This window comes from Tetrao urogallus (assembly GCF_951394365.1).
Source record: "Tetrao urogallus genome assembly, chromosome: 2".
Lineage (NCBI taxonomy): Eukaryota > Metazoa > Chordata > Aves > Galliformes > Phasianidae > Tetrao > Tetrao urogallus.
The window spans coordinates 27,148,114-27,220,202 of record NC_136814.1 but is presented as its reverse complement, the minus strand read 5'-3'; the positions used below and the strand labels follow the sequence as shown (position 1 = coordinate 27,220,202).

Genomic DNA, 72,089 nt, shown 5'->3' with positions numbered 1-72,089 from the left:
GTGATACAAATGGAACAGACCTGCTGGGCTGCATCTAGTCCTTTGCTGTCACACAACACAGTGTCATAAAAGCCCTTTCAGAGATACGTTCTTAGCTCTCTGTATTTACTCAGGGGAACTTTTGAACAGCAAGAGTAATATTTATGCTACATATGAACCACAATCTAACCTCAAGAACAGTTTTTGGTTCTGGTTTGGCATTTCCTGAGCCAAATCCCAAACACATTGAAATCTCTAAAACCTCAGGTCTGCATTTCACGCTGTCTTACATGAGTGCATGCCTCCAACAATCTATCTCAGTATTTTGCAGCACAGAAAATCAAGCTTGCATTTAGATGAAAGGTTCTGCCCAAGACCCCTGTGTATTGCCCTCATGGCAGGTCCCCAAGTGCATGATAGGCTATAGAAATATTTCTAGACATCATTTGGGGTCCTGTTGAGAAGCAGCCACCTCTAAACACATTGCAGCACTTACTGAATGGCTTCCAACCATGTGAGAGCTCCATTTGTGAGGCTTCTAAGGAAATTGCATCCAGTTGTCATTGCAAAAGAGGGAATTTAAGGCATGCACAATGTAATTATTCCCACTGGGAACTGCCAAAAACAGCAAGGGTGGCACCCTGTTGCTGTGAAAAAAAGAAAAGAAAAAAAAAGAAGTTGTAGACTATCTACTTCTGTGTGTGGCCAGGACTTTGATGTCATATCTCCTCTGAGCACAGCCCTACCCCTCAGCCCCCTGCCAGCCCGTGGCCATTGGCGCTGAAGGGGAGCACAGACCAGCCCAGGGGTCTGGACCCAAATTTTCATGGAGGGTTCATGGAGGAACAGTAACCTCATCTGGTGAGGCAGGCAGTGTGGCCAGGTGCAGAAATGTAGTCTGGAAGTGCTTTGGACTTCCACATCAGGAGCCAGGCATGGTACCATGGCCAGGAGATCTCAAGACAGGACCCCAGCAGTGCCACCATGCTGCTGCTGCTGCCCTGTGGTCCAGGGGCCTTCTGAAAAGATCTGGGAAGCAGCACAAGGATCAGATCTAGGTTTAATTAATCTTTTTTTTCTGCAACCAGGATCTTTTCCTCTCAGCACAAGAAACAAAACACAGCAAAGAATGAGCTTTGGGGGATGCTGGGCCTGGAAGAGGCTCAAAAGAGCCTAATCTCATTCCTCTGTGTATGTTTTTGCTTTGTATAGTCTTTTGTGTATGCTTTTACTCCAGATGTCACCAGCAGAGCTGAGCAACTAAGCTGTCAATGACAGAGCAGTGGGAGAGGCAGCAGCGCTGACTAGGGAAAGCGGGCCCAGCAGGGTGGACATCTCATGCAAAGCCAGCATCACCACTGTTCTGCCTTTACAGAGGGCCTGTGGCACCACCTCAGCTTCACTGCTGTTTGCAATGCTATTGAACGTATGAAAGAGAGCCTGGCTCCATTGTTCCACAGAGCCACATCTCATTTGGCCTCCAGATGAAGAGGACAGCTCAAGGGAAAACACTGGATGGGGCTGAAGCCAGGGCTGAAGGCTGGAGCGTAGGGCACAGTACTGTCCTGCCAGCTGCCAAATTGCAGAAAACGCCCCACCGATAATCAGTTGTACACTGGGATGGCCAAAACCCAAGCTGATCCATCTCCAGCATCAGCTCTAGATCGCAGTAGTTGTTTTGATCTGTCTTAACTAACACAAGCATCTTACTGACAGTACATTCGCAGAGGTTTAACAGCAATTAAACTCAGATGTGTCTCTCGCATGGGAGCTTGGCTTCAGTAAGTATGGTTTCAATAACCAAGTGGTATTTTGTTTACATGCCATAATTATGATACTAAAATCCATACACAAACCTCACTGAAGGCAACTGCATCTTTCAGTGCCTGGTCTGCAGGGGCTTGTGTGCATGAGACCAACATCTTTGCAAAATGCAGAGGTAAATAGTGACAGAGTGGACGTGGTGCATGTTTCCATTCAGTTAACCAACACCACAGGCACAGGTGAGTGGGGATCTTGGAGTGTGGCAGGATAGGTATTGCTTCCAGCTCATGTGCTGGAAGCTGCTGGAGAGCTAACTGATGGCTCTGGGAGATGAGCACTAGCAATAGGGCCATGCTCTGGGTTTATGCCTAGTGTACACAACTGTGTTTTCCTCTGGTGCAAAGCATCCCAATCTGAAGTTGTTAACACCAAACAGAGTCACAGTGCAGATGAAACATTTATCTTCATAGCAGTGGTTGTGTCACAAAGCTAGGGCTCACATCTAGCATGAAGATATGTTCCTCTCAAGCACAGAGCAAGAGGATGCAGGGTCCTAAACTTTAGCCCTTTAACAATTCCCCAGGACAGAAAGGACTCCAAGTTGCACAGGGGAATTTATCTTGTGGAATACACATTTGTGGATTACCAGGGAGAACTTCAAAGAACTGACAGACACTGTGGTTCAGTGGCTGTGGCCATAAATGGGGTACAGTAAGCTCAGTGCCAGTTCTGGTTCAAATCAGCACCTCACTTTGCCTCTCAGGACTTGTGTCTCCCACCTTGTGACCTTCTTCTCTATCTGCAGCATGGGATTTTTGAGAAGAGAGCTCCAAGACGCAAGTCATAGCCAGCATCCCAGTGAAGACATTTTACCAAGGAAGCAATCAGGAAGAGGTGATGAGGATAAGTGTTTTAAAATCTTCTCTTAGCGCTGAATTCGAACAATCCTGATCCATTCCATTATAGAGTCAGACCATGAAGGCTTGAACAGTTCTCTATCTTTTCACTGCACTGGGGAAAAAGAGCTCAATGCAGGCAAGTAAAGACAAAAATAAGCAATAATTTAATGGTTTAAAGTCTGTGGCCACAAAAGACAGTTAATTTCTTTGTCATGTTGATGACCTTCCTCCAAGCAAAGGAGCTGTGGGGAGAGGAACAGTCAGGGGTGGAGATGAAACGGTACCTCCAGTAATAAAAAGCAAAGCAGATCTGCCTGCAGTGAGTTTTCCTTTTGGACAGCCATGCCTGGATAATCTCCATTTCTACCTAAAAGATAGCAGAGCTGTCAGGACAGACTCCATGTGGCCACACAAGAAAGCACAGAGACAACCCTTGGCTCTAAGGAACGAATGTAAGGGGGAGGGGAAGGAACCACCAGCAGGGGAAAAGAAAATAACAAAACTCAAATCTATACAGCAAACAAAAGCACAGCTCCTATTTTTACCCAGTAATTTACAGGCCTGCCCCCCTTCCTATTTCGCCCATTTTTAATCTGCAGCAAGTATCTCTGAACTGCACTAAGACAATAAATTTGGGTCCCTTTGAAGACCTTGGGTGGCAGTGCAACAACAATATACTTTAGAAACCAAACATTTTAGAGATTCGTTTTCCCTTTGATCTGCAGCATGGTACCTCCACTGCATACATATGAACCCACGCATGTGCATACGTCCTGCTGAAACCGCTGTGCTCTAATCTGTTGATCCCCTGCCACTGGCAATGGACATCAGAGGGATCCAAGCTGGACATCACACACAATGTACACCCTCACAGAGACGCACGTGCGTGCAAAGCCTTTGGGTGAAAGAACATCATAAAAGACGTGGCCTCTCAAAAACCGGTAAGGAGAAGAATTGAGGTGTAGCGAAAAAGCCAGTGGTTCAGTAGAAAGGACAGGAAGTGGTTGTAAGCAATTGTAGAGTTTGTTTATTTTTAAAGCAGAGTTAGAGGAAAGGGAAGAAATCTTATTGCGCGATATCTTTCTCAAATCCCCAGGGACCATTAGCAGGGTCACATCTATGTGATCGACTATGCAGACCTTGGCCCTTGAACTAGCAGAATAAGCAAGGGCAGCAGCTATTTGTCATCCTCTGTGTAAGCCTGCTCTGAACGCTTTGCCCGTGGATTTTGCAGGCAGCTGTTGACAGTGAAAAAATAGCGAGGTACCAATCACTTCACCATTCTGGTTTTCTATCTCAACATCTGTTCCCTTGTTGGAGGCAGAGATCTCTTCATGTTCACTCACTCTCCAAGCAGAAATCCTCTGGCTATTGAATGACACTCCACAGAATGCCCCCAGTCATCTTTCAGACATTCACAGCCTCTGCATCCTTTTGTTTCAGAGATAAATATATATAATAAACTATTTTTTTCCTTTAGTTTAGCCTTGTACTGTCATTGTAGTAGCGGTGATCTGAGTTCACATGTCTACCACAGTCATGCAGGTGAAGGGATGCAATGCAATTTATGAGCAGAGCATCGATCACAAGAGTATCACTCACCTACTTCACAAATGCAGCTCCTCTGGACCAGAAATATAACTGTGGATTGGCCATTTTAGGACAAGAAATAGGAAGAAAAAAAAATCATAGTTCAAAGACAGTGAAATCAGGATGAGAAAAATCTGTGATCTGTGCATGGTGTGAAATCCTGGGGAACAGCAAAAAGGGCTCATTGCCTTTCAATCTCGCTTACTTTCTTTGTAATCCAGCCTCTATCTATCTTGCCATTCTGTAAACCATGATTCAAATCTCAGAATACCAAGACCTGCTGAAGGTGAAGAGCTCAGCTCTCATGACTATGTGAAAGCAGGCTCAAAGTGTGCAACAAGATTAGTTAAAGCAATGTTGTCTCCTGGAGTCCGAAGAGAGCTTTAAACTTAAACTGTGAGGGGTAAAAAAAGCCTTTATTCCATATTAAGTTATTCATTCTGGGACCAAAATTGGTTTAAGTAACACTGCTTGACTTACTGGCATTTCATCACAAATATCCAGCTCAGATGTCTTTGCCAGGTCTTAGACAATCTCCAATGCTTCCCAGCTGCCATGTTGCCTTTTGCCCAATTGCCTGCTCAATTGCCTTTTGCTCAGTAACAAGACCTTCAGTTTCTCCCCTACATTTTTTAATGGGAATACAGTTTGCCAATGTATCGGTCCAACAATGTGTCAAAACATGGACCCAAAGGAGTAAAGGGGGAAAGAGACAAAGAAGGGAAGGATGACCAAATCCAAGATGCATTTTAGGCTCATTCCTGCCACTACAGCCCAAGGCTTACTGCCTGGGGACAAGTTCACAGCTATGGGGCCAGATAAACAGGACAATAGCTGCAGCTCATTGAATCAGCAGTTTTCCCCAACCCCTGCCCTCCAAAACGCAAAGGAAGGACAAAAACCCAATCATCTGACACAAATTAATTTCCTGGAAAGACTGCTGAGTGAGTTAAAAGCACACGTGTGTGCACACAGCACCCTGAAACCTGATCCAGCTGCTGCAGCATGCTGTCTGACATGGGCATCCCCAAACCTCCCCACATGGCACACTGTGCTGACCTCGCATTGCTGGGTGCTGACACTCAAAGGGAAGTGCCAGCATTGAGGCAGATGCAGGTGGTAAATCACAGGCAGAAGGGCTGAGCAGAGAGAACTGTGTCCCCTGTCACCCATTATGGGTCTCCCTCCATGGTAATTTTCCAGGTAATTATCTCAGGTGGCACAAAACAGGAGCTGGATATGCAGTGACTGGGAGCGATTGGGGTGGTCAGTGTTTTCCCCAGAATGATTAATTCTGTTTTCAAACTGTTCGAGTGGAGAATAAGTATGGAACTAAACGGTGCCTACAATCCACTGGGTGGCATGGACATTAGAAGTTGCCAGTTCTGACCCTCCCTGTTCACAGATTGCCCCCAGGTGCTACCCCAGCATACCAAGCCATTGCACAATGGTAGCTGGGTGCTGCACAGCTCACGGGTGTGACACCATGAGTACAAAGCAGATGCCAAAGCACAGCAAAGTGCTGCCATTGGGAATAGCTAAGAATATTCCCAGGTCCTGGCCGTTGTGCTCAGAAGTTCAGAAATCAGGGCTGGAAATTACTTCAGGAAGTTGTTTAGTCCAACACCAGTCCCAAGGTAGTATCAGCTATCCCTACGCTGCTCCTGACATAAGTGTGTCCAACTTCTCCCATGAAACTCCACCACTAACAGATCTCCATCACTTCCTGTGTGAACAATTAGCAGGGATGCCCCAGGACATTTTAGCAGACTCAGCAGGAAACAAAACAAACACTGAAATGACTAGACAAAGAGAAGGGAAGGAAAGAAAGGGGAAGGGGTCAAGTAAAAGTAAGAAGAAAGGGAAAGCCAAAAGAAGGAGCAAAAAAATCTACAAAGATTGTCATTCTTGTCTCTTTGTATAATCCAAGAGCTACACAAAGCCCAATCCTTATCTTGCCACACCTGGAGGCCCGACAGGCATCCGGATGGTCTACAAATGAAGAGTCAAGAGCCACGTTAGCTTTCCATGAGGTAACACCACCGCTGGGAGCTTTTGGGAGGTAATATGTGACAGCACGGCTATAAAGCACCAGTTTGCCACAACCCAGTGCTGACCCCAAGAGCAAGAAGACTGCGATGGGGAAGTCGGTCATTGGTGTGTGGCGTTGCTGCCTCCCTTTAAAGCACTGGTCCTCCCCAGGCTGTCAGATGGTGGTGGTGCAAATCTGGGCCTTGACTCCACAGCAGCTCTTTGGTAGCCTGTGTGCTCAAGTCCAAGGTTTCCAAGTGGTTACAGTGCTGTAAAGCAGAGTAACTGCGCACCGTGCACTTTGACATTACAACCACTGTTGATCTTGGCGTATTATTTATCCATCTTCCCAGCCATAAATTTACTCCCTGGACTCTGTGACTTGCTTTATAACCATACTCTCTGTGCTGAGACTGCGGAGCCCCTGGGACAAGACCTTTGCCTCCACACTTTCTATTTAGAGCTTTGCAGCTTTATGACATGAACAGAAAGAGTAACTTCCCAGATGGCGTTGCAGTGAGCACAGAAGTTTTAGAAACACTACTTTTTGGCTACTTAGAAGGTCACCGATAAGAGTGGGGATAAATCTCCAGCCCTCCTGCACAAGCCCTCACTGCTACTACATGGGGAGGAGGAGATCCTGGTGGCCTGTCAGCGAATACAACCCACAACAAATCATGAAGTCTTTTGTCTGTTCTCCCAAGAAGGTCAGCATGAAAGCCCTCATTTCTTGATCTCTGTTTTCCAGGTTTACATCCCTGAAGGAGGTGAGCAGTCCAACCATATGTATTATTACCAGAGGCTCAGTTGTCCGCACAGTTCTTCACACCAGGCTTCGGGAGCTTGAGCAAGACCAAGGTTTGCCCTGCACATTTTAATGCCTGTCACTTGGAGAGGCCCAGAGCTCGCCAAGCTCCTGCTGCACACTGGTGACCTCAGAAGGCTTCTGATGACAGCATCCATCGGCTCACACCCCAGTCTCCCTTCTGAAGTCAACGCTTCCTACCAGCCTCCTCCTGAATCTCTGTGAGCAGTCTGCTGTGGGTCTCTTTTCATTCGGGTGAGTAAATTTGAACAATGCTTTCAATCATTGCCTGCCTTGGCTCAGAGTGGTCCCTCAAGTGTACCATGAAAGGAGAAGCACATCTGGGCTGGATTACAGGGTGGTGCAGTGGCGTTTACAACTACAGATTCCTGCATATGTTTCTGAGCAGGACGTATATGTTTATACGTCAAGACGCAGTGAGCCTGCAGGGCTGAGTTCCTTCATTTCCACATGTCCTTCCTGGTTGCTCCCTCTTTGGAAGGGTTTATGAACACCTTCCACGGTCCAGGTTACCAGGAGGAGATGCTCTGAGCTGCTGATAATCAGCTCATCCACTGGGCATGAAGAACTGAAGAGGCTAAACTGAGGGAGTCACTTACACCAGTGAGACTTGTGGGGAATACCCTGATTTCCCAGCATCTTACATCCAGTAAGGCTTATGTTGGTGAAGACAACTACAATAAATAAATAAGTACATAAACAAATAAAACAAGGAAGGAGAGAATGAGAGACAGAGTAAATCCACTGAGATCAATAACGCTACATCAGATTTACACTGGTTAGTAAACCAAAGGTTACTGTCTGCTCTCCACAACATTCGTTTATCACAGCTTTGGAGATTACACTATGGTCACTAAAACCAGGATTTGAGCCCCAAGGCTTTGGAAACAACCTCTTTCACTCAAAAATTTCTTCTTTAGTGATCTGTGAGCTGAGAAAAAGAGACAATGATGTGTGGATGGAAAAGCAATAAAAAAGAATTAAATTAAAATTAAAAGGCAGCAAGGCTCCAAAGAATTTACAGATGTCTCTCCTCTCCTTCTCCCTGCTTCTCCATGGTCAGCTGTAAATATTTATCTGTCAGGCTGCAGGGAAAGGCATGGCCCAAAGCACTTAATCACAATTCCAGCATGGCTGCCCTCCAGAGCACCCCGAACTTGGGAGGTGATGTGTTTTTTTTTGCAGCTTTGTTCAAGGAAGACATCTCCGTCCTTGGATGCTCAAACATGGGCTTTGAAAAGCAGCTCACAACATCTCAAACTCTGGATTCTTTTTTTGTTTCCCCTTCTTTTTAGGATTTTTTGTTGTTGTTCCTTCTGAAGGGCCTAATTTTCTGTTGTAACCCCAAGGAGGAAGGTCAGCTAGCCCTCCTGCCCCAGCCACAGCAGCCCAATGCTAGACTGCTGAAGTGACAAAGAAGTGAGAAGTTGGACTGCAGCAGTCAGGAGCTTCAAAACCTTCCCCAGCAGCAGAAGGATCAGTATAATTTCTATTTTTAATTATTAATTAATTAAATTTAATAATTTCTATCATTAATAGAATCACTGAATCACGGAATCATTTTAGTTGGAAGGGATATTTAAATGCCAAGTAGTCCAACTCCCCTTCCATGATCGGGGATATCCACAGCTGGATCACGTTGCTCAGAGTCTCCCCAGCCTGACGTTGAGTGCTTCCGGAGATGGAGCATCCACCACACCTTTGGACAGCCTGTTCCAGTACCTCACCATCCTCATTGCAGAAAACTTCTTCCTTATGTCCAGCCTAAATGGTTTGAAACCATTTCCCCCTGTCCTGTCACTGCAGACCCTGTGAAAGAGCCTGTTCTTTCTCATAGCCCCCTAATTTTTCACGGGTGACAATCAGACACAGCCCCATTTTCCCCAGTGAGACTGGCTCCATCTCAGTGGAGTCTGGCAGCTCCTACGGGGCATTCAACTCCGCATGACAGAAATCTGGGACAAGTGGAAACAGTGCTGGGGACGACCATCATAGGGGCTTTGGTTTTGGGGATATCCAATGAGAAGCACCTTGAAACACCCTGTTTCTCAGGCCACAGTGACACTTCACTACTCCTACTTTGTCCAGTCCAAACTGTCCCTTCTTTGTTTTTCACATCTTCCTACCCTTTCTTCTGCATTCAGACCCAAAGTAGCACTGAGAGGCCATAAATTCCCAGCAAAATGCCGATGTTGAGTTTCCTCAAAGGAGCCTTTGTACTGAGCCATCCCCAGGGAATTGCTCTCCACTTTTGGGAGGAGGAGCTGGGAGAGGAGAAGGGGAGGACAGGACCACGGCACGCACAGCTGCAGCCTCTGTGAAACACCAGCAGCCTCCCTCGGGCTCTCCTCCCACTCTGCTTCAGCTCCACAGCAGCTCAGGGGCTGGAGCATGTGAAGGGGTGGCCGCAGCCATTCGGTGTCCCAGCTTCCAGCTGCCCTGATCAAAGGGTGGCCTGGACTTCCTTCTGAAAGGAGCCAAGATGACCAAGAAAAGCTCTGTTGCTACTTCACCTTTGGACTCCGGACATTTCGGTTTTTTAGCTCCTTGCAATTTTCTGCAGGGAACAACACACTTGTGCAAAGCAGATCCATGCATAACATAATGCTTCCTAACCAGCCTTCACTGCATTGTCATTGCCTCACCACTTGTTGCACAGAAATTGGCTTAGCACCTGGTTATTTCTTAGTCTGTCTTTATGTCTTCCTAGGCAGTGAGATCCTCTTCATTTTTTCCCTCCTTCCCAGTGTTTCTTGTATAAATGCTCAGCCTCCTTCCAAAGCAAAACAACTAAGGAACTCCCTTCTCAGCAGTAATTACTGTGACCTTGCAACTGTGATGCAAAGGAAAGCTGAAAACGTGCCCCAGCTCGATCCAAAAGTTTTAAGAACCAAAACAGAAGTAATCAGACACCAAACTACACGCTTCTGTAGTTTTAAAGCCAATGCTGTGATATTTGTGCCCTCGTTTGGGATTTTGCAGTCTCCAGGGCTTCCATACCAGTAAATCCTGTGCTCCAACAGATTACAGCATTGTTACTCAGCAGGCCATGGGATGCTCTTGGAGCATGACTTCCCCTTCAGGCAGGCTTTCCCAAAGGGAAGTTTGCTTTGATCAAAATGGACTACTGGCTATGCACTGCATCAGGGTTTCCAGCTTCCAGATTGGCCTTGGAGACGCAGGGCAAAGTTTGGTGCTACCAACTGGTTTTCATAAGGAACTTCAATATGTTCAAGATCAGGATGGATGGGGCTCTGAGCAACCTGTAGCTGTAGGTGTCCCTGTTCATTACAGGGGAGTTGGGCTAAACAGCTTTCAAGGGTCCCTTCCAATTCAAACCATTCTATGACTGGAGTGATTGGTTTGGTCTGCTCTGAGGCTCGAAGAGAGGCTTTTTTTCTCCATGCAGTGCTACAGCAGATCAAGAAAAGCAGGAAAATTCAGTAGTTTGGTCTGCAGAAGAAGTGCAAAAATCCTGTACACCTCCTGTTGTCTCTCAAAGGCAATCACAAGGCTGCAGTCCATAGAGCACCACCGTAATGAAAGCCACAGAAAACCATCAATGATAGAAAGGTTAGGTGATTTAATACAAACCATACGTGCTGCTCAGAGTTTTCTGAGTAATCTAGCTTCTGCGTGTCCTCGCTGCATTACAAAAATGATGCATCATCTTCCCTTTTCTTGGCTTTGTTATGGGGAATGAATCTCCCCTGAGACCATAATTGCTTCAAACACTCTGCTCTATTTATATTTGATTTTATCCAGCGGTTTCAAGCAATTCTGATCCTAAATGACTGTTGGTCTAGGGCTGTACCCTGTCTAACATCTGCTTTGAAGCAGTTGTGTGCAGGTCTGTTTGAACAACACTACATAGGGCACAGACAACTTGGCTCATCAATTAAAGACTCTATAACGATCCAGCCAGCACAGTGTTTATTCTGACAGAGGCATGTGACCACTATGGTTTTCATATTTATGGACTCAATTTCAGGCTAACATGTACACCTTTCCACTATCTTTGCAACAAGAAATTCTACTCTCAGCTGTGTGATTGCAGATCAGAGAATGTACTCTGAGCAATGGGAAGCAGCGCTCAGATCTCTCTCTTTGGATCCAAGCCTTCCATCCTGCTCACAACCACATGCCCAACACAGTTGTGATCCTGGTCCTCCCAGAGGTCTATGAGTTGCATGGGCTTTGCAGCCAACGTGCACACTCCTGTTATCTGGAAGTAAATCCCCACGGTCACCTGGGACCATCGTACCTGGGCGATGCAGCTCCTCCATGGGGCTTGGCCTGGGCTTCAGACTTGGCGCTGGAACTGTTCTCCTGCAGGAGCAGAGAACAGCCCTCCTCTGTGACCTCAACAGGAGCAGGGACAAGCTCAGCCTGTCACAAGCACTGGGTTCTTCCCTTGACTATTCTGTGCCTCAGTTTCCTCCTCACAAGGTGACGGTAGCTCCCCCAGCGTGAGTCAGAGAGGAGCTGAGGCCCTGCTGAGGGCTGTGTGCCCTAACTAACGCGGGCCTTTCCTTCCCAGCCCAGTGGAAATATGCACCACAAGCAACGCTGCTGGCAATGCGCCCGGCAGCTCTAGTACCCACAGGTCACCAGAAGGGGGCTGCACTGCTTGCCGCTTGTGGGCAGAGAAGGGAACACTGGTGCTCTTTGAGGGCACAGAGGCCCTCTTCATCAGTGGGCTGAAGCAAGGTCTTCTCCCTCCACCGCCACAAGGACAGAGAAACCACTTTGCCTGTGCCGCAGTGAAAGCTGGGGGCAGGAGGAGCACGTAAAGCAGACAGATGGCTGCACAGCCAGCCCGGTTATTACCAGAATAAATTGGGTAAATCACAGGCTAAGCAGTTGCTCTCCCTGCGGTAGAAGAGGATCTGACACCATGATTGAAAATTAGCAGCATCTCGGAGGCAATCAGGGCCGGGAAGCTTGCTGTGTGGGGAAGCGCCGCTCTGCCGGGTGCTACACTTGGACTGTGTTATTACTGCACTTTAAACCACAAGAACAAAATGTTTGGGACATGCTAATGACACCAGGAGAAACAGAAGCATTTTGATTTGGTAGTAATTGTTGTAATTATTTTCCACTAGAGCAGACACAAATATAATATAATGAGCCTGATTATTTATCAGCATTGTACTCGAGAAAGAAAACAATACCAGTAAATAGCAGTGGGTTTATTTTGGGGAACTGTTAAAAGCTAGAAGACAAAGCATCTTCAAAACAGGGCCAGTGAACATGCTCCACTGAGGTTTGACAAAGGCTTTTGGGGTTCAGAAGAGCTTTGTATTGCCCCGTTTTTGCTCTGCTCTATTTGCCTCAGTCACACAGCTTGAAACCAGGTCTGCTGGGCACCCTGCTGTTGAGCAGGAGCCTCTCTGAGGTCTGGGCTAAACGTCACGTGTTGGCAACAAAACCATCCATGATGGAAATCACTTGGGAGAAAAAAATGGTAAAGGTATTCCAGCCTTTTATGGGGAGAGTACAGTTTTGTATATATTTAAGTGTTCTTGACCCAACACTAAAGACTGAAACAAGGCAGAAAACAAGGATGAGAAAACCTGAGAGCACTTCCTTGCACTAAGACCCTGATGCCAAAACATTTTGGGTGGCTCAATGCAGATCCTCAGAGGTATCTGTAACCAGGAGGGGGTGAAGAAACAGAGAATGATGGCAGAAGACATGGGTCAGACAGAAGATAGGCATACAGAGAGGCCAGAGAAAAAAATGGGCCAGACAGAGAGAAAAGGGTGCTTCTCACATCAACAGCAGTGTAGTACAGGGCACTAAAGTGATACCACTCTTCAGTGGGCAGCAAACATGGTGAAACTTGCTGGTGTAGCATGCCAGGGTGTTCCAAGGCTGCTCCACACTGAGAACAGCAGCCTGGGAGCAGTGTTAACATAGCCCCCTTCAGGCTCTCTGGGACATACCAGATTGAGGAAAGTCCACATGGGACCCTTCAGTTTCTTCCTGTTTCTCCTGTCAGTGGGGCTTTGTCATATCCATTTGTCACTCCACTCGGCAGCTCAATCTCATAGCACTTTCAGTTCCTTCATTCACTTGACCTCAGTGCTACGATGCAGCAAACATGTCGGATAGGAACATGCCATCACTACTGGCCAACCCATTAACAGACTGAACTATTATTACAGCGGGCAATGATGTGAGCAACCACAAAAAGGAAAACAGAATTTTGGGCTCCGCATGTGTCTGGAGCTATCTGCACATCCTGTCCCCAGTTAACTGAAAACATGTGGTCAAGGCCTGTCAGGCCACATGCAACTACAGCCCCAGCTAGCTCCTGGAGTGCCTGCACCTTCCATTTCCTCACTCACTTCGTGAGTCAGCCCACTAAAATCTAGCTCAGGAAATGGTGAGATACCAGCATGATTACACGTAGTCCTCACCACTGATGTTAACCTCCTCCTGCAGCACACTGCTGTTTTGGCTGCATCCTCTTCTGCTTGCTCACTGCTGCACAAGGGATTATCAGTCACTGGAGGACACTTGTTCTGAGATTTTTCTACATTCAAAAAGTATTGAATCACAGAATTATTTGTGTTGGAAGAGATTCTTAAAGGCCTTTTGGTCCAATTCCCCTGCAATGAACAGGGACACGTACAGCTACATCTGGTTGCACAGAGCCCTGTCCAGTCTGACCTTGAGTGTCTGCAGGGATAGGGAATCCACCACCTCTCTGGACAGCCTGTACCAATGCCTCACTGCCCTTTTTGTAAGATGTATATTGGGAGTTTTGCCTCAGGCCTCCGTGGAACCAGGCTTAGCCTTTATCCAGGCCTTTTGTTACCTACTCAGGATATCCAAGACAATAAAATGAAATTAAACTTTTTTGATAATAACACAAAGAAGGCACTTGGTAAGAAAATAGAGTGGATGTGCCTGTTTGGAGGCACTTGCTCACTTCCAGTCCAGGAAAGAACAGGAAGGTGAAGAATCCCCAGAGAAGGACAATATGGGGCTGGCACGCAGCAAACTGCCCTAAGAAGCCTTCTCATTGCCCCACCTTCCTCAGCTGGAGGAAGCATTTGTGCATGCAGTATTTCTTGGGGGGATTTGATTTCCTTCTTTCTTTTCATGTCTGTAGCCATGTAAATATTTATCAGTCGCTGTGTCCTGTGGCACAGGATTCCTAGTGCAACCCCGCACTCTGCAGAGCTGCCTCCAGTTGTTTGCTTTGAACCTGCCACCTGCTAGCTTTATTTGATGTCCCTGAAGGCCTTGTCTGAGGAGAACAGTGCATACAAGCACTATGTTGAAACGAGGTGGCTCTGTTTTGAGTCACTGTTGTCCAGGTGCCTCCTTCTTTTTAATTCAGGGGTGAAAAATCCCAACTGCCTCAAGGACACAGAACAGCCATCCATAATTTTTTTCTTTACTTTCCCCTAACATTACTGGTGGGACACATTACAAAAGTCTGCTAATTGTCACCACAAACGACTGAGACTGCAGAAACAGCAAATGCTCCTCATCACCCTTGCCTTCAGATGTCCTGTATCAATATTCCCCATCTCCTCTACCTACAGAGGCTGCAAACACAGTCTCAAAAGTGCCCCTTGTCAGCACGAGATCTTCTGTCCATGCCCCAGCTGGGCATCCACCAGCAATCACCCTGCCATGCCAATGCTTGCATACATATCCAGTGCCTTTACTCTTCTGAAGTTTCCTTCCACTTAGATATAAACGCCACCACCACGGAAATGCCTCTGTACGCACAGTCTGAGCCTACACAACCACACTGCTGGCGCATACTCCCTCCAACTCTAACCTGATACACACACATAAAAGCATTCTTCCACCCCCCACCTTGCCACAATATACTGTGCAAGTTCAGAAAGAACAAGGGAGTGCCTTACTTTGTTGAGGGGAGATGATCCAGCCAGAGGAATGTTCTGTAGCTGAGGTGCTTCTGTGCCATATTTTGGTGGCCTCCATCTTCTAAGATGATCTCTAATCATCTTAGATCTCTATCTTTAGATCACATCATTCTAAGATCTCTATCATCTAAGCCAAGGCTGAGAACCCTGGCTTTAGCAGCAACCTGATTTCACCTGCTTTCTCACTCAATCTAGTAAGTAAACAGTGATCAGCCCTCAGCTGGAAACAGGTGGTAGGTGTTTTTTTCTAAGCATTCAGCAGGTGTATGTGAGTGTACTGCAGGGTGGGTTTCACATGTGTCAAAGACCCAGGTGGACAGAGGACACTGCTTTGTGAGTGGATGTAACAGTACAGAGATTTCTTAGTCCAGTGAAACAAACATGTGTCATGTGCGTGTGTGTGCATATACATGTATATACACAGAAGAAAATAGGGCACAACAAGCTGACCTTGTGTGGTGGTTGTGAATGGATGATAACTCACACTATGCATAGAACAACCCATTTTGCTGTGAGCTTGGTTCCCTTAATTTAAAAAGGTAACAGACCAAACCTGATTCATTAACTAGAGAACACTATTAGACTATAATGGTCCCACTTAAATTCCAGAGGGATTGCAGGGTCTGTTTTCTGCTCTGAAGGGAAACACCTGCATGTCTCAAGCAAGATCAGATAGGAGCAGAGAAAGATTTCAGCTTAGAAATTATGGGCTCCCCTCCCACTGAACCACAGCCCAAACCTACTGGGAGGCTGCTCTGCAGCCAGGAGTTCCAACAATCCCCAGGTCGCAAGGGCCCTATGCCAAGCTGACTGCACTCACAAAGCGCTTTGCTCTTACCGCAGCCTGTGTGCTGCCCCTTCCAGCAGTGGAGAGAATATTTGAATGAAGTATTTTGGGAGCCACAGAAGTGGAAAGTCCTGCATGTATGCCGGAGGAAGCAAAAGGAGGCTCTCAGGAGACTACAGTGCCCATTTCTCTGGCTTCTGCTGATGGCTTCCTCACTTGTCTCCAGTAAGCCCCATTCCCACATGCCAGGATTCAGCATTCAAAGTCAGCCAACGTCCTAAGCCTCCTTTGTAAGCTACGCTGGTTGCCGCAACTAGAAAGAACTACAGACACCATAGCAGATACCACCAACCTGTTTTTCTGTTAGCTTCAAAGTTGTTGCTTTATCAAGGCTTCTTACAATAATGTTTTACCACAACAATTGTCCTGTTTTGTCAATAACGAGGAAGTCCGGCTTATAGGAAAACTGAGGCATGGGCAAAATATAATGTAACCTAAATATACACTGGAGAGCTAGATTACAGCCTTGGGGGCCCTGGCTCATCCAGACCAAGTAGCTGACTGCACCCTGCAAAGCACTGTGCCAGCTTTCTGCTGTACTCTGGCTTCAGGAGGGTACGTACAGCATAGTTGATATGAGTTAAGCACAGCCCTCTATGCACTTTTGCACTTACGAACAAGCACCGCCTGACAGGTTATTAGGCTTGTGGAGACATAAGGCCACTGCGTTTTGAACTGCATCTAGGGAACCAGAGATGGGCACACCAAAAAGTCAAGCTGTTTTGGACAAACAGATGGAAGGAAGAATAAAACAACACCACAAAGAAAAGCAACCCTGCAGAGGAGGCAGCAAGCACACCTTACAGAAACCTCAGAAAACAGGCCAAGGCCAATTAACAATGCAGCTGACAGAGAGGGGAGGATTTCAGGATAAGAGAGGTGGCACAGAGCCTAGAGGAGATGGGAGCTTTGATAGAAGAGCAGAAGGGGCCTCCTGGGAATGAGCCTAAGCAGGACTGCTCAGGGAATTTAAGCTAGTCTCTGTGAGGCCTTAGAAAAGGGGTCAGGACTTTAAGCAAGAGCCTTATGAGAGATTGGTTAAGATAAATTGCTAGGAGCATGAGGGCAGAGGCAGGAATTAGTCCAGGGGGATAGCAAGGGGAAGGGGATTATGGTTACTAGTACCTGAAATGGGGTTCTTAGAGCAAGATCAAGAGAAAATGGTGAGCTTGTTATGCTGCTGAGGAAAGCAGAATGAGCACCTGGCTGCAAGCAAAAAGGCTGCTGAGAGACTTAGTGGGAAGAAAAAAAAGCATAAGACTTACAGAGGATTAAAATTATGAGCCCAAGCTCAGCTGTGGAGTCGCCCACGCTTTTGTTTGTGAAATGGAGACCTCCAGCTAGATCACATACAACCCCCATGCAACAGGCTGCTTACTCAGTAGCCAAAGGGGCTCCTAGGTGGGAGGAGCACCAGTGAGGGCTGATATACTGTACCAGGAGTAGATGCACAAGGGAGATCACTTATTGTGGATAAAATAGGTATTTCTTACATAAAAGTTCTTGATTATTTGTTTCCAAAGCCATTCTCTTGCAGGTGTAGCTTGTGATTTTTGGAGTGCCTGGGACAGACTGTGATGTATCACAACTTGCTCTACTCCATCCCCTCTTATACCCCTGCCCACAGATGCCCAGAAGATAGCAAATGCATGAAACCTATCAGAGGAGTGAATATAGCAGCTGTTACACTTTATTTCATTATTTTTATTTTTCCTTCAGATTGAAAAAGAAAAGACAGAGAGAAAAGTTACAAAAGGTACTAAAAGGCAACAATACAGGCAGGACATCCACATTCCCATTCATGGGGCCCCCAGGGAAGGCAGTCTGCAGCATCCATGCAGGCAGGAATAGAGCTCTAGGGAAGCACCTCAAAAGCACAGGTGAGAGGCCATGAGGGCTGCATTCCTCCTGCAGAATAGTGGGCTGCAGCTGCCCCTTTTCTTGAGCACGGGCACTTGCTCTGAGGCGGTGATGCATCCTGTCCTGCCCTGGTCAGCTCAATCTGGCAGCAGTTAAAAGCTGAGGTGTGCCATCCAAACAAAACAGGCAGTCTCTACAGGAGTGGGAAGAATCAGCAGAGAAATTTGCCTAAGTCAGAAAAAGGGACTTTTGCAGGGAATCACGATGATCTGCCTGAAGCACCTCACCAGAAAACCCAAGCAGTCCTTTGGAGGCAGTGCTGGTGCAGGATGTGGTCCAGCCATGATACTCTAGAGCCAAGGAGCAGGCAGAGCTTGGACAGCATCAGGATGGATACCCCCTCACTGCCTTGCCCAGGCACTCTGCTTGCCTGAGAGAGGCAGCGGATGGGTAGTGGTAGGAGATTCATGTCCCCACGCCTAGGTGACCTTCAGGCTTTTCCCCCGGGTCTCACAGCACAGAAAGTACCAGCATGTGCTGGTTCAGTCTATGGCCTCCTATTGAGAGCTGTACTGACCCCTGGTCTCATCCAAAAAGTGGTACAATGGAGCAGATTTGAAAATAAAACCAATTTTGTATTATTATTCACAGTTGCTCCTCTTGATCCAGACAAGTAAATTACACACTCCCACTTGTACCCAGTCAGATGCAGATTCAAGCTGAAGAATGCTGAGACAATTACTCCCTCCAATGCTGAGACATTACTCCCTCCACCAGGTACTTGCAATAAGGACTTATCAGATGCAGCAAGAGGAAATGCCTTGTTTCTCTGCCTCACTATGACAGGTGACAGCTTCTCCCATTAGCTGATGCCTTGTAGCACAAAGCACATCTGTGCCTCAAGGCTAGACTCCAGTGGTAACAAGACTTGCTGTGGTTCCTAACTGCTGTAAGACTGTTAATAGAGAAGCTTCCTTCTTGTTTCTTCTGCCAACAGATGGCTAAAAGACTCCTTCCTCCCACTTTATGCTACATAAGGAATACCTGCTCCACTGGGACAGAACGGAGGTCTATCTGAATTTAATAGCCAGCCTAATGGGGTAACAGACAACTTGCTGGAGACACTTGATTTGTTGAGTCTGATGATGCCAGTTGTGTTCAGTATCACAACAGGTGCAGCAGTATTGGGACAGTGCTGTGGACAGATGCTGCATATCCCCAAACGGAGGCAGCCTCAGCAGAGAGGAGACCCAGGAGTACACAGACACACTCATGTTCTTCTCCCTGATGATGCCAAGAGAGAACTGAAGGTGGGCACTCTGCTTCTTTGTATGGCTGAACACAAATCCTTATTCTATAACTTTATTTTAACTCCCACTGTATAACCAGAATGCTCATGCCTCCCATTTCAGTCTCATTTTAGATGATATTACTGAGCCAGCAGACTAGCTGGAATGTGGAACTATATCTTCTACTTACCCCATCCTACATCCATCTCCCAGGGTCTTCGCTCAAGAAAGCCTGAATTTAATACAATCCTAACAGTCTCAGAGAGGGATCCTCTTTCTTTGCAAGCAGCCCAGTACAGCCTCTGTTTCCAATCCTGTCCTCCTTTTTCTGAGAAGAATGGTCAGTCTACACCAAAGTACTGTAGACCCAAGTACTCTTGGAAAATTGTTTGGACCTGATCACTTTTCACTGCTGCCATGCAGGCTATACTAGCCCCTGAACCCCTCAGGGATATCTCCAACTATCACATCCACGTGTTCACCCTGGTGGCTGTCCTCACAGTCTGGAACCTGTCACCTGTCCCATTTTACACTTCAAAGACAAAAATCTCTTCACCTGCTAATGCTCAGATGTGGCAATGCTATGAAACCAGTCACTGCTGCAAAGCTGTATGTTTCCTGCTGCCAGGGAGACTGCATTGCAAAGATGTGTCACTGTCCCCTTCTCCCACACCCAACCCCCGGGTGTTGCCACGTCCCTTCCCACTGCCAGGCAGGCGGTTGGTTGATAGTTCCTGAGGTTTTTGGAGAAATTCCTTCAGTAGGCACATGACGGTTCTTCCACTGGAGCTATTGGGCTCAGCGGCTTCAAGGTGCTGAGGGAACGGAAGGCAAAGGTGGATGGATCATACACAAAGTGAGGTGGCGGGCGGCCTCCGTTGATGCTCTGCGGGGGAACACAAAGAGTGATGAAGTCAGTACTCACATACGTTGCAAGCAGTGAGCTTCTTGCCTCAAACTCTTTCTCACTCCCTCTGTGGTACGATCACACCTCCTTGTATGAGTGGTCATACTTGTACTTGCAACAAAGAGCACCTGCCCAGGCTAGTTTCCTTGCTCCTACTCCTCCTGTGTAGAGTATGCCACCCCTCTCAAGACTGAAGTCTCTGAAATCTAAATCACCAGCATTCATCGTGCCTGTAGCCACTCAGGTATGCAGAACAAGGTGAGAATAATCAGGAGTACATTTTTCAGAGTCCCATCACCATTGCTGGCAGAAGGCAATATATAGATGAGTAAAATTCAGATTCACTTGTCCTTAAAGCAGGGACCTACTATGCTTTTAAAGCAGGCAGATAAACCAGGTCACTTCTGAAGACTCATTTCTCAGCCCTGTTTTTCAACAGCTCTCCTGTAAGAAATTACAAATCACTGTTTCTCAAACTATGAAGTCCTAGACACACAGAAACTCTCCAGAGCTTTGGTTCCAGACTTTACAGTTTAGGCTTTCATCATTGTTTTTCCTCCCATCCCATTTACCACGTTTCTTCTTACCCGTTGTTTTTGTCTTCTCTTCCTCTCTAATTTATTTGACTTGATTCTTAAATTATCTCACTTCTAATCCACCTGCAGCCTCTCTACTCTTTCCACATTGTAATAGACAAACACGATATTTGTTCCTGAAATCACTTCACACCCAGAAGTATTTCATTAATATTTCCGGTAATCTCCATGCTGGCAGGGCTTCTGTGAGCAAGTTTGATATTCAGAAGCTCCAGAGCTTCTTCAGAATCCTGGGGAAACTAGATGAAGTGCCAGTGCTCAGCATTTTCGGAAATCAGGCCTTCCAGGCCTTAAGTCTAGACTAGGAGGTGACACCTAAGCCAGCTCTGTCTCACACTGGAGTGGCTGTCCAGGCCTCTTATGAGGGCATTTCCCTGAATGAAGATTGTTTATAAGAAGAGGCAAAATTAAATGAAGACAGATTCCCAGAACAGTCCTGTCTGTAAGGTGGGTACACACATGTAGGACCTGGAGGAGGTGATATTACCTGTAGAGCACTGGAACTGCCTGACCCATGGTTTAATTTACACATTTCCAGAACAAATTGATGAGGAATGGCTGGGAGATGCTTGGTGATAATAATAATAATAATAATAATCCCACCTGAAGTCATTCAAGCTTAGGTTGAATGTTGACCTCTAAAGATAGTTCTTCCCTCTTCCCCTGCTGGTGTTCAGAGTATGGTCAAAGCAGATTTAGAGTGAGGATCCAGTGTGATATAATAGAAATGCTGCTCCTCACTAGGTCACCCTGGATCCACGAATCCCAGAGGAACAATGATGCTAAATAGACAATTCAGTTCTAGCACATAGGAAGTGTTTTCTATTCATATCTCAGGAACTTTGTTTTAGTGAGCAGAAGCACCAGTGCACTTCAAGCACTTCAAACACAGGTCTTTCTGACAGCAGCAACCACATATGAGATGGCACATGCATCTCTTCCCAGAAAGCTGCCCAAGTGGCCAGGGTCACCCAAAGAGTCACACCAAATTAGACAGCTCTGAAAGCTTCCAAGCCAGGCCTCACATGCAGCAGTCATGGCAGCAGGATGTGGAAGCATCTACCTCCCAGATCCTGGTCACAACTCAGCGCCATGGAGCAGCCTTCATATCACAAATGGCCTCTCTAAAAGCCAGCACAGGCAGTGCGTTTCTGCCTGTGGATCCCTCCTCTGCAAATTAAGATAGGCACTTGAGAACGGAAAATGCCAACATGGTGCTTGGCATCAGCTGCGACTAGAGTTCCAGACAGCAAATCATGCCCTGCTTCATCCCTCTGACACCGTGGCCAGCAACATAAGAAACAAGAGAGGCAGATTTAAGGGCCTTTACTCAATAGCCACCTGCTGTGGGGTTATATATGGTGTGTGCTCTGGCAAGCCTCACAGACTGAGGGTAACATAGCAACCCCTATTCAAATCTAAGGGGCAGAATAAATCAGCACATTTGTCCTTCTCCAGAGCAGAGAAGGTCCCTGCCAGTGCCAAGAGGGAACAGGAACAAAGAACCTGGCAGTCCCCTCCATTTTGAGATGCCAGACAGGATTAGGCAAGGCAGCTGAATCAGTTCATTTCTGGCAAACAGCAGATGGAATAGAGGCTGGGGAAGAATGGGTCCAGAGGACAGATGAAAATCATCCACAAAACTCACCAGGCTTCGGATAAGAAGGTGCCATGAGGCTGCTCTCTAGGCCATCTGGGGCCAAGACACAGAAGCAGAGCACCCTCTCAGAGCACCACAAGGGAGATGGGCACAGAGCAAGTGTGGAGGCAAAGTACAAGGACACAAGAAGACAGCAAGATGCAGAGATTCACAGGCAGTTGGGTGGTTGCAAGTAAGTTCACACTGCACCTCATTGTGATGCCTCTCAAGCAGCAACATGATGGTGGCTTTTGACAGCACAACACCACAACTGCAGGCCAGGGCAGGGCAGGAAAGACTTCGTGTCTAATTGCAGGTGTAGGAGAGGCAGTAATGCAATTACCTCCATAAGAAGACTGTTCCACAATTGTTTATAACTTTGAGCAGCATGGAGCTCTCTTTCACCTGTATGGCTGATAACAGAGCAGCAGCTCTGCTAGGGACCTTGATGGAAAGAAGAATGAGCACCAGCACCAAATTGGCCCGCTCTTCACAGAAGTTTGTGTTTCCTCTGGAGTTTGTATCCTGCTATGGGGATGACTGGCCCTGATATGACTTAGTCCTCGACACCATTTGGGATCTCAGCATGTGGTGGTCTAGCTTTGATGAGCAATGCAAGGCAAAACTCCCTAGATCTGCTCTCAGAACAAGGAATAGGACTGGCTGCCAGAGAGGGAAACACGTTCCTCCTATCCTGCTGCTTGATCCAACTGTCTCCCTGGAAACCCCTTCTCCTCATATACCCAGCACCAGCCTGTGATGCCAGGGATGTCACTCTGACTAAGGCAGGCTGTTTGGAATTCTCCAGCTACAGCAGACCCTGGGGAGCTTGCCACAAACCTTCCTGACAGCCCTCGCTGAGCAACCCCAGGCCGACTGCCTCAGCAGCTCCTCAGCGTACAAACACTCCGCATTTGACATTAAAGCCCAGTGTGATCACCCTAGTGGTATTCAGGCAGCTGGATAACTTGCATAAAATGGAGCCTAATATGGGCCCTGTGCTAAAAGGGGATCATTAACCAGAGCCCTCAATTTGTTAAGCAACGTATTTACACAGCTGGAAAACAGCCCGAGAAGTAAACCACTGCTGGCAAGAGGGCACACATGCTGGGTTGTATGTTCTGTCACACACACTTGTGCCCACTTGCATACAGTTTGTGCACACACTTACCTGCTCTCACACACCTCATATTTCCTCCCCCCTGTACATATACATTTTCTCAGTCACTTGTCCACGCTTCTCTCTGCATGAACCAACTTCTGAACTACAGAAGGAGCTTTCCCCACCCATATGGGCTTCATCCACTCACACCTCAACTCACGTTCAAGCAGGACATTGGATGGGGCTGAGCTCCCTCAGCATCCCAAGGACAGCTCAGAGGAACATAGTTCTTCACTAGTCTTATAGAACTGTCAGGAGCACAAGTTAGTTTCAGTACCTACAAGCATTTGTACACCCAATTCAAGTTAGATTACCCCAAGGGAGCTAACTTGTGTGTTACCCACGTTTCAGGCAACTGAGCATGTACAGCCTTGGTCAGATGAGTTCATCCTCATGCACAGACACGTGCACATTCTCTCCTTCATACACACTTCCCACTTACAAACCTGTACTGTAGTCAGTATTATTACCAATAAATACAGGTGGTAAATAAGCAACTAGGCTTGAAACACATTAACAAAAAGTACTCCTCAAGATGGTATGAACTGTGACTGGATGCAGTAATATCAGCAACTCCCAGAAAGTAGAAATGGACAACTGCTCTATAAATGCATCTACAACATAACTGTATGTTTTGGCAAGAAAAAAGTAAACAGAAGAGCCCAACACGTAAAAGGTAAATCTACTAATACAAAACACCACATTGCTCCCAGAAACACCCCCCTTGCCACAATGAAGTCTAGAAAAATATTTAAGGTGCATATAGTGAAATATACTAATTTTGGACTGAAAACTCCATGGAGATGTGGTTTTCTTATTTAGACAAAGGAGAAGCAAGCACAGCCACAAGTACACTTTCAGATGTGGAAATAACAATCACAAAAGGAAAAGAAAAATGAAGTTATCTAACACAACAATGGCCTAGAAGAGAGCAGTGGAGCTAAGGATGATACAAAACTACGATCTCCGTAGTACTCTTCGGTTCTCTTTCGTAAGAGCTCTAGCATCCTGGCAGCATCCAAAAATCAGACCAGTTTGTGCACCCTGCCAACCCGTTCCCTACTCAGGGCCAAGAGACCACAGGAGTCCCTTCTCTCCTGCCCTTGGACCCCCAGTAGCTGGGAAATGCTGCTGAACTTCATTGAAAGAATTACGCCTTCCAGTGGTGGACATCTCTCAGTGGTGAGTGAATGATCCCTTTACAGTCTGGAGACTGACTTATTGTAAGTCCTTTGGGGTGAAAGGTACCATGTAATTGCAAGTTGTAAAGGCGCATCCGATTCCCACCACCACCCTGTGTGGAAAGGAATAAATCCCCAGGAGAGTCTTGGCAAAGACAGACGCCTGCCCATGATGCTGCCGGTTTGTGAGACATCTGCCTTGCCCAGGGTGAGCAGAGCCAGAGGTAGTGTGCCCACATTCAGGCAGTGCACAGAGAGAGCAGAGGCTGGATGACTATGCAGTGCAGCATGGACAGTGCTTTTAATTCCATTTTGCCCTCCTTCCTTTCACCTATGCCAAGTTGTTAGAAAAGAAACTGGTGACACTTCAGCCTTGACGTGGGAAACAATCATGATGTGAGCAAGAAGGGGGGACCCTGGGCCTGCTTCTAGTCACAGCTCTCATCTTGGACGTGGTCCTGACTAAGCAACTTCCCATCATCTATGCCTCAGCTTCTCCTGTGTAAAACAGGAGCATAATGTGTTAACCACAGTCAGGCAGCCAGGATGAATTAACATCTATGTGTTGTAATCTTCAAATGGGAAGTAATTTCCTTTCAATTACAGTCTTGCTTTAGGCAGTTTTCAAGACATCGTCATTGACAAGCAGGACCAGCTTCTCCAGTGGAGCAGCTATTCACATCTAACTGCTTCTTCATAAGCCCCTGACAATTTATTTAGGTCACAAGCTAGGCGCAGACCAAAAAATAACCTTTCAAAGGCAAACTCCTTCCCATCTGTCTCCTCACTACCTCCAGGTTCATATACAGTTTGATTTCAGGGGATAGCCAGAAGATAGACCATAACGTAATATCAATTTAGAACCGCTCTTCTCTCTTCTCTTTCAAGAAAAATAATGATCCACTCCTAATGCTGTTCTAATGAGGAAGAGCAAAACTTTGCAATCAGTGCTGTTTTTTTTCTTTTCTCCATTACCTTTCCTTAAAAACTGAGAGGAAGGGAAGGCCTGTCCTTCTCCACCAACATAAGGCTGCCTAACACCTACTTCCTTCTGTGCATTACAAAGACCAGTTCAATCGTTTACAAACACAATGCTGTTTCTCTTAGAAAGGAAAAAAAAATCACCACCAGCAAAAAAACAATTATCAAACATTTGCAGAAGTGTGTGCAGAATTGTCAGATGGCAACTACCAGACTTAGAGAGGTGCCACCAGATAGGCAACATAGAACTTCTTGTAAGGCACTTCAAAGGGCCAGGCAAGCACTGGTTATTTGCTCAAGAGCAGAAATAGGCCAGCTCCAGTTCCAGGTCCTCACTGGCACCAGTGTAACAAGTCTTCCTTCTCACCCCCATACATCTTTGAGATGTGTAACTGAGAAAGCTGACTACAAACTTTGATTTTGCTTGCCTTACACTCTGGAGGGTGCACAATGAAAAGGCACAGATGGGTCACTTGGAGGGGCAGATTTTCAACGCTCACTGGCTAATTTGGGAAACTCATCATCCTAAGGTGTCAGTGAAGATTATGTTCTGAAAGCTACACAAATCTCTCAGGAACAAAGGAAATGTGGATTCATTCAACTTAACTGCAAGATGTGTTTTATCACCACCCTCTTTCCCAACAAAGAATGGCCTGTGCTTTCCTGTACACACCTGCAGCAGTTCCTGCACAACACCCATAGTCCACATATTCCAGAGTACAAAGGAGAAGGCACAAGAACACTCTCATCTACACATAAGTAGAACCTCTCTCTCCTCCCCAGCTTCCTCTCTTCAGCCTTCTCTGCATGGTAAGAACATCCTACCTACCTCAAGTGACTGCAGCCTGCTGCCTTCACAATCCCTTCAGGCCAGGAGCCCCAGGTAGGGTTCCTCCTTCAAGGCCTGTATGTGATGCACACTTGGGCATGTGTGGCTTCCAGTTTGCGTGAGGTCAGGGTAAGACTCTTCCCTCCAGCCAGGCAGGCTGGCACAGAGCAGCACACCGCTTTCAACTTAAAGGGAACCCAAATTAAAACTGCTAAGTGAGAATTAATTATCCTGGCATGAGCAGGCTGCAAACACATGCTGACGCAGTGCTCTTGCCTCTAGTCAAACCGCTCCAGCTGCGGAAGCCAAGCGCAGGAAGTGGGTGTATTATGGGAGGTATGTGTGAGAAAAGAAGATTATGGCACTGGGGACTGGCAGAAGGATTGGGTGCCAAGTTCCCACAGCCACGTAAACAAAGGGGAGCAGGGAGCAACAGGGGTGGGCGTGGATGCAGTGGTAAAAGACGTGCTTGATCTACCATCTTAGACTTGAAAGTCCATCAGAGTAAGATAGTGGAAGAGTGGATGACCCTCCAGCTGTCTTCTACCCTTCTCTCTCTGCACCAACATAGATGTATAACCAAAAAGCTACCAAATCCATTTCTCAGTGACATGTGATTTGCCACCCTGCAAGGCCCTTCTTAGCCACGCATCCCAGCTCCTGAACCACAGCCACTACCTCCGTTCTATGACTCCTCACCCTTGCTCCTAAACCGGACTCACAACCCAAGCCATACTGCAAACACAAGGGCAAAACTGAAAATAGGATCACAGAACCCTGATTCACCAACTACTCACTCCTTTTCCAGTGCTGTATGGATTATGAAACTCTCAATTACTCCTGAGCATCTATTCTGCAAGCACTTACATGGCTTACTGGGTGCAGGGGCATACATGGCATGGATTTATGAAAAGCAAGAAGCAATGAAAATTCTTCTATTTAATGGAGCAGAGTAAAGAGACAAATCCCTCCTCGAGATGCTATGGAAAGTCTGAAGGCTAGTTAGCCTTTGCCATAAAATCCAATAAAGGCAGTGCTAAATAAAACAATGTCTGGAGCCAGATATTTGGGATAGTTTTTAAACAGAGGCATTCCCACCTCAGCTAGACTATATCCCTCCCCATGCTGCCTTCTGTCAGAACTTACTGAGATCAAGGCCTTACGTTCTCCAGGACCAGCCATCAATACACAAATCTTCAGCAGGTAGTTCACTGGCTTGGCTGACAGAAACATGGAGGGAGCTGGTTTCCCCAGAAGGCCAGTAGATATTCATGCCTTCACTTCACAGAGGACCTTCTCCATTTTGTTCAGCAGAGAGTTGCCCATTATCTGGAGACAAATGCCTGTCTAGGACTCTGCCTAGCAAGTAATTCAAGGATGTGAGCAAGGTGAGCCTCTCTTGCTGCTCCTAAAGAGCAAGATTTGGTTTAGGCATTCAGACACATACTAAACACAACCAGGAGTGACAGACAAACTGTCAGCAAGCCGCCTGAGATATCAGAGCTGTTTAGACTGCGTGGTATGGTATGAATAAGAATGCAGCTCAAGGAATGCGGTCTGTAGATCAAAGCCTATTTTCTGGTTTCTCAGTTTAACTCTGAAATTGCAATCATGATATTTTTCTTCTGCTTATTATTTAGCAATGCTCGCAAAGTGCCTTGGGAATCTACAGTGGAAGGAATAACATATTGTACGTATGTACATACACAAAGAATCTTCTGACTTGTGAAATCTTTACTGTTTACCATGCAGCGAGAAACAGGCTTGCACCTAATCTTGCTCTGTCAACTTGCATGCCTCATATTTATGAATATCTCAGGCCTCTGCCAAGACAGCTCAGCTCTAAGCTGAGAAGGTCCTCTGTTTTGGAAGGATATTCAGCATGTTTCTGCATTGGTCTTCTAGGCTACAAACATGAGAGATAAGAGTCAGGGAAGTCATTCCTGGGATCTGGCCACTGTTCAAGCAGGGGATGTTCTGAAGAACTGATAAGATCAATGCAAGAGTACAAGCGGTTTATGTTCCAATTTAAAATTCTTATTTTATTTTGTACATAGCAGAAAACACCTATCTGATCAGGCAAATTATCAGATTGGCCTTGAAATCCTTAATCTCTGCCTGTCCCAACAAGAGTTCTCAAGATAGCCAGGGGCTCACCAGTTGTGTCTTCTACCCACCTCCCGCACCTGAGATAAGCCCAGCTGCTGCCCCTGAGCTAAGCTCCATCCGTCTCTTTCAGAGACTATCTGCAGGAGTTCATGATGGAAAAACAAGGTACATGACTGAAGTGGAAGCCTTGCCCCAAGAGGGTCTGGACAACAGAAGACTTGTGATACTATAGATAGATTCTGGAAGATGCATCTCTGCATTCTGCAGAGCTAGCTGCATCTGATCAAGTAAGGTCAAGGGCTGAGGAAATTAAGTTCCAAAACACATGCTCGTACAATCATCCTCCTTCCAAAACCAAGGACATGCCTCCACGTAACACTCAACCATACTCTTCTTGTTAAAATACACATGCATACGTGAGCTCCTCTCACTCATACCTAACACCTTGCTTCCACTTACAGACAAGACACTGGCTGACACACTGAGATATGAGCAATCAAATCTGCATACAGACGCCTGCTTCACTGTGCAACACCTCTGTGTGCCCATGTCTACCCCTCACTTTGCACTGAAGCATTCTATGTTACACATGCATCCATACAAATCCATATTTCATACACTCACTGTCACCTCCAATTTATCCCCACTTGCCTCCCATAGGGCCTGATTCTCCTGTTCCATTATCCCTTACTTAGGGCGGATGGGCAGAGGGAGAGAAGAGAAATTGAATTAGTATTTTCTCCTTACTACAGGCCCTGACCTCTCACAGCAGTTATTATCCAAAACATTTCACATGTGACTAAGCTGCTGCTGCTGTCTTGGGCTTGTCATACTTCTATTTCATCACCTCACTTAAGAAGAGCTGCTTAGACAGTGGAAAGGCTGTAGCCTAACACCACTGGAAACCGAGGTACAAGAAATAAGGAAAAGGTGTCATCTTAGCATTCGAACAGCATGCAGAAAAGCAGAAGCCAACCGGGGACACTGGCTCCAGAAAGGCTCCCAAGGAGTACAAACATTTAAAAGGAATGAAAATACTCTGGTACCAGATAGCAAAGACAGTGTCTCTCTATCTAACCCTCCTCAGCGAGGCTCTTCCAGAAGAAGAAGGAGGAACAGCATACATGGGATGATGCATGAGAGTACATCACTTTGTGTCCTGACGTATCAGCAAAGCCCTGAGACATCAAGATAATAAAAATATCAGCCAGGAAGAACACATTTTTAAGAGCACGTTATCTTACAACCACATGAGACACTGTCTTCAGCAAAAATAGCATGAAAATGTTTCACTGATATCACAGTGCTAAGCATGCCTACTATCTAGTTGGTCATTTGTCCCTGCAGTGTGAGGGTTACGGTGACAATAAGATACGCAGAAAGCAGCAGAATATAGCAAAAAAAAACCAAAAAAACAAAAGAACAAAACCAGCAAACAGATCTCTGATTCAAATCTCTTCAAAAAAAAACAAATAAATAAAAACAAAAAATAAAAATGAGGCAGCACTGCTTCTCTGCTGGCCTGTTCCTCAGATCAGTTCATTCACTGCATCTCCATCCACTTCTACTCTGTCTGGATGTGGTTATCCTGCCTAAGATCACTGCAACTCTTCAACTGTACTGAAACAGGAGCACTGTACACCAGGACTTCCCAGGGTTACAGCAACACAAGTTCACGTGATGACATTTCCTGTTCAGACATGCAGACAGTTGTCAGATTCCTCCTGTAATAACTCAACAACCCATTTGTGAGATCTCCCTCAATTTCTTCAACCCCACTACAATAGCAGAGTCACGACACTAAACCTCTGTTAGCAATCAGAGCAATAGAGAACCAGGCTTATAACCTGGCCTTCTGCTATCACCCCTTGCAAAAAGCTGTATTTAGTAGGGCCTCAGAAGAGCCCTCCCAAGGGCACTAAAGTCTCTGGTGTGCCTTAAGTTACCGAGTGCGAGGGAAAAAGCCAAAAATCACAGAATGAGGCTGGCAGATGCCTGTGGAATAGGCATCTAGTTCAAAGCCCACATTCTGAGAGTAGTTAGTTACGACATGCTACCCAAGGCTGTGTCCAGGCATGTTTTGAGTATCTTCAAGCGACTCCACAAGCTCTCTGGGCAACCAGAATTTCCTGTGTTTTAGTTGGTGCCCATTATCTCTTGACCTTTCCCTGGGCACGGCTGAGAAGGAACTTTGTGCCAAGCATATCTCACTGGCTGGATTGAGGTTTCCCTTTGTGCGGCAAGCACAACAACATCCTTCAGAGGTATGGACCTCTCTCAGCTGCCTCCAGAGCAGAGGCACCTCAACAAGATATTTGGCTGGGGGCCTGCTGCCTCCTCCCTAAGCTGTGTACACAGAAGTGGGCGCTTGGAATTGCTTGAAAAACAGGAGCAAAAATGCTCATTTACCCAACACCTCTGCTACCGCGACAGATCAATTGGAGACTGAAGTATCATTTGCTATTGTCATGGAAACCGCACGAACAACTCAGGTAGTGACACACTGTACCAGCTCAGCAAGGCTGGCCAGAGAACATGGATGCTGTGCCATCTGTCAGAAAGGTGTGCTCTCCATTTCTGCTATTTATTTTAGCGTGAGCTGACATGAGCTCAGCAGGGAGCGGAGGGATGATTCTGTCTCTCAGATTCTACAGAGGCACATAGAAAGCTGCAATAACAAGCTCATGGTGCTAGACGAAACAGCTCTGAGGTGCCCTTGAAATCCCAGGGGCTGTAGGGCTCCTAGCAGTAGCAGTACTAAAGCTAACTGTAGTCTAGGGACACTCAGGAAAAAAAAAAAAAAAAAGAGAACAAGGAAAGTATGAGGGACAAGGCTAAAAGGAAGGTGGTAAATACATTGGAGTAAAACACAGCAGCTGCATTAGCATAGGTCAGGTACAACCTGATGCTCAGAATCAGAATGCTCAGAGGGCACAGGAGGAAACAGCTCAAGTAAAAACAATTCAGGCAGCTGCACAAGAGAATACAAAGCAGATTGGGATTAATAGTGCATCAGAAGCATCAGGTCATGGTGGAGCTGGAAGACAGGACTGAAGTGCTCTAGCTGAATGCATATGAGAGGTGAGAGAAACACCATGCAGCTGCATACAAGGCTTTAAGCCAGTCCTATTTGCTCCTCCTCTCAATAACAAAAGTCACCTACAAAGTGGTGATGGACAAGGGCACTCAACTGCATGCAAACATAGCAATTCTGGGTACACAAAGGCATCAGTCCCTGTAGGGTCCCAGTCTGCTATTCATCCCTCCTGCAAGGTATCCTTGCTGGTTATAATTACTACGTAGTAGTTTCACTGCAAAATTCTTCACTACAAGCTGGTTTTGTTCACGTATTGCAAATATGAGAAGGATCATGTGGGATTCTGTAGACTTAACCACTTGCTTTGGCTGCAATGTACAAGGGCACACACCTCCCTGCAGTGCCACACAGCACTGACTGAAAAAAAGCCAAAGTACCCACAGAGGCTGGCTAAAGAGTCAAGGGATGGTGTACTAGGGACAAAGCCTAAGAGGTGCAAACAGCATGACATGGAAGAAACCTAGACCTGCTACGTTTCTGTGCACTCAAAAATAGGAGATGCTCAGACACTGCAGTGTCATTCCATCTGTAAAGCCATCCAAGCGATCTAGACTGTCATCTGGAGATCACCCATCCCACATCCCTTACAGTTCTGCTGACATCAGTGCAGCACATAGCTACAGTCCTTGCCTGGACTATCTACCAATACCTCTCATCCACGTCAAGCATCACTGGACAACTTGGATCAACATTTCTGCTCAAGAAGGATCCAAACAACACTCTACAGGACAGCTATGCATAAGTGTATGAATTCATAGCACGAGATGTAGAGTTCCTCTCCAATGAAGCAGGAACCCATGGTCTCCAAAATGGAAAATATTGTTAGCTTCATTAGAACCCAATTTAAGTCTGCAACTACCATTTATCCTCCAACTTTGTAACTTTTGTTATTCAACTGATCAAGCCAAAGAAACCTCCAGAGATAATCTTCTTGGCACAGGTTTTCAAGGACTATCACCACATTCAGAAATATGTGGAGAGATGAAGTGCACCACAAAAGAGCAACTTACACGAATTTTAATAACTCTAGTCTTCATTCCACAATTCTTCTTCAGCAGCATCTTCTGAAAGAGAAGTAGAATCCAGGGATTAGTAGCAGAAGCATGAGGGAACAGAGAGAGAGAGGTTGTAGGAAGTCTCTCCTTATTAATGCCTAATTACCAAACAAGATGGATAGATAGATGGATGGTTTAAGTGAGATATGAAAGACAGGAATACATGAATCATCAGAAGTGGCCATCAAGGAATCAGCCTAACCTGAGATTCTAGGATAGCCTAGACAGTCCTCCAGCACTGGCCAATACGCCAGGTTTCAAAAGAAAGTAGAAGGAATGCCACAGAGAAAGAAATGAAACAACTGCTTAAAAGGAAGTCTCTTCCTAACTTCTGCCAATTAGTGGTTAGTACTCCACCCTGAAGCGGGTGAATTTGTCTTCCTTTTATGAAGAAAAAAATAGTCTTTTTAACGTATATGTGGATGCTCCCATTATTTAACAGCAAATTTCATTATGTTTACTTACTTAGAATTACAAAATGAAGCAGAAGTACCTGCCCACAGCCCTAAATCCCTTTGCTATACAATGAAGAGCCATTAAAGCTTAACATGAACCGCACGACCTAGCAAACAGGATATACCTAAAACAGTAATTACTGTGTCATTTCAGAAATAAACAGGTGAGATGCAGTTTTATGCCAGTTCTGAGGCAGCGCTTTCAAAGTTGGCAAGTGAACAAAATAATTCTTTCTCCTCAAAAACAAACAAACAAGCAAAACAAAACCCTCAAAGTGGAAAAACAAGGTTTGAAACCACTTTCTCCATTAAAAGTACTCAACTACACTGTTAGTAGTTAAAATCTTATTGATGGGGATACATCAGGCAAGAGATTCTCTGTCAACGAAGTATTTTCCTAGCTCTTGTTTTCTACCTTTCCAGTTGGAAAGCTATGTGATGTGTGGAAAAACACTTCCCTCCCACAAACACACTTTAACAAAGCAAATGAAGTGTTTCCCTAATTGTATTAATAAGACAGAAAACTTGTGGAAAAACATCCCTCCATCCTATTAACACTGACAGTAAATAGTAAGTCCTTACTGCTTCCTTTCTCCTTTTGGTTCACATCTTCCTTCTTTTTCCAGTTAAAAGAAAAAAGAAAAAAATGCAACACAGTAAAGGACTAGAAACTCGAAAAAGCTTAAAAAGAAACCACACAACAAAACACGTATATATGCAGCCCCACCTCTATGCTCCACAAACATCTTTGCAGAGCTAATCTACACACGCTCCCCTAAGCTGGAAAGGGGGCTGGAAATCCACATTTCTACACACACCAGCTACTCAGATCCAAAATCCAGCCCTCAGCACACTCACTGTGCACCTGTATGTCTGGCAAACAGACGGGCTCTGCAATGCATCTTGAAGCCTGTGCATGTGTACTTTGGTGTCTGAGGAAAGTACAAACATCCACAGAGGTGAAGGTAAGTGCTACAATGATTTCTGCAATTTTTCTTTTAATGCTTTTGCAGATAAATCCCAATCTTACTTCTGTTAGTCATCAGAGGGCTCATTTGTGGCCACACCCAATGCCTCTGCCGTTCAGTCTGACTTGGAAGCCCAGGCTGCCATGTCAGCACAGACCCAGGGTTTCTAACCAGAAAGGGCTCAACATGTCTCTGCACAAACCAGGTAAGGTAGATAACAAAAGCCACGAGCCCATTGGTGGGATAAAACGTGCAAGAGAAAGTGGAGTCAGGTAATGAAAGTGAGAATTGGAACTCATGGTGCCAATCCCCACTGTTGGAGGGAGGAACACTGTTACAGCAGGATGTATCCTGCCATACCCATTTAACTGCAAGTTGGAAAATCTGTGTGGTTGTGTAGACTCTCTGCTTCTTCAGACAGCTGTAAAGCTCAGCTTCACAGTACACTTGGGTGAATCCCCAGGGATGGCGGAGCAAGGCAGCAACACTGCATTCTGCAGTGCCTCAGAAGCACCATGGGATCCTGTGCTGAAAGGGGAAAAGCAAAATACTTTCCAGTGTAACCCAATGCCTAGGGAGGTCCCATACTCTGGTCCCCTTATGATTCCATTAGGGTGCCAAAAAACTCACTATTTCCCATCTACACATTAGCAGAGGCAGCAAAACCTTAAATATATTCACTCTGGCCTCATATTAGGACAACTAGAAAGGAACAACAGAGATAGTAATTACACCTTTTAGAAGACATGACAAAGACTGACTGAAAAGTCTGAACAAGCCGTGGGTGGATGACAACCAGCCAGACTTCACTAGGAGGAATTCAAGTGCTCAGCTATATCTGAAGTCCTACGCTTCTGGCAGCAAACAGAGGTGCTCTTTTCACTGATGCTGTCATGCCAAGTCTTAATGGTAAAAGGATCTTAACGCTATTTGCTACAGTTCAAGGATGTTGGCATTTTGTATTAAAAACAAGATGCTCTACAAAACAATTTGTGTTAGCTGTAATCTCCAGTGTGCTATTTGATAGACTCGATACTAAAATCCAAATATGATACCCCCTCATCTGCAATTTGTAAATATGGAGCACAAACCTCAGCAGAGGAAACCCTCTGGAATAGCTGAGTTTTCCTGTTACTACTTAAACTGGAAGCATGGCAAGACCACTGATGCTGTGCTCTTCCAGCTTTACAGCAAGAGTCCAAGAGAGTCAGTCAGAAGAAAAAAAAACAAAAAAAAAAGACACCAGGAGGAGGAACAGAAGGGACAGAGAACAAGCAAGCCACATGATCCTGCAGCTGAGAATGAATAAACAGAAGGCCAGTTACTGAATATTATTCTATCTAACCAAATTGCTTCCACCTCACTTGCAGCCACACACTCCCTGCACCCAGCACAGTAAAGCCATGCGTTAGAGAACGTAAGTAACACATCTTTGTAGGGCTTTCCATCACTTGGTTTTCTCTCCCCTTGCCAAACCTGAGCAGAGTTTTGGAGAAGGAAGCTGCAATGCTGTAGTGCCTAGCAACAGCTGGGGACTTTCCACAGCAGCCTCTCCTCATCCTCCCTTTGGAGCTGGCCATGAGACAAAGCAACTCATTAACTCCTATTTACATAGATACAGGCAGAGCTGAAATAACATTTATTTGCCTACATGATTTGCAGTAGCCTACAGCCAGGGGGAACAGCCCATAAAAAAGGTGACACATTCAGTTTATTAATCAGCTTAGTAACCCTGGGATTATTCCTAACTCCCAGGCCAATCTGGAAGAGCAGTTTTGTTTCCTCTCTTTTCAAGAGCTATGACAAGGAGAAGAGCAGAGATTTGCTGAAGGTCATGAAGAATATTAATAGCAGAGCTGAGAATAAACTGTAGAGTTTGGTTTCTGAGATTCTTTGTTCCACCTGCAATGAAAGAAATGGAAGAAAAAGAGGAGAGGCTCAGCCTCTCTATTTCAATTAAAAAGTCTCTCCTGCTGGTCTCAGACAGAAGCATTGGCATCAGAGCTGAAACCTACAACCTGGGAGCACTATTACTTACATGGTGGAAAGTTTGTTTTATGATCTGCCGTTGTTTCTGCTTAAACGAAGGAAATGACATGGCTAAGGAAATGTGGAAAGGTTTTTTTTTGAAGACACAAGAGTTAATGCTTCACTCTAAAAACACATTTGAATTGGAACATATTAGGGTTAAAGTCCCAGAAAACAGCAGAATCAGTTCAGGCTAAGAACCCTCCCACCCTTCCCACCTCCTGTTACACAAATGCTCTCTGCTCATAACTCAGCAACTCCCTCCCTCTTGGATCTGGATCTAAAAACGAAGCTGCAGGAATTGGAAAGTATCACTTCGAGAGTTACGTGTTTACAGAGTAACATACTGTAATGAGCCCTTGAACTGGTACGCACAGCTTTGCGGGATGTCACCACCACGTCAAAATACCACACTGACAGCAGAAATGAACCACCACGCCTGCCTCACAGAGTGCACAGCCCGCTCATTCAGCCTCATTTCAGGAAAGATCTCCAGTCAGGCAGCAGTGCCTAACTGAAGCCCTCTAACATCAGTTTGAACAGTCACAAACCTGAGCCAGACAGCGAGTGCTGCACGCACCTCACTGCTTATACAAAGCGCAGCATCACACAGATGGCTGTAAGATATATTAGCAAACAAAGCATATAGATATCGTTACTGCAAGATCCTTCTAGGAACAGTGCAATCCTCAAGAAAGGGGAATTTCTGTCACGCTACTGAGGTTCAAAATAAATATTTACTATGCTGGCTAAGAACAGTTCAAAATCAAGTATCACAGCTTAATTTTCAAATACTGGAGCTTGGTGAATTGCTGGAATCAGTGTACAGTGCGAAGTGCCAACTAGTATGTTAGTAAACACCTTTCACCTCACACCTTTTTATATTTCTGTTTTTCCGCACATTTCTGTTTTTATAATGGTTTCCTTTTTATTATCTCCACAGGACAAAACAACAGCTCTGTTGCTTACCTAATTCTATTAATTTTTTTTAATTATTATCATTCGTTATTATATTTCATTACCTGGTTGTAGCTTTAAATCTAACGGCCTGTAAGCTGTTGGATACAGCTCAAATATTATTTTTCCACACCAGTTTAATTGATTTGGTGCAAGAGTGCTTAGAAACTTTCAGTGCAAGTTAACCCGTCATTTAATTTACTTTAAATCAGCACATTTCAAATTCCATATACTGATACGCAATCACCTTGTTCCAACTTAAAGATTTTGAAGGGCTTTTTCACTTCTTTAATGAAAACGATTTCAAAGCAGTAACAAAATAAAACTGTGTTTACCAGGTTTGCTACAATTTAACTACAAATCAGGCTTCTGGAAGAACATTAATCAGAAGGAACAACAAGGCAGTCAAAGCTTGAGTGCCTATCACAGAGAATGTAAATGTAGAAACAGACAGATGATTTGCCTTTGTCTGGAAAAAAGAACTGAAACAGGAAAAATTGCAAAGCCCCAGGAAACATCACAACAACACATAAACTGCACACTTGAGGACAGAACAGAAGGCTGAGGTAGAAGGAGTACGGGAAGGAAGAAACCATGCCCAGCAGTGGTTTATCCATGAAAGACCAAAACCAACAGAAACTGAACAAATCAGCTTTACGGCCTGAGAAGGGAAGGGCAGAAATGGTCACAGCATGCTTCTTGTGGCAGGAGGTGAAGTAGACACCAGTGCAGAAGCAACACTGCATGAGCTCCAGCCCAGTGCCACAGCAGGTGAAGGCACCAAGGTGGCCAGAGTAGCGCATCATGTGGCCTTTCCTCCTGGGAAGGTGTGCAAGAGTTGGGAGCTGCTCAACCTCCTCTCCAGCAGCCCCAAAGTCAAATTTTGGCTGCACTCTGCCTGCCATGCCTGAGGAAATTTAAGGTGCAAGGCTGGGGTGCAACTGTGGTGGGTAGAGGGTGTTCAGATCCTGAGCAAATTGCGTGCCACCTGCCCCTGCCCACCATATGGCACAGAGTGGCCAGCCTAATGGGCCACAGGGACAAGAGACTCCTGAATTAAAAAGAAAGGAACTGGCTACTACCAATGGTAACATTCCAATGAAGTGAGGCATGAAACCCCACATGCCTCAAGCTGAGTCCAGCAGCAAGGCTGAAGCTCTGACATGTCCTTTCTACAACAGCTCCAGCCATCTCTTCACAAAACCACCACTGATGAGTGCAGGCATGTCCCAACCAAGCAAGTGGTGCTGAGCCACTGGCCCAGGTAGCAAGGGAACCAAACTACAGCTCCTCTCATTTCTCTTATAGGGTGACAGGTGCCTGCAAATACAAAGCCAGGTCTTCCATTCTGATCAGCTTAGAAAGACAGCACGCAAAAGACTTTTTAAGCTGTTTTAGAGGCTGATGTCAGGCTTTCTATTTAAATTCCTTGGCACTGAGCAGTGCTGCTATGGGATGAGCATCACCTCTTAACTCTGCAGTATAAGAGCTGCAAGAAAAAAGGGTAGGTCATTGGCTCTGCAGCTGTACAGGAAAGCAACTCCAGCTGGCTGTAGCCTGGAGTCAGGGGTATAGCACAGGGACGTGCAGGCACCACCAGGTGCACGACCTAGCTATCCTGCAATGGGAGTGTTCAGGCTCCCAGGCACATGTGACTTTAATCAGCAGAGAAACAAGGGGGCAAGGTGTTCCCAGCTGTCACCTGAGGTTGCTCTGCATGCACATTACCCCCTGTGCAGCCTTCAACCAGGGATGCCCTGTGCCAAGGCAGTGCCCACACATGCAAGTCTACCACAAAGGTTCTGCCCCATCCCAGCAGCTGGACAGCATCAGGAAAGGATCCATTTCAGCTACAGCCTTAAATCACAACTATCATCTGTCAGAAACGGGACACTGCTCCACCAGAAGTTAAACAGCCTCAGGGCACTCTAAAATACAAGTCAACCCAAGCGGTTTGGCCAGCAGGCTCTTCCTACAAAAACAAACTCCAGCATCCAAAGGCTGTAAATTTTGTGGTAATATTTTGGAATATCCTGAAAAGCCTCTGAACTTTCTAGAAAGTTATTTCTATTTCATATTCCATGGAATTACTCACTAAAACATTTTAATTTTTTTTGCCACAACACTTATCTTCAAGCTGAAACTCCTTCAAAACATTAACAGATTTGGTCTGTGAACATCATTATGAACAGCCCCCACCTCTAACAAATGGAGGAGCCCCAGTTTTTCAGGCAACACCCCTGGCCAGCAAACAGTATGAACCCAGTGACTCTATTACGGTATAAACACTAACTGCTTAGTGTCTCTGCACAGAAAAAATGTGATTAGCAAGTGATTGCTAAGAATAAATTCAAACTAGAAAAAAAAAAAACTCACAAAAATGTGTACCAAAAAACAGAGTGGTCACAAAATCCCCTCCAGCATGATGTCCTTAAGTCTCTTTATTTGGTGCATTACTGGGAGGCACTGGGCTGCCACTACTAAGACCAATGGGTGAGAACTAACAGCAAATATGAAATGGCCCTGAATCACAGGTCAGTTTTAACTGCAGGTACGGTACATCTTCCCACAACGGATCACTCTCTAAACAAAAGCAAACCAATCAAATCTAAATTGGAAAAGATGCACAAATGATTGCAATGAGTGGCACCTAATGCTCAGGGCAATGCCTGCTGCAGAAGGATCTGAGTCAAAGCCTGGCCAGCAAGGTCTGCCACCTGGCATAACAACTGAATTCCCACCACTCCCAAGGCCCAGGGAGCAGATAACATTATTCTTCTTACAATCTGCTCTTTGAAGCTCTCTGAATATCACACTAGAGCCACAGCTAATGTAAACACTGTTACCTACTTACACAATTATGGCCTACACAAACAGACTTCTTGCCTGTCTGTTGATGACTCTGGTTTTCTATTGCTCCTTGGTCATCTGTGTGGCATAAGATTTCTAAATATGCACTGGATCTATATGAAGCCCTGTCTCCCTAAACAGGGATCAATAGGTGGGATTTGCCCTGGCACTTGCACCACTAGCACTTTGATTTGAATGGAGAGGAGATATTGGGATAGGAGAATGGAACACTCTATATAGAGCATCTCTGGCTCAGCTGCCACTTCCCCTGCTGGTCTGGCAGAGTCTGAGTCTGCTGATCTGCAGGGTACATCAGATGGTTCATCTATTCACTCCTCGCCAATCCCAAATCCCTTGCTGAGTTTTCTTTAAGGCCTGAAAAAAAAAAAAAAAAAATGCAGAACTCCATTTGTTCAGGAAATGGACCTGCCTGAAAACTCTGGCACCTGTGGAGTAACAAAAATATGAAGAAGGGGCTGGATTCATTAATTTCCTATCACTCACCCATACACACCAAAGCTACCAGAGCTCAAAAGCTGGGCTCACCCCTCCTGCTCACTAGAGCTTAGCAGGGGAGGAAGGTTTGGTTTCACAGCTGGCAGGCATGGTAGTAGATCCTGAGAAAAAGCTCACAAGGATTTAAATTCAGGGTTGCCAATGTGACCTTTTCCTCCCTTCACTCCCAGCTTTGGCTCCAAAGCTGTCCACGGGGAACATCCAGTCGTCTAACATATCATCTGATGTCTCTATACTTTGTCTCACTTTTGCTGTTCCAACTCGTGACCATTAACCAGAGCCTTGTCTTGGACACAACTTCAAAGCCCTCCCTCCCCGCGGAGTTTTGCCATAGGCAGAGCGAGGGCAGAAGGCACTCTGTCTCCTGCAGCAGCACTGGGGGCTCAAAAGAAGCAGCCTCAACCCTTCCTGATGCTTACTGTTCAAGTCCTGCCTCCTCAGTGCACCAAGAAGGGGTTAAAACATTAGCACAAGTCAGACCATAGAGTAAACACAGTTTCCTGTGAGCAGGAAGACACAGAGAGGGCTCTGAAAAATCATACAGCTGTATAGCCTGGGAAAGAAATAAAATGCAAGAAAAGTCAGTGCAAGGTACAGACTTGTCAGATGTGACACTGCAAAGACACAAAGAGGGCCATTCCAACCCCAAGGGACACAGGCACACCAGAGGGTGTCCCTGACGTTCTACGAGCATCCTCAGCTAACTGAGAATCTGACCATGTCCTCCCTCCAAAGGTTCTGTGGTTTCACAAGCCAACCACAGGACCCCCCACACACCAGCCAGCCAACAGACGGAACATCTGGGGCAGCAGGTTTCAAGAAGAGTGCTCACTCTCACAGGTTCTGCCCAGCAGAGGAAAACAGAATTGTACATGTGGAGAGCAAACAAAAAAAAATAATAAAAAAAAAAGCTCAACTGCTTTGGGGCTCTCGATTTTTAAGCCAATTTCTTCACAATTTGAAAGTGAACCTGAATGTTTTAGATGGTGATACATGAGTTTGAATGTCTGCTCACCAGCCCCCAAACCTGGCTAACTATACCCTTAAAGGCAAAGACACTTTTCTGGAGGAAAAATACTGTAAGAAAGATACTGTATCCACCTCTAACCCATCACAGAAGAGTGGCCAATGGAGATCAGCGTGTTCGTCTGGGCAGAACCCAAAACACACACAAGTACCATAAATTCTTAGACAGAAGATTGCTCTTAATGGAGCTCCTCCAAGCAGAGCAACACAGGATACACTCACTGCTCTAAACTATCTCAAGTGGCACTGATGGCACACATAGCCTGTTCTTTATAATGGAAATTCCAAAGGTGATCTAGAATCGCCTCCCATCATCTCAGCAGCTGAGCACAGCAAAGGATACCATTCTTTGGGAACCCTCACCTTGTGTTCAAGCCAGTGCTGCCAACAGCACACACAAAGACAACTTTAAACAGAAAATACACAAGGTCATATCTTCAGATGAGAACTTGGATTTGTAGACAGCAGAGAAGCTCTGAACAAGCCAAATGCAGAGTGACTGCAAAAATAGCTCTGAGAAGCCAAAACAAACCTGCCTCAAAGAAACAAACAAGCAAACATCCCAAGCTATGGGGCTGGTTGAGGCTCCACAGAGTCTGAACACAAGTTACAGAGTCCCATTTCTTCTTATTCTGACACACACGTGGCATGACATGTCAGCACAGCTTATTTCAGCATCTTCTTCCTTCATGACTATGCTTATTTGTGAGATCCCATTTGTTTGCAAGGACATGTGAAAATAATTTTACATAAGTAAGTACTATATTAGAAATTACAGGTCAGAAGATGATTAACAGACCAGAGAGACTTTTTTTTTCTTTTTTTGGTCTTTATGTAAACATCTTGGAAATTGCAGTAGTAGAACCTTAATCACTACAGAAAGAAGTGATGAAGTAACCCAACCATTCTCAAGTTTTCCAACTCATCATCTACATGTTCTCCTGCTCCCTATTGAGATTCACACACACAGTAGTAACAAGCAAACACCCTGAAGTGGCTGGCTAGCTAACAGGATAAAGGCCTCTTACTCCAGGCAGTTAATCAATTTATAAAGCATGTAATTAACCACTGTGCTTACAGAATGTTCTGCCTGCCTATGATGTGAGCCACATCCCAGTGCAGCAGTCTCAGCCCACACCTTCCTTGCAGCACAGCACTGAACAGCACATGGGGCTTCGGGTGCCATTTGTGGGACAAAACTCTGAGCTTGTGATGGAGTTTGATCTACCAACTCTGATTGAGCAGGCCTGGGCCTGTATCAACGTGAACAGCTTGCAAGGATTTCATTGGAGCCCACATTCTCTGGCTGGTTCTTTGCCCATCCTTCTAAGTAGGTAGGTAGCTCCTTTCATTGCTGGTGATGAGCACTCATGGACTTTGATATCCCACTGCGTCCCCTCTGTCCACACCCTCATGGCTGCATGTGGTTCCAGACAGAACCCACACACAGAACCTCCAACACACAGAATCCTCTCTGACATGAGAGGTGACACAACCAGTTCTTTTACCCACATGCTTCAGTGCTCAAGAGCTTCAGTATTTCCAAAGATCTGTGAACACCAGCACAGGAGACACGTCACTCTTGCCAACCTTTTGAATGTCTCCTATGAAAAAGCAGTCAAGTATTAGCTCAGAACCAGGAGGAGGCTGTGACGCTTATAAGCAGATGTTAGCAGAGCATGGCAACCCTTAGAGCTGCACCCATTAGGAAACTGCTGGAGAACTGCTGACTTGACGTATGCAACTGCACTATCTGCATCGAGATCCACTTTCCAATACTTGGAAATAGATATTCAACTTCACATTCTGTAAGCTCTGTACCAGAGCCCGTACAATACATGCCGGTGTTCTTGACATCAATTTCAACACACAGATCATTTAGGATTATTATTTTTTTGTCCTCATGCTTACAGAATGGTCACATTGTAGGACGATGAGAGCTCTTTCACTCACCACACTGGATAACAGGAGAAGTTCAGATCATCTCATTAAGAGAGGAAAGAACAGAGTACAGAGGCAGACCTGAATGTCTCAAGGCTAGCTTGCTGTGATCCTCTGTGGAGAGAAGCAGGTTGATAATAAAAGCAAGAATTTGTACTACATTTATATGAATAGCTTTGAGACAATTTGTTTGAGTGATTGGTATATTTCCCTTAAAAGCAAATGACTTGGCTCAGCCATTCCCTGACCTGTGGTGGCCTCCCCTGTTGCAAACCACAACATCTGTAATATAACAAGTATGGATTTATAACAGTAACAAAAATCAGGCATCTGACTTTAGTTTAAGGATACCTCTACCTATTACAGAACTACACAGACTCCCTTAGCTTTGCATTTTGGAAAATGTTTTGTTAAACTATTCCTTGTTTCTTAATCCCATTATCCCCACATACCACCATGTCAGAATCCACAGGAGTGTCTGATGAGCTTGTGAAGCAACATTCAAGATAAGGAATTTCTAAACTCTCCACAGGTAGGCAAAAGACTCATCTATGCTGTCAAAAATGAGCACACCAACAGCACTAGCAAAGTAACCTATGAAATAATTCACCGTTTAATCATTTCTATAACTGCTCAACCTAGTTTTCCATGTTCAAACACATGAAGGTGGAATTATTCCTCACAAGGATATGTGAGGATTTTAAAACAAGTGTATTTGTAAAAATAAAAATTAATTTTCAATTTTCACAGCATTATCATTTACATTAAATTCCTTATACTTTACAGAATCTTGAGCTTTGCAAATTCATTTCTGAATGAACCTAAGGAGGTACTTTAAATGAGCTAGCAATGTCTAAGAGATTGAAAAATAACATTTTCAAAGAGGAAAGCCAGCAAACTTAATAGGGTTTCTTTGAAATATCTTCATTTACGTATTTTTAATTTACTCGTGGCCCCCAAGACACATCCATGCTTTTGAAATCTTGCATTTAGAAAAAAATGTAGTGACACATTCTTGGATGGGGCTCGAGGTGTTTGTCTCTGACTTACTGATCATTATTTCATCATAATCAATTGCAGCTCAACTAGAAGTGTACATCTGGGAACAAAGCTCTAGAGAAGAACAGGAAGCTTCAGAGGTGAATCTGCACTGGTTTAATGCTTTTTCAATTTACATGTGAAGTAGATGCCACTGTTGAGTCCCTCCTTCTGCGAGATGAGCCATGGACCAATGCCCAAAACTCTCATTGACATCAACCAGCTTAAAGACAGCAAAAGCAGAGCCCAGCAGCACAGTTCTCATTTGAGCCAACAACGGAGAGGCTATTCAGAGTTAAGGCAGAAAATCAGAGCTAAGCCCCAGCCCACGCCAAGGACAGCTGCACTGATGACAGCCAGGCTGACTATTCTACCGCACCAAAGCTCTTCTCAAAAAACAGCATTTCCTAGACTGTTTACTCTAGTCACAGACTTGGCCTTAAAAGCTCAGCCAGCTTCTGCCTGCTCAACAGTAATGGCTGCTGTGGTTTTCGGGTCTCAGACGTGCTCCAAGACAGGCTGCCTACTTTCAGTCTGTGGTAGCAGAACTGAAGCACCTTGCATTAATAAATCAATCAGAAGATGTCTCTGTTTCTTCTGTTTCCAAGCCTGCACTACCACACCTCCCTCCATCCTTCTTGCCCTCTCTTCCTGGAACAGGCTGCCCAAGGAGGTTGTGGAGTCTCCTTCTCTGGAGATGTTCAAGACCTGCCTGGATGCCTACTTGTGTGACCTGGTGTAGGGAACCTGCTTTGGCAGGGGGGTTGGACTCAATGATCTCTGGAGGTCCCTTCCAACCCCTACGATTCTGTGATTATGTGATTCCTAGCAGGACACAGATTGCTAAGGTAACTGGGTCACCTCTCAAGCATCACTGGTAATAAGAGCTAGACAAGGAAAGTGACTTAACTTGAGATCCAGGGCTACACAGCACCAGGGGAGAGCAGAGGGGAAAAAAACAAGCTCTTACACTCCATCTCTTGCTACCATAACTTTCATAACTTGCTCTTACAGTGTGATTTTTAAGCAGAAGCAGCTCCCATTATCTTGTGGGTGCTGACTGGTCACTTCTGTAAATGCTTAAGATAGGAATTCAATTTACTAGGGCAGCTGGGGAGGAACAAAAGATAAGGTCTAACCTATTTCTTCCACTCATTCCAGGTTCTCATCTACATAATCAAGTTAAAAAAAAAAAAAAAGAAGTGATCAGAAAACTGACACCAGCACCCGACGCTGTCTTGGCTACAACAGGAACAAACCCTTGCGTCCAAACAGCTACTTATTCTACCCTTTCCAATCCCCTAAAGTTCACCTCAACGTTCCTCTGAAGAAGTTAACTGTAAATCTTTCTCCTCTTCAGAGGTTGTTACCATAAGCAAAAGATGCAACTTATCACGCCTGAAGAGAAATCCATTCATCTGCAGACTGAATACAACACGGGCAGTTACAGCATATGGCAAAGCCGCCTGCTAACTCCTTTTCTCCCCAGGCAACGATGAGATATTTGTATCACAATGAGCCACATGCTGAGGGAGGAGTGGGAAGGGAGAGGTATCTGGCTAACAAACAGCCACACTGGGACCCAACCCAGTCACTCCTTCTAGTCCAGACATGTCAAAGAGGAGGGAGGTGAGGATAATCCTGCTCTGTTCTAGAGACCACTAGAAAGAAGGCCTTGACCTTCATTTACAGGCAACATCTATTAAGTGGTCTTGTTGGAAAGTAAAAGCAAGTCACAGCAAAACTTGTTAATCTGCCAGGCCCTTAGGGCTACTTGGGCTGAATACAGAGAGAGGGAGCGTACCAGCGTTATCCTGCACTGTGTCGTGTCAAAGCAAGAAACAAAACATCCTTGCAAAACCTTCTTCAAAAAGGGCCTACAGCAGACAACACAAAGGAGACAGAACGGATACATGTCAAAAAGGTGGTCACCCCTGGGTACACAACCCAGTGCCCACACTGTGACAATCAACCATTCACCCCACTTCACATTTTGACCAGCTGCGTCATTGCTGCAGTTACAATCTCTGGGTTTTGCTGCATGATTTTTGCTGCAGCCTGCTGGCAGCCCACCATAAACCACTGCCAGTAGGTACAGGACACTGGGCTCTGCCTTCTGCTAGTACCAGTAGGTATTACTTTCAGTGGTGCTCTGGCACGAGATAAAAAAATGACACAGAGGTCAAAAGCCCATTCACGTACAGACAGATGCTGGCACCAGAGATGGGAGCATGTTCCCTGCCTGCCTTTCACTTGCTCAACTAGTTCCCCTCTTTCAGATACACTGGGATGGCCCATTTGCTCCCTCCAGGACTACCTACCCCTCAGAGTCACACCAGTAGATAAAACCACACGTAGTACCATCAGCATCACCCAGAACATCTCCCTAAATCAAATCCCAAGGACATATGCCAGTGGTGCCCATATGCCCATTTGATCTCCTCTTCCTGGTCTGCAGCCAAAGAACCAACTCTAGCCTAATACCTTCTAACCAGGCTTTGGAGCTAAGAGAAAAAAGAAAGACAGCTGAGTTGGGAAGGTAGCCAGCAAGCCTGCCAATCTAAATGATAAGAATGATAAGCTAAATGATAAGCTGGCTTTAACCTCAGGCTCATAACTTACTACCACTGGTGCCAGGTATTGTTATTGTCCCTTTGGGAATCTTAATACCAAAAATAAATTAAAAAAAAAAAAAAGAAGAAGATTCTTAGTTGTTTCCACTGATTTCTATCCTCATCTTCCCCTTCCTAACTCACGTATCTCCCCTTCAGTACATTCTTCCATTAACTCATTCAAGCTCTCTGGTGTACTCCAGATCACCCTAACCAAACTAGTCACCAACCATATCATCTTTCAAGATCCAAAGCAGAAATTCAGTGAACCAGATTTCAGATGTTTCAGCAGATGTTCTCACTACTGGCTCACTCTTGGACACAACCAACAGTACCAAGGCTCTGCAGCAGTTCAAATAACTGTATCACTTAACATCTCCTTGCAAGAGAAGGCAAAGTTACACAGACAGACATATAGGGAAAAAGAGATAAAGATCTCCAGGCAGAAGCACCCATACACAGATGTACAGTCTGCATCCTCGGAGATATTTAAAAGCCTGGACCTGGTCCTGGACTGTCTCTATTCAGCCCTGCTGGTGCAGGAAATTGCACAAGATGATCTTCAGAGGTTCCTTCTAACCTCAGCCATTCTGTGAGATTGCTTAACCTCTATCACGTTGATCCGTGCCAAAAGTTTAGGAGTAGAATGATTTATCTTACTCACCTTGCCCTTGATGTTTAGAAGCAGGCACCACAGCAGATGAAGCCTTACTGTTAGCAAAGTAACAACATCACTTGCCTCCCTCAGGAAAGGAAAGGAAAACATTCTCCTTCCTAGAAAGCAGGTAAGCTAAACTCTGCATGGCTTACTACTCTATTCTGCTCCGATTCATCCAGCCCTGACAGCATGCAGGCACTTCCACTACGGTATGTATGTTTTTGCATGGATTAGAGAGTAAGAACCATCCAGAAAACACTCGGGATGCAGAGAAAGCTAAAGATATTTACTGCCTGACAGAACTGTAATCACCTCCTCTGAATACCGTGAGGTTCCTCGTGCCTTCCCTGGCTACTGAGTCTCTCTACTTCCCAGACCTGGGCATTCTCAGAAGGCACTCTTCCTCCCCACACCATACTTCATCAGATTACAATTTCCTGAATTCACAAACCAGACATCAGATGGAGGGCACCATGAAACAACAAATCAGAAGAGAACATCTCCTCACTTCTTTCAAAAAGAGAAAAAAAAATGAGATATCTACTGTGCCCCATACGGTATGTGTCCGGAATGCCAGAGCCTCCTGCAGCAGAACTATATCCTTATCCTTGCTAGATGACCAGCCTAATACTTTTTTTTTTTTCAGCCCCTGACTTTCCCATGCTAGGATTGTCTTGCAGCAGCTATGCATAGCATTTGTTTTATTGGCTGCTTCATGGCCAAATACTGGCAGGGGTGAGATGGTCAGAGGCTTCAGTGTGGGATGAACAGCTGCCATCGGATATTTTTTGGAGGTGAAAAATAAAAGCAAAATAGCAGAAGGTTACCAGAAGCAGAATTTCTCATTCTATCAAGGCACAACTGGTTTCTGCAAGAGTTTCCTTATTATATTGCTTCAAGAAGCTACCAACTGTACTTGGGGACAAAGAACTGCTATGGCTCAGCTTTTCACACCTGGAACAGACAAATTCTGGACTGGGTCTGGGAAGAAGTGGTGAAAACCATTATGTTCAGCACAGATCAATGACTCAGTCACTCTGGGGAGTGAGGCCCAGGGCAGAGAGAGATGAAAATATCACCAGTGCAGGAGTGGGTTTTCAGGCAACCCTGAGCAGTAAGAGGCAAGCTCAGAAAAGACAACAGATGATAACAATTTTCAGTAACTGACAAGGGCTGGATTCAAATAAGAGGATGAAAGGTGAAAAGGACATGTGAGCTCTCACATTCTCTATCTGGAAGCTATTTGTCAAGTTTGGGAGAGGCAGGCAAGGGCAAAGCCCAGCTGTGTTAAGGATGTGGAAACTTCACCCTGGATCCATTAGCAGCAACGAAGACCAGACCCCAGTGGACCAGAGTGCACAAACTGAACCTTCCTTCATCATTTTATGGTGCATGCCCATAGCTTGCTTTCCTGCAGCTTCTGTGCAATTGATATCAGCCCAAAAGAAAGCTTTCAAAGACTGCCAGTGCCTGCCCAACCAAAATGCCAGCATTCAAGTATTCATCAGAAGAACCATTGAGCTTGATCATACAGCTAAGTTCAGATCAGAGATAACGCTGCCCCAGGTCGCTTCAATGCCAAGCCAAGACAAAGCCTCCATCACCCATCATGCACTGAAACTATTCACTCACCAAAACAGCGCAGTGTCTGCAACAGGAAATTCAAGTTTCAGGTGCATTTTTCTCTTTTGTGCTAGTCCTTTTCATCCTAGAATCTCAAAGCATTCTAAATGATGCATTAGGCCTCCTTAAGACAATGAAAGTTTGATATTATCTACTCACACACACAGGTAAACCATAGCAGAAGTGTTTCACTTGTTCAGAACTACCCAATGATTTCATAGCATAACCTAGGTATGCAGATTCTGCTTTGTACTTTTAAGTGATGCTTTCCCTACCAACCACCTACCCACATATAAATGAAAACGGTTTGTTTACTCATCTTGCCAACCCACAGCTGCTCTCAGATTACGATCTCCCTCCCTGCAAAGGCTGCACTCTGAAATCTACTCTCACCATCTTGAAAAGTCAACAGAGCTCCAGCAAGCCCCAATAAATGGCACAGGAGGAAGGATCATCTACTTCCTCTCTGTTTACAGAGCACGTCAAGAACAATCAATCTCATCGCCTGGACCTCCTTATACGTCTGTCAAACTTTGTGGTCCTTGTTGCCTTTACCTCAAACCATCAAAAGCTCTCCATGCTCTGTTTGACCTCGAGAATCAGCACTGCCACAAAAGCCAGATCTGCTCATGTTAGCAGGCTGCCAGTCTTTCTGGGACACACACAGCCTTCATTAAACGGCAAGTGGTTGGCAGCAGGGCCTGCGCGTAATGAGGTTGCTATCTAAGAACCGTGATCAAGGGGCAGCTAGGAGAAGGCATTCACTGGAGCAATACAGGCGTCTGCACGAGCCAGGGTATTTCAGCCCAATTAAGGGAAGAAAAGAAGACGTCTTCTGAGGTAATTTTCCAGTCCTTTGGAGAAGTGAAGAAAAGCGTGTATTGAATTCCCCTTCTTAGCCTCAATAGAGAAGAGATGAAGCAGGTAGCTAACCAACCAGGGTGGGTAATACTCCGGCAACTGTCCAAACTGATGGCTGGGGCACAAAAGGGTAGAATCACACTGTCCTGTGAAGCTGGAAAGACATGGCTTGGCACCTAACCAGAATGGGATGTTTTAAACATGCTCTTATGCAGCCTCTCCTGCTGAGAAAGGCTGAACTGAAAAGTCCAGATGGTGGAGATTTCCATTTTATCCACAGGCCATGGAGGTAGAAGCACAGCAATACCCTAATCCCTTAAACGCACTCAGACTTCCCACTTTTCTCTCTCAAATTTGTTCTCCTTCCTTATAAAAAGGCATACATTCACTGGAGCCCAGGAAGGCGTGTCTTCCTGCAAAAACTGCCTTGTATGTTCAGTTCTAAAAACAGCTTAAGTGTCCCAACACAGAGCCGCTCCACACCATGACTCTGGACTGATCTTCTATCACCATCCAACAGAAATAGGATTTGATGCAAAGGCAAAGCACTCACCATCTCTTCACTCACACCTGAGCAACTATAGCATGCACATATACATATCTTCCTGTCTCTGAAGACATTTGCTTCTAGAACTAAATAATTTTGCCAGATACATGGAGCTGCACGAATGCTGAGGGACAAGTGTGGGAAACATCTGCTGTTCAGAAAAGTACCCATCTGATCAAATCCATCAGCTTCATTCTGGCAAATAAACACGTAAGACAGTAAGGAAACAAATCACAAAGCAAGAGTGGCTTGACGGACAGAGTCCAGGTGGAGCCTTAGAGTAGCCAGTTGATATCAACTTCGCTCATCTGCACTGTTTTGATAACTAAAAAGGCACATTATGCCAAATGAGCAGGCATTTAATAAAAGTGGCATTTTTGTTGCAGAATGAAGACAGATGAAGAAAGAAACTCATAGCTCCTGTTGACCAACTATGAGATAGAGATACTGACCAAGACTTGCCCTGCTTCACATAAGGATTCTGCAGAACCTTTTGCAGAATTGCAGAATCAAAAACAGATTTCACATCATTGTCCTAAGAAACAAGTCAGCAAAAGCCTGAATCTACACTACTTCTCTCATGATTTTCATAGCAGAAAAAAGTACAGGTGACAAGCAAAGATATGCAGTGAATGAGACTTTCTGGATCAAGGAAGAAATAATCATAATGCTTCAAGAGCTTACCAGTTGAAAAAAAACAATTAAAAATATAAAAATACAAATGGTCAAAGTCCTACAAAATTCAGGCTGCATCTCCCTTTGTGTTGGCTTGCCTATGCTAAAGTCTCCCAAAATATATCATTTTAAAATTAGCTTAGGGAAATGGAAAATAAATATATAGTTGTTTCTGTGTTATTCTTTTTTTTTTCCCCCCCAACTGGTCCATCTCATTGGCTTAATGGCAACATTCTTCATGAGGTCAGATCTAGTACATCCAGCCAACCAGAGGCAGCAAAATTCTTCCCTAATGAGAGGAAATTCAGAACTCAAAATAACTGTCTTTAAATTACTGCAATTTAGCAGGGTCAGCAGATGTCTGCAGATATTCTTTCAGACTGACACTATACCACTGCAAGAAAAACAAATAATGAAGAGCAGTTTGCAATACTAACTCTGCAGCAGCACCTATTTGAAGAGCAGCAACAGACAGGCACTGTGCAGGCCAACCCACATCTCATACCAGGTATGCCTATGTCTTTTCCTCAGCTGACCACCCTGGGCAAAGTATACCTCAGTCCCAGCCCCTTAGAGCAAAATCAAGAGTAACTGCACTAAAGCAGTTTGCTTTTGTAAACTATTAAGGCTATAAAAAGTATAGTTTTACATTGCTGTAAATCTCGCAGAAAGAATAAAAAGACAAGTCCAAAGAGGTCAAGAAACTCACAGATACTTAGTACCTAACATCAAATCTACACCTACTTCCACTGCACAGATGCTCATTCATACACCCCTGAACAATTAATTCCTATCAGAGTAAATGGCATGAGTCAGTTCATGGCAGCAGGAGTAACCTGACTGAATTCCAGTGATTTTGTTCCTATGTCATTCAATAATCCAGACTATGTGTTGCATTCTTAACATGTACCAAGATAGAGGCACAACTGTAGCAGAAGCCGTTAAAGTTGCAGCAACCTTACCTCTTAAAAGAGGTATCTAAACTCATTTATCCTAGGCAGACTGCAGAAGAACTGCAGAATCAATTATGCCTCTGAAGGCACAATCACAGGAAACAACTTCTTGAGTTTACTGAGCCCTGCCTCAATAATCCTCTTCCACTTTAGCTTACAACACCTCCTCTCAAGTGATGCCACTTTCCTGGTATGAAGTTCTGCCTTACCTGCTGCATTTTTTCCAGGTCAAGGCTGGGCCTGCAGATCTTATCCCCATATCCTTGTCGATGTCTCTTACATGGCATGACTTGCTCAAGGCCTGTCCCAACACTCGTCAAGATTAAAGGTCTCGAGGCTGGGTTGCGCACCAGAGGCTGGAGTCTCTTGGGAGGGGAGGCACTGAACAGCACAGGGCTTGGGCTTGCATGCAGACCATCAGCCTGCTCTGCAACAGGCTGGAAGGACATGGCGCACAAGTTCTTCACTTCTTCGTCACTGGAGGAGGTGTTGTTGCTGTCACTGCAGCACGCAAGCCTGCTGACCTGGGACCACTTCCGCTTCTCAGCAGCAAACTCTCGGTTGATGCGCTCCAGCTCCTCTTCCGAGCTGTGGCGATCCAGGCTGGCATGGAGAAGAGCTCGGACCTTGCAGCATTGGTTCTCCTGGTTCTGGAGCTGGTTGGTGGCCAGAGGGGTCAAGGTACAATTCCGTCTTCTCTCTGGTGGGGGGAGAGAGAGAGAGAGAGAGAGAGAGAGAGAGAGAGAAATGACAGAGCAGATCTCTATGTCATGCCATGAAATGGGCCTCATTTCTCCTGACCCATTTTCATTACTTCCTCCCAAGAAAACTTCTGAGCTGTTTTCCACATTTTCTTCCCAGATGAAATGTCTCTGCTGAATGCTTCCCACAGAAGTTTCCAGACCTTTCTTTAGGCCATACTGCTCACAAACTGTTAGCTAGAAGTCTTGTCACACAATAAGAACATGGACCTGCTGCCCACCTTAACCCCAAAAGGCAGAGAGAACGCAGTCCTACACGCATTCTGTCAGGCCCTTACCTCCAGCTAAAATATTAAGTTCCAGTGACCAGTTCTCAGGGCAGAGGAAACACATAAGTTATGGAATTCTAAGAATATTTTAAGAAGCATGTCTGTAGCTCAAATAGCAGATTTGCTTTCTGGAGCTAAACGTCCTTCTCCTGTTCCAAAATTTTTCATATAAAAGAGCCTGCCCTCAGTCATAAGCTTAGTATACTCTATACCCGTTCTGGAGGTAAGTACATGAGGACAACTTTCAATTTTGGCTGGACATGCTCTATGGGTCAGGAATTTGAGTTCTCCTGCCTTTGCATAAAAATCCACTTGAATTTGGCCAAACCGTGATAAAACATAGGGCATGTATAAATGGCAGAGACTTACTGCACTCAACAGATGCAATTCCTGCAGATAAAAAAATATCACATCCAAAAACAATGGCAAGACACCTGAACACCTTTCTTCTATCCCAAATGCCTAGCTAGATTCAGTAACAGAGGTACCCAATACCAATGGTGCAGGATGGAGATAATTAGACAAATGAGTCCAGGATCACAGGGAAAGGAAAATCAAAACTGGAAGCAAAAAGGAAGATAAAACCTAGAACAAAGACAGTGTGGATGCACAAGTATGGAACAGAAGATGCATTCTCACTCCCGGCTCTGCTGCTGACCTGATAGGAGATACTGACCATCCCACATCTATAGTACTACCAGCTTAACGTGTGGTTAACAATATCCGTGACTGATAAGAAAAGCGTGACTACAGCATCTGATATCACTTCTCTCTGTGAGGTTCCAAAAACTTCAAGGTGCCCAGTTTAATGCATCTGGTTGTGGTACAGTGGGGACTGTGAAGGAGGCATTTGCAAGAGCACACGTGAAAATCAAAACACACTTCAACTGTAGTATTCCAGGACCCCACTAACTTGTCCCTTTACCTCTGTCGATTTGAACAAGTTCTTGATTCTCTCCCTCAGAGTCATCGCTGTCCTCATCACTTGGGGGGTAGGAGATCTAGGGAGCAAAGAGAAAGAAAAGGCTTCATCATGATACTGAGCATTGCCTCGCTGCTGCCCAAGCCACTTCCCCCACCCTTCCCTTCTCATATCCTGCAGGCATCCCCTCATCTAACCGCACACACCCCACCATAGCACCTCCCTGTAAACACATCCTCATCTCCCAACCTCAAACTCCCATCACATCCTCTTACTTGCAGCAACACAGAACAAACAACCTACCACTATTTCCACCTTGCTGCACCACCAATTCTTTCCCAAGCACAACGAATGTACCCAGTCCTTAGCTCCCCAGATGCACTGTTTATAACCATCAAGGCCTACCACAACCACATCATGTGGACAACTGAATCTTCAAAACCCATCACTGTAGGGGGGAAGAGGAGAAAAAAAAGGCATCCTGTCAACAGCACTATCATCTCGCAAGGCACCCACAAGTGGATGTGGCATGTTAACTTTAGCCATCTTATGTATGTACCCACACTTCCCCTTGAAGACACACACACAAGCCACAAAAGAACAGACATATCACTTTCCTTACAGCATGACTCTGAAGAATATAACAGAAATAAAAGAAACAGGTTTCTACAGCAATGTGACAAACAACACTATACTCTCCCTGCTAACACCAATACTTAGAATTTAACTGAACACCCTTAAATAACTGCCCTAAGAGTAATGACAACTCATGTATTTTGCCTATCTGGAATTTTCAGAGATATTTGCATTGAGTCAGTCAATGGACTAGAGCAAGCCACTTACTGCATACCCAAATACCACTTACACTACATGTGTTCTAACACTAAGCAAACTTGGTGGCAACCTACTGAGAAGGACTGAGATCTGAATCCAAATTTTTGCAGCTCATATCAGAAACTCAGCAGGAGTTGGTTACATGTAGAGGAAACCCTACCTCCCTAGTTCCTGACTTATGATCTGCTGCACAGGGCATACTTGGAAGTTATTACACCTGATCAAACCTTGGAGCTACACAGCTTACTATGTGTTTCTGGCAGTGCCAAAAAGAAATGAGTCAAAGGATAATGCAATACTTCAACAGAAACATTCACAAGAAAGAGTTCTGGAATAATACCATCACTGCAAGATGAGCCTTATTATCCCTTACACATTTTATCCCAAATAACAACTAATATTCCGATCACTCTTAGCTTTCTCTGAGTCTCAGAAATTACCTGGCCACAACAGTATCCAGTGACAAAGGGTTTCAAACGTTACATGCTGTGTTTCCACTTGAAAAATATTTCATGAGCTGTGCTTGACTTTTATATAAGGTGAGGCAGCAAGCAACCATTATACTGATATGGACTCATCTCCCCTCCTCCACTGTTCCCAGGGAAGTGTCCTTTGAGTGTTTCAGCCTCCCAGACACCCAAAAGTGCAACTACACTTAATTAGGTGCCTCCGAGTGAAAGACATATACAACTGACACAGAGAAATAGCAGGGAAATACTGACTGATACTAAATTTGACAGATATTAGTTCAACTCACCTACTTTGTCACCATCCTCTAGAGATTGTTAACCCCTGAAGAAGTCTGCTGCCAACTTTTTCTCTCTCTCTTTTTTTTTTTTTTTTTTTTTTTAAGAGCTACCTTATAACCTTCCATATTTACAAGGCCCTTTACGAAGCCATAAAATATCTTTCTACCTTGCTTGTCTTTTTAAGCTATTTTTCCAGTTGTCAAACCATGAATGGGGAAAGCGGCCAAGGTTTACCTGTGTTTCTAATATTCTTGAAGTAAACGCAGGGAGTTGCTTTTCTACCACAACTACAACTTTCTTGCATACATTCACACGTACACATTATTTAATAAAGGCAGTGCTGAGGAACTCTGCCAGATCAACAGAGTTCTAGCTGTCCCCAGAACAGGTATAATACCCTGTTTGTGCCCTGGGGGTGGGCAGCTGACACTGAGATATCATTGCGCTGGCTGCTGAACAGACAGACAGTGGCCTTGTCACTGGAACAAAAGCTAGGGCTCCAGTTCTAACCTGAGAGGTACTGACCTTACTTTGTTGCTCATTTGCACATTAAAAAATAAATAACAATAAATAAATAAATAAATTTGGACATCGCTGGAGTTTCAATGAGCTTTAAGGTCTCTGCGTGGGAAACCCATCAGCTCTGAGCTTGATACTGTGAGAATGCCAGTATATGGCACGATTCTGCTTCCAAGAGAGCCTGTGACACTTAGCACGTACAGGTCAATGAGCCACTGTCCAATGTCACTGGCCTGAGATGATTAAAACAGGAGTTGGATTTGAGTCAACGATTGACATTCTGAAGGTCTTTGTGTCTGCTGGTCCTGCATTTCCAAAACATCCAGCCCTCCCCACACAAGTGCAATGCAGCTAGCCTGCTGCTTGCACAAGTGCAATTTAGATGATCCCTAGTTTCACCATGAATAATTAGTCTCTGCTAAGTTCCTTGTCCCACAGTCAGCCAATGCTGCCCATCTGAGTTGCCCTGAACGTTCCTCAAAAGGTTTTGTCCAGAGCACTTGAAAGAGAAGAAACCCTGCTTCAACCAAGAAGAAACTGAATTTGTGGATTTGGTCCCACTGCACACACTGAAGAAATTACAGTGGTAGGACAACACAAAAGGTTCCAGGAAAAGGGGGCTCCCCTAATGTTAATCATCCTCAGTGTTTCAGAAAGCAAATATCCACTCTCCTAAGAACAACTTAATAACAAAAATATAAAGTGCTCCTCTTTGTAATACCAATCTTTTGTCTAGAAAGAACATTAGACCAGTAGCACGCTCTCCAGACATCCAGACTTTTATTTCTTCTGCTATTAAACCGTTGCTCTGGACTGCTGATTGAAATCAGCTTGTGATGTATATCGTGAAAATATTAACTGTAAAAAAAGCCCTAAAACTCAGCAATTGTGCAGGTCATGCATGGCTAAAAAAAAAAAAAAGAAACTCAAAAGTCCCTTTCCCTCTGATGTCACATCACTGGCACTGTCTTTCACAAATCCTCTCACCTAAAATTTTGTGCGGGTTATGCATATGCAAATACTGTCCTGCTTGGTCTTCCCATCCTTCAGCCACAGACACAATCATTCCCCTCCCATTAGTCATTTGTCAGGGCTTTCCATTTTAGTATTGTTAAACTCTCCTCTTATTAGTAAATCCTTCCACAAATTATGTCACAGTTTTGGGAAATGAAGTCTCCCAGCCTTCTCCATACGATATGCTAGCTCCCTTGCTCCCACCCTAGCAGAGAACCAGCATTCATAGCGGACAAGCATTAATTCACAATGTTCAAATTCTATGGCAAAGAGCTTTATGTGTAACATATCACATAGGCAAATATTAATTTCAGATTGGAAAAAGGACTGAACATTTGTGTAGATAACAATCATTGCCAAAATAATAAAGATACAGGAAGTCAAATACTTATGCATTGACCAGCTGGAGATAAATGCTCTCCATTGACTCTTTCTAGGCTTCAGCAGTTACAACTTCCTCACTTCAACAGCATCTCATTAAATGAGCGTTCAAGTCTCCAGCTTCCCTTCTGAAGTCCCCATCCTACCTTAGTCAAAATTGTGCTTTTGTCTTAGGCAGAATAGTCCTTTCTGCCTCATGAACTCTGAACAGTGACACTGCGATAACAGAAAACTTGGATCTCTATGTCAAAGATCCCACTAGACTTCATTCACAGCACATGAATTGCAGAACTTTTTAGATTGGAAGGGATCCTCTAATCCTGCACCCTGCTCAGGCTGGGTCAGCAAAAGCATGCTGCCCAGGACTTTGCCCCACACATGCCATACTTCAACATACACAAGCATAGAAAAGAAGATCTTATCTCCAATTCACATGGATGTGAATGTTTACAAGCATGGCACAAAACCACAAGAACAGGTGCCCATCCACCCTCCACTCTTTCTTGCAGAAATGCAAAAGATCTAAAGTTCAAAGACAGAAGCCTCCTTTTGATGTGGATTTCAGCTTTACACCTGGGTCCTCCAGCACCAGACATGCATTCTGTCAGGTTAAAGGCTCTCATGCCAAATGGAAACACAAACTCCCCCATACATTTGATTTTGCACCAACCTCCAGTAAGTAAAGATGGTTTTGTGTACAATAGCCAGGTGATGTTTAAGAAATGAGTGCAAAACATTTAACTTTGGGAGAGATTTATCATAAAAGACAAACAAGCAGATGTAAGAAAAAGCTAGAGACAAAAATCTGTCTCTTCCCTACTGCTGCTTGTCAGATGAGTAATGACAACTAGCTGCAGCCCAGGCACTAAAAAGCCCAACCACCCTTAGAGTCATGCCCTGAAACACTGTTGTATTTGCACAATAAAAGAAATCCTATTAACCTGAAGCTCCTCCTGGCCTTTGCTTACAGAGGAGAAATTAAGCTATCATATGATCAAAATTAGTTACATTAATAATCATCTATGAACTTACAAAAAGAAAAGGCAGCCTTATTTCTATGGCAGAACATATCTTTCCCAGCAGTCCTCACTTACTGGCTGTACTGCCCTAAAAAAAATTAAGTATGAGCAGAGTTGTTTGGTACAGTGGAGTCTGTGTGCATGAAGAGCAATAAGATAAGCATCCAGCTAACCACATGCAACCTGGAAGAGCTGGAAGTGTGCAATGAGCACCTGCAAACGCAGAAGAACATCTTACAGCATGAGGAAATGAGCGCAGAAGCGTTTGCCAAGCCATTTCAATAAGCAATAATCTGGGTGTGCAAAATATCTCAAAGATATTTCCATGCAACTGGGGAGGAGACAGTTCCTTCCCTCTGCTGACTGTCTGCTCCAATGCTGTGCAAGATCTTCACGATGCAACTGCTGAACAGATCTGTGACAAGCCATGAAAAAGGAGCAGCGAGGGGAAATGAACTATGAGCCTCTCCACTCACTCACTTGTTCCCTTTAAGCTGGAAAAAATCCTCTTCTTCCATAACTAAGGTGCTGACTTGGACTTAGCTAAAAACATTTTACTTAAATTTCCCCGGTTATTTTTCCAGGTCAATAATAGCAGCAGTTGCCATGGGACACCGCTGATCTTGAAAGAAGGAGGTGCCATCATTCCACCTCTGAAGAAAATCTGAATTAGAGAGGGAAAGCAAGGGAGATGATGAGATGCTAAAAGGCTATTACAAGCCATGGAACAGCACGAGGAATAGGGAAGGAGTGAGTCAAACAGACCTTCAAATTAACTAACTTCCTTTTTCTCTCAAGTTCTTTAATTTTTATTTTAGAGATACAGAGCATTGCAATAAGTACTTAATGCTAGCAAACCAAGCTGTAATACTTGCTCTCTCCTCAGTAAAAGCAGTAGAGTTTGAAATGAAAGGCTCAGTTCAGTCTTCAAACATCTACAAGAGAAAAATGACTGCCCAAACTAGATACGGACTTTACAGCTGCAGTCCATCAACAGCTACTCCAACCAGCACAGTCCTACTTCAGAAAAATCTTTCTCAATTTTTTCTTGATTTTGTTTTTAACTTTCCACCATAGCTCTGCCTCCAAACTTTTTTCCCCACTTTCCTGCAAATGGCTGGGATGCAAACCTAGAGTCTGTAACCCCTGAACACTGCTTTGCTTGACAGAGCAGCCATCTGACTGAAACTGGTGACGGGCTGGTGAGACATGGCACTCCCCACGGCCCTTGTTTTCCTGGCTATCCAATGTTGAATATAGCAAAGCCATTCCTGTTTTTTGTTTGGTATTCTGTGGCAAGGGAGCCACGCAGTATTTCTCTCCATTTCTGTGTTACTCTGTTCGTGCCTTTGCTGATGTGATAAAGAGATTTATGGCTGAACCATATTCAAGTTTCATGGAATTCTCCCAGAAGACTAGTATCCACCTGTTATCCTTTTTATCCAACACACAGAGAAAGCATTTATGTACGTAGCTCAGAAAGGAATTAACAAATAAAGCAGCGTCAAAATAACGTGTCAGGAACGTGCCAGAAAGAAGCGACCTACAAAAGCGTTGTGCTGCAAAGAGATTCCCTAGCAAGGAGATCAGCTCCTTACCACTCGTAGCATGAAGCCTCTGCATTCCCCTGGCTTCCTTCTTGCAGGATCAGTGCTATTTAGCAGCGCTGACACCATGAAGCACAGCAGTCAGGAAGACAAGAAGGAGCCTGAAGGATTAAAGACCGAAGCTCTTCTTCCATTACAGGGCCCCATCCACCCTGCACAAAGATACAGAGACTGAGCTCCGTCTGCAATTTACAGCCCACATGCTGCTGAACCTCATCTCCAAACAGATTAAAAGCAACGCTACTTATCGCAGGCTGACAGCTCTCTCAGACAGGAGGGGAGGACAGTACAAGGAACAGCAAGAACGAGAGGGACCTACAGCATTGACCTCATCTGTCTCATACCTATGGACAGAGTAGGATGGCTGATGGCTGCTCACACTGCTGCTAACCATCCTGCTTAGCCTACAGGGATTTCAAAACACTCCTCCCAACTCCCACCCCGCTCCGAGAGACCTAACTACACAGCTGTACTGAGAAGAGCTCCCTTCATGCAGGCCACCTTCTCCAACAACTTACAGCAGCTCTCCAGCATCGCACGGGTCTCTTCAGCCAGTGCAGCCTGACAGGAGCTGGCATATACAACACATCTGGTAACAGTTTTTCCATTTTCTCCTCTGCAGACCCAGAGGGCAACTGCCATTGCCATGAGATACTTCACTAGCTGAAGAGAAGTTGCTTGTGTTGGGAGACCTCACTCGACACTCACCTCTGCTCAGCCATAAAGAACTACATTAGCCAGATTTGCAAACACAAGGAACAAAGCCTTACAGTCTGGAAAATGCATTTGGAGCACATGAGACATTTCAGGCTTCTCCTCCTCTTAAAATCCCACATTAACCCTTTTGAGTACAAGCAGACGTGAGATGCATCATTTCTATGGTTCTACACCAAAGCCACCTTGTTTTACAACAGAGTAACCCAGTAATACAGCATCAGCTTTCAAAATGAGATCTTTGATCTATATGGTCAGACAACCTTAAAGGAAGAGGAATGTCCATGAAAAAATTTGCCCTTGCTCTTCATGTACCAGATCCTTTCCTGGTGACATTATGTGATTCCCAGTGCTCTTGAGCCCGATTCATAGGAGCAGACCACAGCACATGCATTTACACGTGGTGCTACATCACAAGTGGATGCACAAAACAAAACCCAATGTTGTTCTTGCAGAACTGACTCACTTCATGCACTACGGAGAGCAACCAAGCATACTAAACTGGCACCTCCACAGACCATTTCAGGTGAGAGACAGAGGAAGTTGCATTACGCTGAAGTTCTCTGCAAAACCAAAGCATCCCCTAAGAACAGCTTGCTCCATCAATGTCAGAATAAAGAGTCCTCTATGGAGAAAAAAAAAAAAAAAAATATATATATATATATATATATATATATACACACACACACACACAAGTTGTTGATTTTTTTAGCTTCTACATTTTGTTGCTTGATATGGTCCATTTCATATATCGTTGTTCTCTTCTGTTAATTACTCTTTGGCCATAAAACTTTCAGTTCTTCTTAATAACCAATTCTCAGAAATGAAGTAAATACATAAATGCACACAAAAAACCAATCTGGCTACAGACAACCATTTGGCTTTGTATGTAATAACTGGGTAACAGGACGTGGAAGAATTATTTTATATTTTCCCATTCTATAACAAGATCCATTCTTAGCAAACTGGAGGACCTAGCTGTCTCTCAGGCAACTGTCCTCAAGATAGATAGGAAATTCACTATTCAACCAATTTAAGTTTTCTTCTCATCATGCCAATAAAGATCACAGTAAACTGACTTCTGATGACAAGAGGTAAGGGCAACAGCATGAAATAAGAAAGAGAAAAGAATGAAAGAAATAAAGCATCTACATCAGAGAAACAGCATGACCCTGTTAGAAAGGAGTATAGTGAGATCTGTTTCTGAACAACAGCAGTGGGAGGGGACAAGACCTTTATGCCATTAGCAATTGAATTCTTCACTCTCCTTGAAACCACTGGCTCAAAACCAGGCCTGCAGCCTGGTCAAATTGATTAATCAGCTGCCCAGGGCCAATCAATACATTTTGTTCCCTGCACGTGTCAGACACCAAGGTTTATCCATTCTCTGCAAATCTGAAAGAGTGTTGGGGTATCTGGGTGTACTTTATGCAGAGATCTCATAATTTTAAATTCAAATGAGGACCATTTGCCTTGCACTCAAGTAAGAAACCTCATCCATCCCTAAAATAAAGGTTTTGTTTATTCCTGAAGTGGGAGAGAAACATTACTAAGCAAAATCTCCTTAGGGCACCTAGACTCAGGCTTTGCTTACTTTTTCCCTCAAGGGTGTTTCCAATTCTGAGTTCTTAAGTTTAGTCATATGAGCTGATTTTGGAGCAAAGGTTAGTAGTTGATTCCAGGAAAGGCTGCAAAGGGCTTTTTCCAGGTGCGTTTGCCAGGGACAATGACAAGCCAACCCAGTCACCTTAGTATTTGAGGAACACAAGCCATGGCCCCCACAGTCTACCACGCTTGAGGAACACCTCTCCAAGTTTTGTCACATCACAATGACAACGTTACTTTGGAAGATGCATGTCAGTAGGCAACAAGTGATCTCTGTTCTCAGCACCACAGCCTAAGTCTTGGCAAACTGAAGGGGCTTTACTACTATGAGCCTGAGTAGTAGACCAGCTTTCTAAACTGAAGAGTACTAAAGGAGGGCTGCTGACAGGCTGATCTGCACCAGCTGCTTGCAGAGCTGCCAGTTGTTCTCAGAGCTGCCTATGTTAGCTCCTGTTGCCCCAGCCGATACAGAACAACTAGGAAGATCCATGATAGGGATTACTGCACAAGCAGTTCATGGCAGCTTTGCCACAAATCTTCCTGGTAAAGCAATGACTTACATCCAGATCCTCCAGGAACTTTCTTCAAGTATCTACAGGGTTTTACTCTCCATCCAGCTATCAAGGCTAGTCTACACAGGCTACCATGTGATCTTTACACATGATACACAAAGGATGCTCTGTTGTTGCAGTCCCATTCTTCTGGGATGGTATCAAAGACAACAAAAGAAGTCCATCTTGCCCACTATCTGGTGAGCCACAGTAAGCGCAGAGGAGGAAGAGAGACTCAGCCAGCTTCCAAGATGCCCCAACCTCAAAGCGCCTGCCCCACAACAACCAGAGTGCACATGAAGTCCAGGTCAATGTGCAGAGAGACCAGCCCACAATAGAGAGGAGGTTATAATGGGCATGAGAGGTTTGGAAAAAAAAAAAAAAAAAAAAAAAAAAAAAAGAACAGCAAAAGAGTACAGAAGGGCTCAGCAGCACCATGAGCTGTGTGTCCCCAAGTAGTGACCTAGCTGATCCAGAAGAAGACAGACCTCTTTGAACCGTGCTCCACACGTGTGCCACGGCCCTACAGCTTAGCCAGACCTGTGAGTGGGCTTGCAAAGAGACAGCTCTGCATGAGTCAGATTGGGTCACGCACTCTTTACGTAGACCCTTAGGCCTGGGTCACAAGGGAGAGAGGCTGTGTCCACGCAGAGTCCATACTTTATGGGGAATGCTTTCTGTTCAATCCACGGCCACAACTAATCGACTTCTCTAAACCCTTGCCTGGGTGTTCACATGGAGCAGCTGTGGGTGGTGCTGATTCCTTTTCAAAAACAGCTGTGTTGGCTGACTGTGCTGGTCGATGATGGTGAAAGGACACGTGGGCTCTGCCCACAGCCACGTATAACACTCACTGCAGCAGAAAACAGGCCTGAGCGCATACATAGCTGCGATGTTGGTTGCTAGGAACAGCTGGGTCACCCAGCAACCCACATCCCTCTGAATAGGGGCTCCAGATAAATGTGGGGAGACAGAAGGGCTGGCGCTGCCTACACTGTGGGTGGGAGTGTATTTCCCAAAGAAAAATGAACACAGCCCTCGGTTCCCATACTGAGACATCCCAATAACACTCCTGTGACCCCAGACACGTTCCAGGAGCAGCCAGAGATTTTGATGCTACAGCAGAGTGGTCCCCTGCCCAATTACCACTCCAGAGATGTCCTTAGTGAAGGGAAGCTCTGCACTTCAAAACAAATAAATAAAATAAAAAAATTAAAAAATGAACCCACTGTTTTGCAAAAGCCATAAAAATAAATGATCACCTGAGTCCACTTTCTATTTTCACTTCAAATATAAGCCACATTTCTGCTCAAGAAAACATCCCAAACAGGGCAATTCAGGAGCTTAAGACGGTGCACGACAGCAGGAAATTAAGTAGAACTGCACTGTCCAGCAAAGTAAAATGGATTCATCTGTTTTCATTGAAACACAGAAGTTAAATACATAGGATTACATTTTCAAAAATTGAATTTTCAGAATTCAATTTTTCATTCAAATGAAAACAAGAATTGGGAAATACATGGGAAAGTAATGAGATTTCTTTGTGGCAGTGTATGTGTGGAGTTCTCATGTATTTGAATCTAGTCTATGTTAATTTATAAATGAGGGCAACTGAAAGGATGGCTCACTGAATCATCCCAATCTCAATGAACTTCTCTTTATGCCATATTTACAACACCTGAAATCTGTCTGAAGTCCCACTCTCTGGAATTAAGTTGTTTCAGGATTTTACTGGTGCTGGATGGCAGCACAGAGAAGATGACAAACCTTGAAGATTCAGAACTTAGAAGCTGAGTAGAAGGAATTGCAGACCTTTTATTTTACAAGGCCTCAGGCAGAAATCTCAAAAACCATCTGAGTGGCAGGGACTGGCTGTTGTGCTCCAGCTCGGCTAAGTATTTGTCATAGCATTTTTGACCCACTAACGTCATTTCAGTCCAAATTATCAGTATTTTAACTTCAGACCTCTCAGCCACTGTACTTACACACTTTCATAAAACTGCTTGCCCTCCTCCTGAGTGAGACTAAGACAAGCCAGGAGCATCTAGTGTTACCAGGTGTTAATAGGTGGAATGGTAAAGCTTTGGTTTAAAGCAGACTCCTACAGCCCTGAAGCGATGAACCTGTTCAGTGGGATGTGCTGAAAATCCACAAAGCAGAGAACAGCTTCACACACCACAGGAGACAGACGAAGCTAAGATCTCATTGTGCCAAGCTGCCATCAGCCAGCCTGAAGGCTAGTGGCTGGCTGAGCACGTGACAGGCAGTCAGCTCAGGCAGACGGAAATTAATCTGCCCTCATTCATACAAAGCATGAGCCTTAAACGGATCTTTCAGAGCGCACCCACTGTGCATCAATAATAAGGGAGCTACTTGGCTCTATTTTGATTCAAGAAGAAAAAGTGTAATAGCCCTCCTGCTCTGCAGAGTAACCAGCTCCCACTGGGCCAGGGTCTCACAAGTCACCTCCTGCAGACCTGAGGCTCACTGTGCAAGACCAACCAAGGCAACCAAACACAGGCAGGGCCAGGATGATGCCCAGTCACTCCTCAGGGCTGGCCAGCCCTGAGGCTCATAGCTGACTCCAGATGCAGATGCAGGTCCCCATCACTGCGTAGGCACATGTGCAAGCTGCAAGGATACGTGAAGAAAGCTAACATGGTGGCTTTATTAGTGCCCAGTCCACAGTTCCCTTTTAAGCAAGCGTGAGGCTAGAATTACACAGAACAGAATGCAGTTCTCTGTGACTAGGACAGACCTGCATGTGACTTTGTTTTATTTCACTGATTAAGGAAACGAAAAACATGTCTTAAGAAACTCTACCCCACCTAAAAGAAGCACACCCAATTTGCAGGTAATTCAACAACTTTTGTAGATTAAAGTATCATCTGCATCATCTCCAAAGCCGTTTGAATTGACGGAGCGGAATTGCCACCCTTCAAGTGCTGAGCTCTGTTCAGCTGCATGTTCCAGGCAGCTAATTTTATATACCACAACCCAACTGCTTCATTCAGATAACACCTAGGGCCACTAATTAAGGATTTAGTTTGACTGGCAATGCACAGACTTGTACCAAGCAGATGCTCCCTGCCCCAAGGAGCTTGCCTGCAAAGCTTACAAAACCGACACCTACACTTTACCCATTACACAAATACGCAGGAGCACAAGAGTTGAAGAGGGATTCAGAATGAATTCATTTGTGCCAGAAACCCCTGCCCCAAACTGGGGACAAGCATTTCATCTGTAGCAAGCCCTGCGAGCTGGGCACAGAGCATTTCTTGAGGGGTCGGGACTCTCATAACCCACATGCAAACCCAGGATATACATCTTAAAAGCCACCTTGAACAATTTGATTTGTATTTCAGGATGGGCTTTCAGTGATATCAGTCTAAAGCTGTGAAAAAAATAGAAACTCTACTAGATTAAAATACTGGAAAACCAGCTAAAAATTCTGATCTTTATTTATGGGCTTCTCTCATCACCCTGTTTGAAATGTTTCACCAGGATGTGGCACAACTCCTTTTTGTCTCTCCTCTCTGCTGTCCCACAGGCTGCTCTGAAACAGACCCAGTTGCTAGCTGTTACCAGAGATGATCCCTAATCTGTACATTCAGAGCAGTTGCTGGCTCTACATTTCTAGCCAAACAGTGTAGGTTTCTAGATCTGGTCTAATCTCTAGTCAAGAACACCAGATGATCAAAGCAAGAGGTCTGAGGAATAAGACTCCAACTTACATCCTGTCTTGGAGTCCTTCAGCTGCTGCAGCCAAGCCCAAGCCACAGGGCTTGACTGTGAACCACAACAGCTCAGAAGCTGCCACTAAGCTGCCTCCACTGCAGAGGAGTGAACGTCTAGCAAGGATGCAGCAGGACCAAACACAAACCCTAACTGTTAAGCTTCGCAGTCCAGCCACTCTGAGCAGGAACTGCTGGCTGAGCACACTACCCCAACGGAAGGTGAAACGTCAGTCAGCCAGTCCTTCCTTTTATATCATGGTAACTTCTGGTAAAAGGATAACAAAGGGACAAGAAGTTTCTCAGTAACACCAGCACGCCTCTTAAGTCAAAGCCCTCCAAGCAGCTTTAGTGGTCAACTACCTAAAGAGCAACAGCACAAAGAAAGAAGGAAAGTCCATTAATATAGCAGCTGATGCATGTATAATCCTGGACTCACTACATGAGGCCACTCAGCTTCTCTAGGGGGAGAAGTCTAGAAACACTCATCACAGCCACACTTAGCCAATTCAGGACATGCTGCCAAAATGAGATCTTCACAATGGGCAGAAATTTCATCCTGAAAAAGTTCCCAGAGCTGGGATGCCAACCGGAGGTCAGTCAGCTCTCCCAAGTTTACAAAAATGAGTTGACAATTCACCCAAGGACAGTCTCCCAGGACTTTGCCTGATTGCGGTACTGCTGCAAGCCTGAAACACAGCAGTGGTTTGTTTTCTCTTGAATTTGGGAACTTCCAACAAAGGTCACAAAGTGCAAAAGCAAGTGGGTAGTGAAGGAGAACAGCCGCCAAACATACTGCCTTTAAAGCTCAGGAAGCTCTTGGTTTGGGTGGTGGACGGAGATCAGTACTTAATTCTACTCTCATTGGTTGCTCATTCTGCATTTGAGCTACTACAGGCCTGACTTAATGCTCACACTTCACTAACTTTCCATCAGGTTTCGGTGACAGCAGGACTGGATCTTTTAAACAACACATGTACCATGCAAGCCAAGACATGCACACACTACACAAATTACATACACAGACTCATGCAAGGCAGCAGAAGACACACAAGCCCAGCCAGTGTCTGACAGTCCCACAGACGGAGGCAGGAGATGGAGATGGTGTGGGTCAGCTAGCGCCATCTCTTCACCTGCAAAGAGATCTGGCCCTGCACAGAGACAGAGTGTGCACGCTCTAATTAAGTGGTTCATGCACCGGTACAAAGCTCAAGTAAAAGCATGCTGCTGCATGTGGTCCCCAAAGGCCTACAAAACATATATAAACCCACAGTCTGCAAGTCTGGCTTTCTGCCCATACACATGTATACCAGTCATTGTACCAGTCACTACAGCAGGCTGCAGTGCTACCTCTGAAGGTCTATGCTTGCAAGGAACAGCACAAGCTTGAGTCTGCTTTCTCCACTGAGACTGCAAAAACACAGACCACCTGTTGGCAGCACACAACCTTGGCACTACCATGAGCAAAATGGCTGCAGGTACCCCATCCTGAGGTTTCCCAGCATGCACTCTGGTATCGCGAATGCTGTATATATCCCCAGCAGCTCCATCAGAAGGGCCTTACGGCTTCACAACTTCAGGCTCTAAGAGACAAACAATGAAGCTAAGGGAGGTGATCACAGGTCCAGAAACATAGCATTCAAAAGAAATCCCCAATTGCCTCTGCACACATAAAGTAATGCTATTTTGTTTCCAAAAACCAAAATCTAATCCTGCCTCCCACAAGACCAGACGAAGCATGAAGACAGAAAACTTTGAGGCAACATTAGTTCCCTTTCTAACAAAGTTGTCATCAGCCTGTCTACAGTGACTGTGCAGAAGTGCAGCCACACTGCAATCTGCCTCTGTGTAACACATACAAAAGGCTCCACTGGAGCCTGGTGTGCAGATTCCCCAGCCCCCATCCCAGGCGCTGAGGGCTGCTTCTTTTCCCACATCCCTTCTTTATTCAGGGCCAGATACTACACTGCAAGCTGTATGGATGGAGGTCCAGAATAACTGCTGATTTGAGCGAAAACCCCCCAGTTCACAATACTTTTGCCAACTCAAAACGTGGTAATTCTTCTGATTGTAACTCTGTTTTCATCCCATTGCATACAGCTAAGAGATTCCTCCTTGCATTTAGCAGGAACAGTTTAGCTATTCCTTGTGCTGAATCTGTGATCTCAGCTTTTTTTTTTTTTTTTGAACGCTAAAGAAGGACATAAGCAGAGTTTGAAAAACCATGGGTCAATGCAAGGAGCCAGGCTGCAAACTGCAGCTCAGATTGCAGCCTCCTGGAGCAGAAGGAAGAGAAACGCAAATACTGAGCTGAAAGGCATTTCAGGCAAACCGTGTTTGCACAGCACCTAGTGCAGCAGGGTTCTAGCCCGGAGAGGGCTGGAAGGCTGCAGATAAAGTGCATGCAAAGGTACCCAGAGAGAGCGGCAAATGCACACGCAGCTGAACGTCAACCCCGTTAAAAATAAGTACTTCTAGACTGAAAAACACACAAACCATTTACATTCACGTGCCTCCTGTGTAACCTACCGTGCGCAAGAACACGACTCCAGTAGCAGGGATACAGCCCAGGCCAGCTCTCGCCTAGCGCCTCAAAGGAAATCAGCCCAGCATAATAAACATCGCAAGTTACTGCCCCTTGTCACCCCTGGTCCTCGTTACCTGGACGGGCCAAAACCCGAGACGACACCGCCCATCCTTACCTTTAGCTGGAAAGGCTGAATTTCGTTCAAAGTCTGGTTCCTGAGCTTTTTGGTGAGGACCTTCAGCATGGTACAAGTCCGAGGAGCCAAGAAGGGGTTAAGCACACGCGCACACCTCCAAACGCCCAGCCGCCGCCGCCGGGCTCGCGGCAGCGCGGCGGGGCTGGCATCCAGCGCCCGGCACGGCGCGAGGCGAGGCTGCGGCCAGCCGTGCCCTGGGTCCTGCCCCTCGTTGGGGGCCGCGGGGCGGAGCGAGGCCCCACAGAAATAAATACCGCACTTCCCCTGCCTTTCTCCCCGCTACGCTTCAGGAAGGAGGGAGGCGCGGCGCCGCCGGGCGCTCACTGAGGGCCGGCGAAGCCCCCCGCCGGCCGAGGCTCCGGGCCCCGCTCGCGGCAGCAGCGCCGCCTGCCCCCCGCCTCCCAGCGGCCCCGGCCGGGCATGGCGCCCCCCCTCCCAACCGCCCCGGGCCCCGCACGGCCGCGGCCGCCCCGCGCTCAGCCCGCAGCGGGGAGCGCCCAGGCAGCGGCGCGGCAGCCGCGGCGCCCATTGGCCGGTCGGAGCGGGCCGGGGCAGGGCCTCCGCTTAAAGGGCCCCGCGCCCAGCCCCCTCCCGGCCGCGGGGCAGCGCCGGGGCCGCTCTCCGGCGGGGCTACGTTCGTGAGGTCGGGGTCTGTGCCCTATAGTGCTTGACAGCTTGCGGGGCACTCCTGGCCTCTGCGTTGGAGTAGCGTTTAGCCTAGAAACGGGAAGCTCGGGTTAATCTCATCAGTGTGTATTCACACCTGAAGAGGATGCACTAAAGCCAAAGCCAGGCTCTTTTTAGTGGTGTCCTGCGTCGGGACAAGAGGCCATGAACACAAACTGGAACGTGGGAGGTTTGCTCTGAACGTCAGAAATCAATTCTGTGCTGTGCAGGTGATAGAGCTCTGCCACGGCCTGTCCAGGCACTGTGGAGTCTCCCTGGAGATCTCCAGAAACTGCCTGGACATGTTCCTGAGCTCTGGGTGTCACTGCTGGAGCTAGGGCTGGAGCAGGTGGACCCAGAGTTCCGTGCCAGCCTCAGCCATGCTGTGACTCTGAAGCAGTCCTACATGCTCACCCACAGCCTGCTCACAGCAGGAAGATAACATGATAGACGCCATGCACTGCCTGTCCTGTCCCCTGATTCAGACGGGGAATAGTTGTGTATGTCATCTCAAGTCCCTTGAGCCATGTGGACAGCTTCCAAAAGGCATGAAGTAGCAGGAAAACTCACCAGACCCTCTTCTAATAGCAAGTAAAGGCACAGGACCGGGAAGACATAGGTTCTTAGGGCACCACCTGCCCTATTCAACTGCAACAATTGCTCTTTCAGGCACAGCAAGGTGCTCCATTTCTGTGGCCAATTCTCCAGCACTTCCCTGACAAAACAGTCAGAAAAGCTATCAGGGACTGACCAATATGCTCCCAACACCTTTGAACTCACAGGAAGCCACCAAAACATTTCCAGAAGTGCTGGCCAGCAGGCCATCAGTAACACTAACAGGCTTTTAGGCACTGCCAGCTCATGCCAGAGATAAACTCTCCGTACCTATGTGAAAGGCTCATTTCACCCACTGCCAGGCCTTTGGGGCCACCAGAGCCTTTTGTCCAAGTCTTTTTCCTGGAAAAAAAATCTGGAGCCCTGAGGAATTCTCTTCCAGTTGTTCCCTGTTCTCAGACAGCATGCCTGTAACAAGATAAGGAAAGAGCATTTGTAAACTACTGACTGCAGGAAAAAAAAAAAGAAAAAAAAAAAAGAAAGGAAAGAAAGGAAGAAAGGAAGAAAGGGAAAAAAAAAAGTGTCTTCATTTAAGGGACAGGAACTCCAGTAACAAAGTATTTTTTTTAAGGTCTGCAACAAGCACAGAGTCTGAGCCAGAGCCTAATCCTTCTGCCTTTTAGGATAGTGCTGCCTTTGAAGAAGTCGGCAATAGTAGTAATTCATTTGTTACACTGTATTTGCTGTCTGAATTCTGCATTCATAACAAGGAATTATTTTTACCTATTTCGCCCCATTTCATGCCAAATTGAAATCCCCACCCAGCCTTAAGACCCTACATGTAAGGTCACCATACATCGTTCACCATACCCTGTTCTATGTACTTCTTGTTTCCTTACTGCTGGATACAGACAAATAGGTAACAGCGCGTTACCAGACCGCTAGCCTAGCGTCCTGCTTCTGACAGGGTAGAATAAAATGCCAGATGAAAACAGAAGTGCTCTGTATCAATATGCAATAACACACTTGTTGTTAGGTAAGAATGACTCCTGACTGCTAGCTGATAATCAAGGTGCATCTGAAAACAACTGAGAATCTCTTACCATTTTCTTGCCCTGATGAGTATCACTTAAGATTTTTTTTTCCTGTCTCTTCTTTTTTGTTTTCCTCATATAATGCCAAATTCCCCAGAGCATTGTTTGTT

The 72,089-nt window shown here is 45.4% G+C and overlaps 1 protein-coding gene across 2 annotated transcripts; it reads right to left on the bottom strand.

The window, feature by feature from the left end:
• Window positions 1–19,755: 19,755 nt before the first annotated feature.
• On the bottom strand, window positions 19,756–69,712 carry LOC306958531 (uncharacterized protein; the record flags this gene model as incomplete). Of its 2 annotated transcripts, XM_079550066.1 has the most annotated exons (5): window positions 19,756–19,884; window positions 32,510–32,563; window positions 52,472–52,962; window positions 54,218–54,293; window positions 69,644–69,712. In XM_079550066.1, 5 exons carry the CDS (start codon window positions 69,710–69,712, stop codon window positions 19,756–19,758), a joined length of 819 nt encoding a protein of 272 aa, XP_079406192.1. The 2 variants fall into 2 exon arrangements, with proteins under 2 accessions (XP_079406192.1, XP_079406193.1); XM_079550067.1 differs by lacking the exon at window positions 32,510–32,563.
• Between the last annotated feature and the right edge of the window lie 2,377 nt (window positions 69,713–72,089).